Source organism: Aethalodelphis obliquidens, unplaced genomic scaffold, assembly GCF_003676395.1.
Source record: "Aethalodelphis obliquidens isolate GAN/ISIS:26980383/991018 unplaced genomic scaffold, ASM367639v1 scaffold36, whole genome shotgun sequence".
NCBI lineage: Eukaryota > Metazoa > Chordata > Mammalia > Artiodactyla > Delphinidae > Aethalodelphis > Aethalodelphis obliquidens.
The window spans coordinates 16,619,887-16,691,005 of record NW_020837980.1 but is presented as its reverse complement, the minus strand read 5'-3'; the positions used below and the strand labels follow the sequence as shown (position 1 = coordinate 16,691,005).

Below are 71,119 nucleotides of genomic sequence, written 5' to 3'. Positions count from 1 at the left end.
GCTGTCAAGGCTGGGAAATTACCCCAAAGCCAATCCAGGCAACCACCTCTAGGAAGCTAAGTGATTTCACGATGTCTAGACAAGCCGGAGCTGGGGGAGATCAGTTAAGGTGCATGGGATCACACCGCATTTGGGGGCCTTAAGCCCCTTCCCCATTTCCCTCATATAAACAGGTTAGTTAGGAGTGACAGAGCCAGGAGTCGAGCGAGGCCCTTTAATGACTTCGGTTCCCGCCTCTCCCCGCTGGCGGCCCCTGCCTGCGGCACGCAGGTGGGGCCCCGTCTCCAGCTCCGCCGGCGACCCAGGAAAGCGCCCGCAAACGGACCGTTCCTTGCTCTCCCGGGAGGGATTACTGCGTAGGACTCCACGACTAAACAGCTCTCTCGCCACACCCTTTTCACTGAACCCCTTAGAACCCAACTCGCCTCCTCTCTCCTCTCCTCAGCCCCGCCCGCGATTCGGAAAACGACTTTTACTAGGAAGTGAGGGTTTATCTCCCGGCTGCTACCGGGCCACACGACCCTCTCTCCCGAGCAACAGCAGCGCATGGATGCTGGGCAGGACGCTGCCCTGCGCCCCGGCCACGCTGCCGGCTAACTCCTGGATTCCCACCGCTAGGAGTTCAAGCACCGCCGCCGGGTACTCCGGAGTCGCGACGCTCACCTGCTCGGCGCGTCTATCTTTGTGCAGCTGACCCACGGCTAGCGCAGGGGCCGAGGGCTCAGGCCCAGGCCTGGACTTCGCCCACACGCAGCCACCCTGCATTCAGCGCCTGAGCTGGGTTACCCCTTACTCACAAAGTCAGTGAAAAAATAAAATATTCACACCCGGCAGACTCCGGCGCGCCACACTACGCCTGCACCTCGAGCTTTCCTATTGGACGCCGCGACATCCGCGGTCTCAGAGACGGAGCGGGTCGACCAGCGAGAACCCGGGTAGCACCAGCGAGAACCGCCCCCTCTGACGCCTCCTATCCAATCGGAGGAGGATAGCCGGCTCACCCTATTTGCATACAAGCCATTCTATATATGCTCAGGGCCCGAAGCCTCCCCCGCTAAGAAGCGTGTACCACTTCCAAGACGTGGGTTTGGAAAGGTAGCGATGCCTACTTTTCCCAAAAGGAATCCAACGTCGGCAGTCCGGCTCTGAAACAGAGAGCAAAATCACTACTGCCCTGCGCCGTTATTTCCCAGGCTACGTTCTAAGCGCGGACGCTAGGTTCCCGGCTCGAGCTCTGCGGCTCACACCTCCCCAAGCCTCAAGCCTAACCCCAATTAACGCTTCATTTGAAGCATCTATCTGCAAATTCACACGGCAGTTTAAGCACTACCAACTCTTTTCTTGACGTTTTGAGGGCCCTAAAAAGGGCCTTTTGGGATCTAGAGATAAGCCGCAGGCACACCTCAGCCGCCGAAGCCGTAAAGGGTGCGGCCCTGGCGTTTCAGCGCATACACCACATCCATGGCCGTGACCGTCTTGCGCTTGGCGTGCTCCGTGTAAGTCACCGCATCACGAATCACGTTCTCCAGGAACACTTTGAGCACTCCCCGGGTCTCCTCATAGATGAGGCCAGAGATGCGCTTCACACCACCACGGCGAGCCAGACGGCGAATGGCGGGCTTCGTAATACCCTGGATGTTGTCCCGTAAGACCTTCCGGTGGCGCTTAGCGCCTCCCTTACCCAGCCCTTTGCCACCTTTACCTCGGCCGGACATCTTTCACAACAACACGTCTAAAACCAAACAGCAATTTGCTAGTAGTTCTGTGAGCTGTGAACCTGGGCTTATAGTTCCTTCTAGCGGACCTGTTTGAAAACCTCAAGAAAGTGGGCGGAGCTATAGGCTCCAGGAGATTTCTTTCTTTCTTTCTTTTTTTTTTTTTTTTTTAAAATTCCCTCCCTATAGGGCTTCCCTAGTGGCGCAGTGGTTGAGAGTCCGCCTGCCGATTCAGCGAACACCGGTTCGTGCCCCGGTCCGGGAAGATCCCACATGCCGCGGAGCGGCTGGGCCCGTGAGTCATAGGCCGCTGAGCCTGCGCGTCCGGAGCCTGTGCTACGCAACGGGAGCGGCCACAACAGTGAGAGGCCCGCGTACCGAAAAAAAAAAAATTCCCTCCCTATAAAATTTCTTGTTTGCTTATTTGGGAAAGATTTTCTTATTTTTGCCATGAAATTGAGGAAAGACTCGATAAAATTTATTTTGCCTTTTCTCTCTCTCTCTGTAGGGCGCGGGAATTCTAATTTTATAGTTTTCAAACGGAATGCTTACTCTTATAATACCATTCTCAGACTAATGTGAAAACCAATAGGAACCAGGAATGCTTTACTACATGTTAAATTTAAAAGCGATTGCTTTACACCTGTGGATCTTTTTAAGTCACTAGTTGGGGTAGAGAAAATCTTTTAATGGTTCTTTTTTCTCTTTTGGGGGCCCCGTGGAGAAAGAACTAAAATCCTTTCAAAAAGTCTAACCTTACCCATTTCCCCCAATCCCCCCAGACTTTTCCCTTGAAGATTCTTCTGAACAGTTGGCAGACTTTACTGCCTCCACCGCCTCCAGCCGAAGCGCGTTTTTTGCGTTTCAATCAAATAACTATTTCTGTGATTATTTAGTTAAAATACTGTAATCTTATTTCATTAAAACCCGAGGTTCTCACTTAAAAATTCAAAGTTCCTGTAAAATAGTGGATGCCATGATCGTGGCTTTAAATAGTGATTTATACTGCAGATCCCCAATTAGGAGGCTCTCCATTCTTTTCTTAAGAGAATCCCTGAGCAGAAACAAAACTTGAGTAGTGTCGCCCCTCTAGGAGATAGGACTGTCTGTCTTCCCAAAAGGGTTTACTGCGATAAAAGGCAGCAGTATTTAGAGGATGATTCATAACTCTTTCCCAGGTACTTAACACCTTGAGGAACAAATATTTTAGTAAACTGTGCTCCCTGTCCCTAGTCCTGACGAATAAGCCTTTCCAGCAGGAAAGCTTTATGGTAAATATTTATATATACCTAAATGCTTATTATTTACCTATCCTTACCCATCTCCATAGCACAAAAAAGTTACTGTTATTGTTGTTAAAGAAGAATTAAAAGAGCTCTCAGAACACTCTCTGGATGGCTAAAAAAAAAAAATCCTAAATAGTCAAATTGTACCACATGATTTTAATCCTTGACTCAAAGAAGAAAAGTCTTGAAGAATCAGGATTCTTGTAATGGTAAAATAGGTTGGCTTTTAAATATTTACTAAGAAATCAAGGTTAGAACATTTTCAAGTTAGAGGTCTCTCTTGTTTACAAGAATAAAAAGTGTCCATAATAATAATAATAATAAGTCAAAAATTGGGGTCATACCCTGCGACCTCAAGTGCTAGAGGGATTTCTTGCTTCAGGCCTTGTACTTTAGAGTAGCTCTCCTTCCGGATTTTTCTTTTTCTTACCATGGTTTCTTAATTTTTTTAAACTTTTAAAAAAATTAATTAATTTATTTTTGGCTGCATTGGGTCTTTGTTACTGCGTGCAGGCTTTTTTATCTAGTTGCGGTGAGCAGGAGAGCTACTCTTTGTTGCCGTGAGCGGGCTTCTCATTGCAGTGGGTTCTTTTATTGTGGAGCATGGGCTCTAAGAGCATGGGCTTCAGTAGTTGTGGCATGCGGGCTCAGTAGTTACGGCTTGCAGGCTCCATAGTTGTGGCACACGGCCTTAGTTGCCTTAGTGGCATGTGGGATCTTCCCCGACCAGAGCTAGAACCTGTGTTTCCTGCATTGGCAGGCGGATTCTCAACCACTACACCACTAGCGCCACTAGGGAAACTCGGTTAGTTAATTCTTAAGACGTTATTTTCCTGCGAGTGAGCGAGGACGTTGAAACCTCAGGATCCTGTAAATTCAACTGAACCCCTAAGGGCGAAGCAGTCGGGCCCAGGGTATTCATATGGAAGGTTATGTAAATGAGGGTTAGCAGTTTTTCTTTTGATTGGAGCAAGCTGGAGAAGGCGGTCCTTCTGCCAGCGCTCTAATTGGGAGAAGAGCCTGCCTGTCATTGGTCACCGGAGCCGAGGTTGTTGCCGCGCCCAATGGGAAGGCGCTGCCTAGTGTCAGCAAAGTGTTGGTGGAGGCAGTTCAGATGTGGTACGTTGCCCTCCCATTCTAGGAACTGGACCGCTGGGTTTTATTTACCCTAGCTGGAGTTTTAGGCGAGAGACAAACATGTCTGGTCGCGGAAAGCAGGGCGGCAAAGTGCGGGCAAAGGCCAAGTCCCGGTCCTCTCGCGCGGGCCTGCAGTTCCCGGTGGGCCGAGTGCACCGACTGCTGCGCAAAGGTAACTACGCAGAGCGAGTGGGAGCCGGGGCGCCGGTGTACCTGGCAGCGGTGTTGGAGTACCTGACGGCGGAGATCCTGGAGTTGGCTGGCAACGCCGCGCGGGACAACAAGAAGACCAGGATAATCCCTCGCCACCTGCAACTCGCCATCCGCAATGACGAGGAGCTAAACAAGCTGCTGGGGAAAGTGACCATCGCCCAGGGCGGCGTCCTACCCAACATCCAGGCCGTGCTGCTGCCCAAGAAGACGGAGAGTCAGAAGGCGAAGAGCAAGTGACCCTGACGCCGCCACAGGAGAGCTGGCTTCCTCAGCAAAGGCTCTTTCCATAGCCACCCCGCAGTGTTTTTGAATACGGTTGATGTTATGGAGAGCCGGCGCGATCTAGTGGGGAGGTGGGCGGCGAGGGGCCCATTAGGGTCGGGGGCCAATAAAGTCGGTGAAAGTTGTCTGGTCGAGAGAACTGTGTAATCGCGGGGGCCTGCCGGGTGACCCAGGGGGCAACCGGGAGGCCTTTGGAGGAGGTACTGGTGGGTCGGCCTGAGCCACTTTCTGGGCTGCTTTGGTCCGCAGGTCACCCTCAAGGCGGGCAAGGGAGACCAGAAGGGACCCACTGGCCTGGAGGTGGGCAGAGTTGGGAACTCTTCCTCCTCGCCTGAAGGCGGAGGAGAGACAGAGTAGGTGCGAATGCGGCTGGGGGAATTATTTTTACTTTCCCTTCCCAGGGCCTTTGCTCCCCTGCCCTGTTTGGGCAGTTCAGGAACCTGTTCTAGGAAGGAGACGGTGGCTTCGAGCTGATCTTGGGCAGGAAGTTGTCTCTCCGCCCATACTTTTCAAAAGGTAAAATAACTTGCCGTCTTGGAAGTGTGGCTCTGAGGACACGGTGTCAACAGATTTTCTTGGCCTGACAGCTGTTGTGTTTTCGGTATCAGATATTTTTATGAACATGCTTATGTTCACATTTCTTTAAAATGAAGAATACGGAAGCATGAGTGTGTAATGTGTAATACGGAAGCATGAGTCACGAGGTTGGAAGTTTGTTCCCCTGACACTCATGTTGCAGAACAGTGCAGCACCTTTAGTCATGAGTTACATATGCTTATGAGCTTTAAAAATGATTTTCTTAAGTTTCTAGCTTCATAATGGTCTTATCTCCACCATGTTAGATTCCTGTGGAAATGTAATTGGTTTGATTTTGCTTTATAACAACAAATCACCCTCTTGATGTCCCTTATGTTCTACCACTGGCCTGAAGTAATGACCTCATTCCAACAATGCCTATTGGGGTTGTGTTGCTTAATGGTACAGTAATGCTTTAATAAATATGTGAGATGTGAGAAGAGGCAAGGACAAATGATTTCAGATCAAGAATTTGAAAGTTACACACTAGCAATCCAATCTGTCCTTAACTGACCCTTCCATTTCACCCTTTTCTACAAGCTTTGTCCTGGCCCTCATGCTCCACAAAATAAGATCCCCGTTTAGATTTCACGTCTTTGGATTCATCTTTCCTGTGAGTCAGAGTTGAAGTCTTCTTGAAAAGAAAAAAAAAAAAAAGAGTATGTCTTCATCCTTGGTAGTATTGTAGTTGGCCCGTTTTCTCACATGGACTGTCTTTATTTCTTCCCCAATATTTATTGAGCATGTCTATATGCCATGCACAGTACTAGGTGATGGGTGATGGGGGTATAGCTGTAGATGAGACCAACTGGATTTTGACTCTTAAAGCTCACTTATTTGTTCAGTGTCCTGAAGATAGGACACTGAACAAATAAGTTACTATCAGAGAAAGAATTCCCCATCAGCTTCCACTAGTACTTGTGTCTCTCTGTTGCTTGTGGAATGAATGTCGGGATTACTTCTCCCATGTGATCAAGATTGAAGCATACCAAGGTCAGGCCACACATACCCCTGTTCGGAGGCCTAAAGTAATGACCTCATTCCAACAATGCCTATTGGGGTTGTGTTGATTAATGGCACAGTAATGCTTTAATAAATATGTGAAATGTGAGAAAATACCAAGGGTATGTACCCAGGGCAGTTTCCAAGGTGTCCAGCTGTTTACTCCATTACCACCTTCTACTCAGAAGGCTTCCTCATATGTAAAATAATAGTCATAATACCTATTTTGATGACTGAGATTGTTCCTTTATTGCATGCCAGATATTAGATGCTCAGTAAATTGAAAGAAGTACCATTTTCTACAGGGATATAGGCTTACCTTTATAGGTTAGGGAATAGGTAACTGTAGTTAATATGATTTTGTTGTTTTTAATGCCCAATTATTAGGAATAGTTCTCATTGTTACCACTTTGTGGAGTGATGGGCAGTGGAGGGAAAAAAAGTGTATATCAGGTGCTGGTTTTGACACTTATGTCTTAATTTCCTAAAAAATTTGAGGCACGTGAAAGATTATTACCAAATGGTAAAGAAATTAGGATAGGACATTTATAAGATAAACTTTTCTTTTCCCTCTAAAGATTCACAGGAGTCTAATCCTGTTACCTGAAGATAAAAACAGGCCAGATACAAGGTACAGTGATGACCCCCATCCTCATTCTACCTTGACCACCACTGTCCCAGAGATTCTTAGGCTCCCCTTAAATACTTCCCCTGCTGCAAGCTTCAATCAGTCCCTCACCATTTCTGTTTTTGAGGGGTTTTTAAACCTGAATAGTTTATTGGCAGTTCAAAATGCATACCCCTAAAAAAAATAAATGCACACCCCTTGCCAAATCAGTTCAGCCTGTGGACCTTTGATGCACAAACAGTTCTTGCCAATGTATGATTGTTAACTTAAAAGGCCAATATTTTTTCAAGCACGAGACCTGATGGAAGAAGATTTAGGACAAAAACTGGTGGGACCTGAATCCTTGTCCTTAGTAGATTTCTAATCCATAGTTGTGTGGGTATACACACATGCGCTTTCTCGTGGAGATAAGCCATTCAGCGTGGCAGGCTGTGACTTGGCCAGGATTTGTTCATTCTTTGTTTTTTCCTGCAGGGCCAGTCTTGCCTTTGTGTCCCTGAGAACTGGTCTGTTTAGTTTTGTCTGCCTGGAATCAAAAGGTTTAGTCTGGCCCCATAATTGGTGATAACTATATGCAAACTCTTCACAAATCTCCTTCCGATGGTTGAAAGGTCATATACTATGGTGTTTAAGAACTTTTACTCTCTGGAATGAGACCTGGGCTCAAATCCACTCACCTCCTTAGTAGGTGGGTGATTTTGGAAATGTTACTCAGTCTCTTTAAATCTCAGTTTCATCTATTAATTGGGCATAATAATAGTGTTACATCAGTGGATCTGGGGGAAGAGTTAATGAGATAATGTAAATTAAGGCACTGAGCTTCCCATATAGAAATGTGCTCAATGAATAGTAACCATTAGTATGTGAAACTGGATTTAGAGCAAGTAGCAGTAGTCACGGGACCTATTGAAGTTAGTAAACATCTGGCATTCTAGCAATTCTGTGACTTCTCGTCTAACGCACCATAAAAACAAGCTTAATGGCTGTTTTACTAGCTATAAGACATCTACAATCCAGTCTATAACAGAAAAGAGAGTCGTAAATAGCAAAATGAACCTTGTGAACCTGAATTTGCATTTTTTCCCCCTTGAAGGACAACCTAGTTTGGAATTAGTAGCTTGTTAAATGCACCCACTCAGATTAAAAATGGAACCTGTTCGTTCAACAATTTATTGAGCATATGTTACATGTTACATCTATGATTGATAACTGGCTGTCAAGAAAAATGATTATCGTATAATTAGAAAGATGATTATAATCTAGCAGGCTACACCTTAAGAAAGGGAGATGCTCAGGGTATTATAGTAACAGAGAAGAGGCACCTGTGTTTCTCGGCCTGGTGGGGAGAGTGGCACCTGAGATGGGTCTAGTGCAAAAGTGAGCCTGACACGACAGAGCGTTCTAGGCAGAGGGACAGCACGTGCAAAAGCATGGGGGTCAAAAGGCAATATACCTGCGTCCGGGGAATCCAGGGGAGAAAGTCTGGCCTGGAGATAAGAATTTGGGAGTCATGATTAACAATGGTCCTCATGGGTAAAATCATCCAGAGGGAATATAAATCTAGAGAATGTAGGGAAAGGTGTATAAGTGAATCTCTGACAGGGCGTGTGGGATCTGTGAGGTCTAATCTCCTGTCGAGGAAGAGCAGCCTTTCAGAAGATGACGGGACACAGACTGAAGGAGAGAGCGTCAAGGGATGGAGATTTTTCACAATTTGGGTCGCTGTGCTCCCAGACACTTCCTAATTTGTCTTTATTTTGACATGTAAGTAGAATATGTTCTTTAAAAGTTATTACGTTGTCCTACCCAGGGAACACTGGCAAGCTGGCTTACTTTACCCGTGGCACTGGAATGGAGATGCATTTTCTCCTTCGCATTTTCACATTGCATATACAGAAATTAGAGGGAGATATGTCGTGACAGCAAAAACATTTTTTAAAATTTTATTTTTTATTTTTTTTAATAATTGTTCTGGCTGCGCCGAGCGGCATGTGGGATCTTAGTTCTCCAACCAGGGGTTGAACCTGTTGGCCCCTGCATTGGAAGTGTGGAGTCCTAACTCCTGGACTGCCAGGGGAGTCCAAAAACATTTTTTTACAAAAGCCGAGAAGAATATTGGCAAAGAACCATTTGAGAATGCATCTTGTGTTATCATCCCATATATTTGAATACAGGTTTTTACATATTTTAATTTTAATCAATGTTTTAAGTTTCAATTTTAAAGAAGTTATAGAAATGGTGGCAACTTTTTTTTCTTTTTGACTTATAGTGGATTTACAGTGTTGTGTTAGAGCAACTTATTAATTCATAAAGCCAATGTAGGTATTTTAGAATGACTAAAGCAGGAGAAGTTTGACCCTGACAAACTTAGTTAATGTTTAAGTGTTTAGTTTCCCAAGAGAGGGAAATGGAGAGTAAGAGGAACAAAACAAAACAAAATGAAAAAAGAAAGGAAGCTGGCTGGCTTCAGGCAGATACGAAATTATCACTGTAAAGCTTTATTTTGTTTTCTCTACAGGGAGAGGAAAGAAAGTTTAGGTGTTGAAAAACACATTTTAACATATATATATATATACACAAAAAAAGGTTAACAGTGGGTTTGGATAGTAACTGGGGTCTTTGATAATTTTATCAAGCCATGCAATTAAAAAGCCAGCACTGCCTAACTCCAAATGATGCAAACAAAGGAGGGATAAGCCCTACACTAAACAAAATTATCTTTCTTTTAGGCAAACCAGACAAGCAAAGTGCTCGTAAGGGTTTACTTGCTTTCTGTTTTAAAGTACTTGTCAAATGAACTCTCTTGTTCCTGTCAAAAGCCCAGGGGTCCCAGATGTTCACACTATTACTGAGTTGAGAGTCCTGGTCCAAGTAATGAGCACTTGAGTTGAATCCATAGTTTTGTCTTTGCCCTTCAGCCAAAGACCACCAGGAACATACCTGTAGTTTAACAAGTTGGGTTTGTTGTTCTTTGTAGCAGGGAGCACACATACTGGGGAGATGTGAGGTGTCTAATATATTAGAAAGGATTTGTTATAGGGCTTGGGTCTGTGTATAGGATGTAGGTCTGGGGCTTTGCCCAGGATTCCATACTGTGGAGGGAACAGAGGTACGTCTTTGATTTGGTAGCTTAATACAGCTAATCAGGTACAAGGAAGGAAGTGAGGCTACAGCTGTAATAGGTGAAGATGCTAATGCACATGGGCCGACACAGGGGGCTGTTTGGTCATTTTTGTGGTTTGGACAACGCTTATGTTTTTGTGTTCATATATGATACAGAGATCTCGGTTTTGTTTTGATTTTTCACAGTAGAATGGCCTTGTGTGTTGTTGGTGTCATGTGAAATGGTTTATGTTCCACGTAATACCATGGTACAGCTACGTCAGGCCAACTCCTAGTAACGCCAGGGTCTAGCCAATAGTCCAGGCCAGTTTCAAGCTGTCATGGGCTGTTTTCCCCTCCCTCAATAACTAAAGAAAAAAGCATGACCCTGAGAAGAGGACTTGCTGAGCAGCGGAGGTAGACAGAGACATCCAAGGCGAATGTCGGCAGTGTCCAAGCACCACGCAAAAGAGGGAACCACTGTCTGTGGGTATTTCAGTCCCACATTCATGTACTTTAAACATCCAAATCCTCCGACACCATCCCCTTGCTTTCACGTTCATCAAGGAACGTTCTCTCTTGAATTTATCTTTTTGCGTGTCTTCACATAGGGTAAAAATGTCCTGGTATTTTTCACATGATAGTTCATGTATCAATATTTCTAATAATAAATTGTTTTAAATTTTATTTATATATACTTTATATATATATAATTATACATAATTTTAATACATTTAAATGTATATATTAAGTAAATACCATGACCTCACTTTTCTCCCCTCTTCCAATATCCTGCTTCCCATTGTCGGGCCCAAACAGAATCCAGTCAGTTATTCTGATTTGAACTTATGCCAGGAAGAAAAGCATTCAGACCAATAAAAATCTAGGCATTTATTTATAAGCTTGCTAAGTCTTGGTTTTCTCATGCATAAAGATGGGATAATAGTATCTTTTCCTTATCATAAAGCATTTAGTGTCTAGTGTATGGTAAGAGCTCAATAAATTACTGCTGTTGTTGTGATTATTACCTTATATTTTCTACTTCGATTTTCTCTTTCCCTTTTGTGTTCCCCTGTCTCTCAGTGTTTATGGTATATATCCCCTACCTGCCTTCTAAACTTCACACTTCACCTGCCTACTTAAGATCGCCATAGGTTATCTCACTGGGGTCTCAACCTCAGCTGTTCCAAACTGGACCAATTCCCATCATTCCACACCCGCCTCTCCCAGTCCACTACCTAGGTTTGAATTTCTGCTCCCCTAGTTGTGTAACTCTGGGAAAGTTATCTAATCATTCTTCACCTCAACAGACACATCTGTAAAATGTGTACTAGCTACCCCACGGGGTTGTAGTAAGGATTAAATAAATTAATACATGTAAAGCACTTCTGAAAATGCCTGGCACACAGTAACGTTCCATAAACGTTAGCTGCTGGAGTCATCTTCTTCCTGCTGTTCTTCATCATCACCCTCAATAAGGCAGCTTCACAGCCTTTATTCGCTGGACACTGCCAGGCAACCAAAGCCCTAAGCTGGAGACCCCACGTTCTTGTTTCTCTTTCTGCCTCATCCCCTACATCAGATTGGTTATCCAGTCTTGTGCTTTCTTCCTCTGGAACAGACCTCTCGACTCCTCCCCTCGACCCACCCGTGGTGGTCTGGCACTCTTCATCTCTCCCCTACAGTGGGGAAAGATGCATCTTCCCACCTGGGGTCTGTCACCTTGCAGCCAATCTGTCCTCTCCATCACAGCCATAGGTCTCATTCTGAAAAGCAAATGTCATTCTAACAAACATGTATGTACCATGCGCCAAACACTATTCTGGGAGTTTTATAATATTAACACATTTGTTTTCTGTATTCGGTGACTTCTCTGTCTTTTATATATTATTTATTCAACACATCCTCTGTTGAATATTTATTCAGGTGCTAAGTCAGCCAGGATCCTGTCTGGAAACAGATGGCATGCCCAAATGTGATTTTAGGACAGTTTAATGAAGGGACTGCTTACAATGATGCAGGGAAAGCACATGGAAGGGCTGGTGACCGCTGAGCTCCACCACCCTCGGCTGATGGAGTGAAGGGGTGTGGTCACCAGACCTGGTAGGAGAAGGTAGTGTGGAGGAGCCCGCATGACAGGGAGAGTCAGGAAATGCTAACCCAAGGCAACCATGCGGGGAGGGGCCAGGGGAGTAATTACCATGACCTCACTTTCCTCCCTTCCTCCTACACAGCGCTTATTACCCAGCCTAAATGGATGCCAGAAGGTAAGAAACCCCATTAAGGCAGTTTCTACAGTTCATCCTCCTTAGGGGCGTAGAAGAGGGTGGAATCATGTAAACGGGGGATCCGGACCCTTAGTTATACAAATATAACATGAGGAGGCACCCACTGCTATGGGGAGGAATGTCACCGGACCTTTGCTAGCACGACTAAGTTTATCCCCCTGACAAAAACCCTTGATACACAGTGTTCTAGCAAGCGCAAACAGGACAGACGGAATCCCTGTGTTCCTGAAGCTTCCATAAAAGTAGACCTTAAAGGAAGTCTATAAAATTCATAGATTCCAGCCTATTCTTCTGCCGTGTTTTCATATATATGCCACTTGCCAGCCATACCAAAGTACTTCCTGTCTCTTCCGGCGGCAGGGGGTTAGGAGTGCAGGGAACTCACACCCACTTTTTGCTTCGGGAAAGAACTAGTTCATGCTTAAATCTCACTGCAAAGAAGGCTGGAAAACGTAAAAGAGCACACGGAATCCTTTAGTGAGTACCACTGTCTCTGTCAGAGTTTCTGAGTATTTTTTGCTTACTTCCTAGTTCTTAGCTTTGTTCTACTTAACAAACCCCTAACATAGATGGCCAGTCAATTGCAGTCCTCTTGAGATATTTTTAAGAACAAAATGACACACAGAAATTTTATCATCAGCTAATACGCATAAGCTAATGGCCTAACCACCCGCCTGAAGGAGCTTGAGAAACATTCCATAGATTTTTGTTAAAGGAATTTGTGCCAATAATTTTACAACTAGGTTGTGAAAGTGGAAGTAAAAAGACTGAATTTTCCTTATGCTCTCGTGTGCCAGTTATAAATTTATTGCCTCAGGGCTCCAAATTCCAACTTTATACGGGCTCTGTGGTAGTGGTTGGAGTTCCTCTGGGCCTGCCTTCCTTACAGAAGCGTGATGCTAGGCTCTGTGGGGAGAGGGCACTGAGGGCCTTGGCAGGAGGGAAGTATGGCTCCTGCTGGCTCAGGCTGCTGCCCGGTTGTGGTGGGTAAGCAGTGAGGGGGTGAGGATACCGGGTGGCTTCTACTCCAGCCTCGTGCCCAGAATGCACATTCCCTGCATGACCTCCAGCCCTGACTCGCCCTGGGGACCACCTTCCCATGGTCCTCCCTAGGGGGAAACCACACACGCTGGGCCTCCAGCCTTCACTGGTGCCCTGACTCCCTCACAGGCCCACCTGTCCAGAGTTTCTCTCTCCTGGGTCCCTCCCCACGTGGCTGTGGAGTGTGACCGGCCACCTGCCTGTTCGGCAGGTTTCACACTTCAGAGGCAGGGTTGAGTAGTTGTGGCAGAGACTCTGTAGTTCCCAAAGCCCCAAATATTTATGGAAAGCTTGCTGATCCCTGTTCTGGTCTATCAGTGGAAACAAACACACAAAAATAAAAAGTAATAAACACAAAGCATCTTTTAAAACAACTTCTGTTGCTCTATTTGGTTTTTCTCCATAAAAGTGGTACTTTCATGTTATTCTTTACTTCTTTACGTTAACCCTCAAGTTTTTAAAATGAACATGTATTTTTATGGATAAACTCAGTACAAATATGGATTTAGAAATACCTCCTCCTGTGATTTGGGTTACTCTGTAATAAGAATCGTCTTAGGAGCAAATGTTGGATTTGTACTCTGCCTGTATTTTAGTTCCCTCCTCACACAAGAAAGCCAAGAGCCGTTATTAGAAGGTATGGGTTCGTCTTACAATAAGTCCCTAAATATGGCAACCTTTATCAACTCATTGAAAAAAGCCAGGCCTTCATGAAAATAATATGGCCTTTTCATTTGTGGGTGGTACATTTCATGAAACCAGGCAAGATTTCAGAGCTATACTAATGTTCTTTTTTCCCCTCTCCCTACCTGAACTTTGGCTGTCACCTTCCTTCGTTCTTTACCTCACTCCCCAGTTTATTGGGGTCAAGGTTGCTGGGTGCAATGATAATGAATAACGTAGTTAATTGTGTTCTTCTTTGGACTCTAATTTTTCTTGAGATTCAGTGGATATAAACATTACTGCGTTCTAATTTTCCTCACAAAATATTGTTACAAAAAGTCCTGAAAACATTTTTTGCATTTCATAGCATTTTTAAAGTGTTAATTTTCCTACATATCAGTTATTTATCTCCTGCACGTGTGGTATAATTCTTACTAAATATGGATTCATTATGGTAAATGACAATAGAAAACATCTTATTTTTAGGCTTCAGATGGCTAAAAAGGGGAAATACTCTGAATAGGATAACAGATCAAGGAAAAACATGTATTTGGGGAGCCATGGTTTTTTCTTTGAAAACTTTTTTTCTCTAAGGAAAATGTTTTCTCTGTTTGGTTGCAGCATCATTAAGGTAAGCCGTTGATACTTAGTATTTTTAAATGTTCAGAGAAAACATTTTCATTTTTTAAAAATAACTACAGAAAGGTAACATATAAATATTATAAAGGTCTGATGAGTATGTCTGCACCAGCACGTAGCACATGCAGACCTCAGATTATTTTTTTCCGAATTGTTTATTAGTGCAGGTTAAAAAAAAGAAATTCTTTAAAAAAATTAGCATTGGTAAATACTGTATTCAAAGTATGAGACAGAAGTAGCATAGACATTGATGTTTATCTCCTGGAATTTCCATTAGAGCCATGATAGTAGAGACCTCATCTGATTTTCTTACTACTGCTTTCCTAGCACCCAGCTTGCAGCAGGCGCTCAATAACAATCTGTGGAATGAATAGTTTGTACTCCCTCACGCCTCCCCAAACCCTCAGGTATCTCATACCATCAATTATCCTCTCATTCTCCAACCTCTCTCTCTACTGGCTATTGACCCTCAGCAAAACGAACAGGCCGATTAAGGAAAACCCCTCTGCTCACCCAGTCCTGGCCACTTGCCCTGTCCTCCTTACTTTTCCTTCACAGCCAACTACAAGGCCTTCTTAGAGACAAAAGAACTGGAGTAGGTAGTTATTTTGGTCTCACAGAAGTCCCAGCTCCCAACTTTACCAAAAGTCCTTATTTCCAGGAATGTAAAGAAAAGCTTCCCCAAAGCTCATTTATACCTTCCCGAACCCAGGACCTGGATGTGTAAATTTATCTACAGCTTTGCTCAGGAAGAGCTTTGAGCTCCATAAGTCCTGTGATAAGGCTGTCCTCCAAACTGATTCTGGCTGAGGAACATTCCCAGGTATTAGACCTGCTCCAGTTTGCATTCAGGACAAAACAGAAACGTGCAGTTCTACGTGGGGTGGTGACTGTGGCATCTTCTGTGATCTGAAGAATGACTTGAATGCAGTAAAAAGTAGTTTAACACTAAAAAATGTCTCCCAGCTAAATATAAATAGGGAGATATTTTAATAAAGAGCACAAACTAGAATATGCAAAATGAGAATTGCAACTAGACCTTAGATGTCACCTCGGGCTTTATGCTGATTCCATGCCATGTGAAGATCCTTAATTCACACTTTATAGTACCTTAAAGGAATTTCACAATGATGTTAAGGAGTGATTAATGTGTAATAAAGTGATACTTGGATAAAGAAATGGTAATATTTATCCATATACCTGACTGAAGATTTATATCAGGCTTACATTTCACAGCAGTGATCTAACCAGAACAAACACTTTTATAAAACCATGATGTAAATGACAAATGCCTACCCAGGATCTCCCTGGAATCAGAACCGCTGATTCTCCTTTCTTGCAGATGCAGCTAACACATGAAATGTGCCAGATGTTACCAGCTAAAAGAATTTTCAGAAGATAAAACTAGCAATATTAGGGAATGACTTTTATGATAAACTATTATATACACAGCTTCCTTAAAGCGAAATAGAAATCTCACCAAGAAAAAACACAAATTTCAAGCAAGAACACTGTTGCACACCAAATACCAAGGAGTAATTGTTTATGCTTAGATTAAAGTATTGATTTGATGATGTAATTGTGTTCCACCTTTGCATCTAAACAAAGATTCGATTCACCTGCTGACCCACATTGATTATACTAAAAAAAATAATAATAATTCCAAAGTCGTCTATAGACTGCTTTGGCAGGACTTGCTTTAATCTGAAAGAATAAATAACTTCCCAAAGTCACATAGACAAAAGATCTCAGAATAAAAATTTAAAATCCATCAAAGAAATCAGTTGTAAAAAAATAAAAGGCTTATTGTATTATTGTGCTACCTTTTTAGGATATCACCAATTTTCAATGGTATGGGATTCACACGAAAGGCGTTTAAGATACAATGGAGAGGGCGGAGTCAAGATGGTGCACTAAGAGGACGCGGAATTCTCGTCTCCGTGCAACTAGGGCACCTACCTGGCACCGGTGGGGGACCACGGACACCTAAGGGGACGGGAGGAACCCCCAGCGACTGGGTAGGACATGGGGCATGCGGGGAGTGAAGGGGGAAGAGAAGTGGAGGTAGGACGGGACTGGACCCTTGAGGGGCGGCTGGGGGAGGGGAAGGGATCCTACACCCAAAGGGGGAAATTGGGGGACCACTGGGAGGGCAGAGGATCAAAAGGGAGCGTGGTCAGATTTCCCCTGCCCACTTGGGCCCCCATGAGCCTGCTGAGATCCTGGGCCTGATCCTCTGCCCATCGAGGCCCCCTCCAGCCACGCGGGTCCTGAGGGAGTGGGAGGGCAGGAAGGGGGAGCAAAAGTAAAGGCTGGACCTCTGGGACCAGCACCCCTGAGGGGTGGCAGGGGGAGGGGAGGAGTTCCTACACCCAGTGGGACCCACTCACAGTTAGGGGTCCAGCGGGGACAGGAGAGACCCTGGGGGAGGTGGAGGGGTAGGGGCACAGAGGAACAGAAGGGAACTTGGTCAGTGCTTTCCCTGTCCACTTAGGCACCAGGAAGCCTGTTGGGCTCCCAGCCTAATCCTCTGCCCTTGGAGCCTCCCTCCTGGGGTGCAGAACCCAAGCCCCGACCCTACACACCCACCCAGGGCCCCACCCCTACACTCGAAGACCCCCTGTGAGACCCCTGCCAATGCGCTGGGCCTAAACCCCACCCACACACCCTCACTCAGGGCCTTAGATCCAAACTCGGGAACTCCACAATCCAGAGGCCCTCCTTCCGAAGTGCTGCCTCTCCCCTTCTGCGTAGGTCCTAAGCAGAGGCCCCGCCCCACACCGGAACATTGCCCCGCCTAGGCCCCGCCACATGCTCAAACGTCACTCCCCCACCCACCTAGGTCCCACCCCACCCTAAACGCCGCCCCTGCATAAGTTCCACCCGTGCCTAAACTCCGGCCCCACAGCCAAGGCTTTTTTTTTTTCTTTTCTTTTTTCCACTTTTAGATTGGGGGTCTGTTTTACCATGTTTTTTCATTGTTGTTGGTTCTTTTATATTTTTACTTTTCCTAATAAATCTTTTATTTTTCTAATTTTATTTTGTTCTTTATACTTTGTTATTGTTCTCTCCTTTGGGCTTGTTCCCCCCACCCCCCCTTTTTTTTTTTCTGTTGTGGTTTTATTTTACCTTGTTGCCATTGTTTCAATTATGTTTTTATATTTCCTAATATATTTTTTATCATTCTAATTTTATTTTGTTTTTTATTCTTTGACATTGTACTGCCCCTTTTTTTCTTTTTTCTTTTTGCCACGCCATGCAGCTTGCGGGATCTTGGTTCCCAGGCTGGAGGTTGGTCCTGAGCTCCTGTGGTCAGAACTCTGAGTCCAAACCACTGGACTAACAGAGAACCTCAGACCCCAGGGAATATTAATTGGAGTGAGGCCTCCCGAAGGTCCTAATCTCAGCACCAAGACCTGCCTCTATCCAACAGCCTGCAAACTCCAGTGCTGGATGCCTCAGGCCAAACAACCAGTAAGATAGGAATACAGCCCCACCCATCAAAAAAAGAAAAAAAAAAGAAAGACAAAAGACTATGTTACAGACTAAGGAGCAAGGTAAAAACCTACAAGACCAAATAAATGAAGATGAAATAGGCAATCTTCCTGAAAAAGAATTCAGAGTAGTGATAGTAAAGATGATCCAAAAATCTCAGAAACAGAATGCAGAAAATACAAGAAACATTTAACAAGGTTCTAGAAGAAATAAAGAGCAAACAAACAGTGATGAACAACACAATAACTGAAATTAAAAATACTCTAGAAGGAATCAATAGCAGAATAACTGAGGCAGAAGAACGGATAAGTGAACTGGAAGATAAAATGGTGGAAATAACTGCCAGGGAGCAGAATAAAGAAAAAAGAATGAAAAGAATTGAGGACAGTCTCAGAGACCTCTGGGACAACCTTAAATGCAACAACATTCAAATTATAGGGGTCCCAGAAGAAGAAGAGAAAAAGAAAGGGTCTGAGAAAATATTTGAAGAGATTATAGTTGAAAACTTCCCTCACATGGGAAAGGGAATAGTCAATCAAGTCCAGGAAGCGCAGAGAGTCCCATACAGGATAAACCCAAAGAGAAACATGCTGAGACACATATTAATCAAAATATCAAAAATTAAATACAAAGAAAAATATTAAAAGCGGCAAGGGAAAAGCAACAACTAACATAAAAGGGAATCCCCATAAGGTTAACAGCTGATCTTTCAGCAGAAACTGCAAGCCAGAAGGGAGTGGCAGGACATACTTAAAGTGATGAAAGGGAAAAACCTACAACCAAGGATACTCTACCCAGCAAGGATCTCATTCAGATTTGACAGAGAAATTAAAACCTTTACAGACAAGCAAAAGCTAAGAGAATTCAGCATCACCAAACCAGGTTTATAACAAATGCTAAACAAACTGCTCTAGGCAGGAAAACAAGACAAGGAAAAGACCTACAATAACAAACCCAAAACAATTGAGAAAACGGTAGTAGGAACATACATATCGATAATTACCTTAAATGTAAATGGATTAAATGTTCTAACCAAAAGACACAGATTGGCTGAATGGATACGAAACCAAGACCCATATATATGCTGTCTACAAGAGACCCACTTCAGACCTAGGGACACATACAGACTGAAAGTGAGGGGTTATAAAAAGATATTCCATGCAAATTGGAAATCAAAAGAAAGCTGGAGTAGCAATTCTCATATCAGATGAAATAGACTTTAAAATAAAGACTATTACAAGAGACAAAGAAGGACACTACATAATGATCAAGGGATCAATCCAAGAAGAAGATATAACAATTGTAAATATTTAAGCACCCAACATAGCAGCACCTCAATACATAAGGCAAATGCTAACAGCCGTAAAAGGTGAAATCGACAGTACACAATAATGGTAGGAGATTTTAACACCCCACTTTCACCAATGGACAGATCAACCAAAATGAAGATAAATAAGGAAACAAAAGCTTTAAATGACACATTAAACAAGATGGACTTAATTGATATTTATAGGACATTCCATCCAAAAACAACAGAATATACTTTCTTCTCAAGTGCTAATGGAACATTCTCCAGGATAGACTGTATCTTGGGTCCCAAATCAAGCCTTGGTAAATTTAAGAAAATTGAAATTGTATCAAGTATCTTTTCTGACCACAACGCTATGAGACTAGATATCAATTACAGGAAAAAAAACTGTAAAAAATACAAATACATGGAGGCTAAACAACACGCTACTAAATAACCAAGAGATCACTGAAGAAATCAAAGAGGCAATCAAAAAATCCCTAGAGGGGCTTCCCTGGTGGCGCAGTGGTTGAGAGTCCACCTGCCGACGCAGGGGACACGGGTTCATGCCCTGGTCCGGGAGGATCCCACATGCCGCGGAGCGGCTGGGCCCGTGAGCCATGGCCGCTGAGCCTGCACGTCCGGAGACTGTGCTCTGCAACGGGAGAGGCCATGACAGTGAGAAGCCCGCATACCACAAAAAAAAAAAAAAAAAAAAAATCCCTAGAAACAAATGGCAATGAAAACACGATGATGCAAAACCTATGGGATGCAGCAAAAGTGGTTCTAAGAGGGAACTTTATAGCAATACAATCCTATCTCAAGAAAGAAGAAAAATCTCAAATAAACAACGTAAACTTACACCTAAAGCAATTAGAGAAAGAAGAACAAAAAAACCCCAAAATTAGCAGAAGGAAAGAAATCATAAAGATCAGATGAGAAATAAATGAAAAAGAAATGAAGGAAACAACAGCAAAGATCTATAAAACTAAAAGTCCATTCTTTGAGAAGTAAACAAAATTGATAAACCATTAGCCAGACTCATCAAGAAAAAAAGGGAGAAGACTCAAATCAATAGAATTAGAAATGAAAAAGGAGAAGTAACAACTGACACTGCAGAAATACAAAGGATCATGAGAGATTACTACAAGCAACTATATGCCAATAAAATAGACAACCTGGAAGAAATGGACAAATCCTTAGAAAAATACAACCTTGCGAGACCAAACCAGTAAGAAATCGAAAATATAAACAGACCAATCACAAGCACTGAAATTGAAACTGTGGTTACAAATCTTCCAACAAACAAAAGCCCAGGACCAGATGGCTTCATATGCAAATTCTATGAAACATTTAGAGAAGAGCTAACACCTATCCTTCTCAAACTCTTCAAAAATATAGCAGAGGGAGAACACTCCCAACTCATTCTACGAAGCCACCATCACCCTGATACCAAAACCAGACAAAGATGTCACACAAAAAAACTACAGGCTGATATCACAGGTGAACGTAGATGCAAAAAATCCTCAACAAAATACTAGCAAACAGAATCCAGTAGCACATTAAACGGATCATACACCATGATCAAGTGGGGTTTATCCCAGGAATGCAAGGATTCTTCAGTATATGCAAATCAATCAATGTGATACACCATATTAACAAATTGAAAGATAAAAACCATATGATCATCTCAACAGATGCAGAAAAAGCTTCCAACAAAATTCAACACCCATTTATGATGAAAACTCTCCAGAAAGTAGGCATGGAGGAACCTACCTCAACATCATAAAGGCCATATATGACAAACCCACAGCCAACATCATTCTCAATGGTGATAAACTGAAACCATTTCCTCTAAGATCAGGAACAAGACAAGGTTGCCCACTCTCACCACTGTTATTCAACATAGTTTTGGAAGTTTTAGCCACAGCAATCAGAGAAGAAAAAGAAATAAAAGGAATCCAAATTGGAAAAGAAGTGAAACTGTCACTGTTTGCAGATGACATGATACTATACATAGAGAATCCTAAAGATGCTACCAGAAAACTACTAGAGCTAATCAATGAATTTGGTAGAGTAGCAGGATACAAAATTAATGTACAGAAATCTCTTGCATTCCTATACAATAATGATGAAAAATCTGAAAGAGAAATGAAGGAAACACTCTCATTTACCATTGCAACTAAAAGAACAAAATACCTAGAAATAAACCTACGGAGACAAAAAACCTGTATGCAGAAAACTATAAGACATTGATGAAAGAAATTAAAGATGATACCAAAAGATGGAGAGATATACTATGTTCTTGGATTGGAAGAATCAACATTGTGAAAATGACTATACTACCCAAGCAATCTACAGATTCAGTGCAATCTCTATCAAACTACCAATGGCATTTTTCACAGAACTAGAACAAAAATTTTCACCATTTGTATGGAAACAGAAAAGACCCTGAATAGCCAAAGCAATCTGGAGAAAGAAAAATGGAGCTGGAGGAATCAGGCTCCCTCACTTCAGACTATACTACAAAGCTACCGTAATCAAAACAGTATGGTACTGGTAGAAAAACAGAAAAATAGATCAATGGAACAGGAGAGAAAGCCCAGAGATAAACCCATGAACATAGGTCACCTTATCTTTGATCAAAGAGGCAAGAGTATACAATGGAGAAAAGACAGCCTCTTCAATAAGTGGTGCTGGAAAAACTGGACAGCTACATGTAAAAGCATGAAATTAGAACACTTCCTAACACCACACACAAAAATAAACTCAAAATCGATTAAAGACCTAAATGTAAGGCCAGACACTATAAAATTCTTAGTGGAAAACATAGGCAGAACACTCTTTGACATAAATTGCAGCAAGATCTTTTTTGACCCACCTCCTAGAGAAATGGAAATAAAAACAAAAATAAGCAAATGGGACCTAAAGAAACTTAAAAGCTTTTACACAACAAAGGAAACCATAAACACAACGAAAAGACAACCCTAAGAATGGGAGAAAATATTTGCAGACAAAGCAACTGACAAAGGATTAATCTCCAAAATATACAAGCAGCTCATGCAGCCCAATATCAAGAAAACAAACAACCCAATCCAAAAATGGGCGGAAGACCTAAATAGACATTCTCCAAAGAAGATATACAGATTGCCAACAAACACATGAAAGGATGCTCAACATCACTAATCATTAGAGAAATGCAAATGAAAACCACAATGAGGTATCACCTCACACCGGTCAGAATGGCCATCACCAAAAAATCTACAATTAATGCTGGAGAGGGTGTGGAGAAAATGGAAACCTCTTGCACTGTTGGCGGGAATGTAAACTGATACAGCCACTATGGAGAACATATGGAGAGTCCTTAAAAAACTAAAAATGGAACTACCATATAACCCAGCAAGCCCACTACTGAGCATATTCCATGAGAAAACCATAATTCAAAGAGTCATGTACCACAATGTTCATTGCAGCACTATTTACAATAGCCAGGACATGGAAACAACCTAAGTGTCCATTAACAGATGAACGGATAAAGATGTGGCACATATATACAGTGGAATATTATTCAGCCATAAAAAGAAACAAAATTGAGTCACTTGTAGGGAGGTGAATGGACCTAGAGTCTGTCATACAGAGTGAAGTAAGTCAGAAAGAGAAAAACAAATACCACATGCTAACACATATATATGGAAGCTAAAAAAAAAAAAAGGTTCTCATGAACCTAGAGGCAGAACAGGAAAAAAGATGCAGACGTAGAGAATGGAGTCGAGGACACGGAGAGTGGGAAGGGTAAGCTGGGACAAAGTGAGAGCGTAGTGTTGATATATACACACTACCAAATGTAAAACAGCTAGTGGGAAGCAGCCACATAGCACAGGGAGATCAGCTCGGTGCTTTGTGACCACCTAGAGGGGTGGGATAGGGAGGGTGGGAGACGCAAGGGGGAGGGGATATGGGGATATATGTATGCGTATGGCTGATTCACATTGTTATACAGCGGAAACTAGCACAACATTGTGAAGCAATTATACTCCAATAATGATGTTTAAAAAAAAATAAAAGAATTGACACTATATATTAGAAGCTAAAATCAATAAAAGCAAAAAACTGGGGTGATTACTAAGTGGACAGAAAAAAAAAAAAGAAAAAAAGATACAATGGGAAAGTAAGACCAGGTATGTCTAGCCTGAACGCAATGCATAGATTTTCTCACTGTGTGTATACATATGGTGTGTGTCTTTGTGTATGAAATACACACTATGGGTGCCTGGATAAATCACACGAGCCCTTTAGTTCCGATACCTGCCTCTGTAAAATGGGGAAAATACCTCCCCAGGATTACTGGATAGGTATTAGTTATCAAAACACTTTGTAAAGAAAGCATCAATGCAAATTAAAAGTGTTAAACATTCTCATTCATTTTCTGTGCTTCTAATAATAAAGGCTCATATAAATGACAAATTCAAAAAAGAAAAAGTAGCAGCCTTTTCTGGCTGATAGTTTAGAAATGATTTAAAAGAACCTTTTGCCATTCACTAGTATCAGTTCACAAAGCTCTGGAGAAGAAAGTAATCTTTGAGAAGAAGACTCATCTTTTTAGCAATATATAAACCCTCTCAATTTCTCCAAAGCTAATATATAATAAACCTAAAGGAAAATAATTATCTCTTCTTCATCCTTTAAAATTTAAAACTTAACATGTTAACCACGTTTTCAATAAAATTCTCATTCCATACCAGAAATGGTAGTTCCTTAAACCCAAGTTTTAAATACTTGCTTCTTTTCTGCCCATAAAACACATATTATGTTTATACGTTATCAGTAACACAGAGGATGTCTTGGTGTAGAACATTTATTTATTTATTCCATGAAACACTTAAAGTTTAGGTCAGTGGGAAATAATTTTAATCAAAGAATTGTACATTTTCTTCCCACATATCTTGCTTTGTATTAGGAAATGACATTGTGACCCATTTCACTACAATATTACAAAATATTTACAAGAAAACATTAAAAATAACTCAAACATGAAAGGCAAGATGGGGTGAAATAAACTGTTTTTTTAGAAATCTCTACTCCAGTGCCCACAGCACACGAGAATCAAAACAAATAAGTAACAAAGATCCCCTTGATGACAAGTTTCCAAGGAACTGGAGTAGGGGAAGAAGTGGGATGAAAATGGTGGTATGAAAGGGGATGGATGTTAGCAGCACTGCTTCAATAACCAATCTATTTTGAATGAAATACCCTTTTATATGCAGTAAATTCTGAACAAGGCTAAACTTTAGGATATTCCTTGAACTGAAATTAAAAATACCCTGACAGTGAAAGTGGCTCTTTCACCTAAGCTGAATAAGGGCCTCTCTCTCCATGAACCACTGATGTGAACAGAAGCCTGTTCTAGCATCAAAAGCTGTCACAGCAGCCCTTCCATCTCTTTCATGAATGCTTCATAAACATCATCCTTAGTTTGTACTGAGACGGGAACAGATGGACCGGATTTGGGGGCTGCTTTGGCAAGAGGCACAGCAGAATCATCCTCTGACTTTCTCTGGGGAGTAGCAGTAGCCCCTTTATTCTCCCGACGTACCCTCAGTGCGGTGGGCACAAATCGAGTAATCTCTGCCTTGGGATTAGTGATCTGTGGCTTGGCACTGATGGTTGCTGTGGCTTTCTTCTCAATGGTGGCTGCGCTTGTATCATCCGCCTTGGGTCGCTGGATCAAGTTGGGTGGAGCACTTAAAACCCCCGGGTTCGGCAAAGGAGCTGGTGGGAAAAGCCCAGGTGGGGCAGGTCCAAGTGGAGGCACCAAAGGTGGGCGCATCATGCCAGGACGAGGTGGAGGGATACCTAAATGAAGGAGAAAACGGGCAGATGAATACCACAAGGATAAAATTTAACTACTATTAAGGATGTTAAAAACATAGGTTGACAATTTTTTTAAATGGAAAATTTATAGAAAATAAATCATGTTGTTTGCTATTTGAAACTCAGGAATATATTCTGATAGTAAAGAATATCTTTTATAAAACAGTATTCACCTTCTGTTTGTATCCCTGTACTTACGTTTTTTCCTCTCTCAATAATGTGCTCCTTTAAACTTATAAAGTAAAATTAACAACATCAACTGGTTTCAAATATGATCTCAAATTGTCAAATCTGAAATTTGACAGTCCAAGATTCTATTCTACCTGTAGATCACAGATGCTATCAGAACGAAGGTTGGGGATTTGATTCCCATCCGTTATTTACTGATTTGCACAACACTTCTCTCCCTCAAAAGGTAACTCAATGGATAGGAAATATAATTTTAACCCTGGAATGAGAAAATCTAATCACAAAATGTCACCATTACTGGAAAAGAATTCACGTCTTATTGTTGGCTCAGACATACCATCATCATTTACCAGGAAGTGCAGATTTAATTTCTCCAAATGCCTCTTTTAAGATTGTGATTATAAAATACCAAATTTCATCAAACCTAAGATGCTATTGCTTATACAGACTCATAATTATTCCAAATACCACTGAGAGAGAAAAAAAAAGTTCAAGTCCAAGCTGAGGAGCTTAAAAGGAGATCTTCACATTAAACTGAGACAGTCAGTGTAGTAAACCATACATACCTGTCACATCTAAGAAGACCACAAGGAAATTTGCATATCTAACCTTGATACTGGGTAAAGAGAATGGAAAAAAACATCTCCCTTGTGATTGTAAACTCAGTTGATACTCATGCAGATGTATGGCATGACTTCACAATTCTAAGTGTAGTCCTAAAAAAAAAGTCTTAAATGAAGAATTTAATCCAAAGTGTTCTGTGGCTGGAAAAAGTCCCTCATGTGATAGGTAGAATCAAAGGCAAATACCCTCTGGAAGAATTCAACTTCAATCTATGCCAAAAGCAAATAAAAACCACCATTTTAAGATACCCCTTGATTTCAGGATATTGAATGTGAAAATGTCTTAGAGCAAATGAGATATATAGTAGACAAGTTTTTGTCATAGAAATCAATGCCTCACCTGGAGGTGCAGGGGGAGGTAGCCTGGGTGGGGGTCCCCGAGGAGGAGGGCCAGGAGGCAGACCTGGAGGTGGACCAGGGGGAGGGCCAGGGGGTCGACCTGGTGGTGGTCCTGGAGGTAAAAGTCGGGGTAAAGGCCCTCGGAGCCCTGGCATTCCGGGTGGTCTCAGGAATGGAGGAGCTCCTAAAAAGAGAAAAGTGATTAGTTAATGTCAAACAAATATATTCGAAGTAGTAACTGTGGTATAAGGTGACTAAGATTTAGTTTAACTTATCACGTTAACCTGAAATCAGGTAACTTCAACATTTATTATGGACCATTTCTCTTTATTTCCCAGCACTGACAAAATCACAGCTCTGCTGGGCTGGAAATATATGAAGATGAGACTTCTTAAATGGTTCCAATATAAGCTGAAAATGGAATATAGAGCAGGGTGCTTTAAGGATCCCCTGAAACTCATTAAGATATACAGACAAAGACCACTGAGAATGTCATAAGAAAGGTAATTTTGCTTTGCACCAATCAGAAGAGGATGAACTCAACTGAAGATGTAATTGGCTGACTACAGGATGAAGGACTAAAATCATAATTAGCCAACAAGTTTTACATGTTGTTTCAAATTGTAAATAAACTTTTTTAAACTTTTAAGCCAAAGACTTGATTAACACTGATGACTCTGTCTCTAACTATAATGATTACACTGATATCCAAAAACTCCCAACCAAAGAAGGATACACAACAGTATTTACTGTGCTCTAGTCCTGCTTGCTACCAACTCAGAACTGGGTCAACTTGTCATATTAAAAAGTAATACTGGGCTTCCCTGGTGGTGCAGTGGTTGAGAGTCCGCCTGCCGATGCAGGGTACATGGGTTCGTGCCCCGGTCTGGGAAGATCCCACATGCCGCGGAGCGGCTGGGCCCGTGAGCCATGGCTGCTGAGCCTGCACGTCCGGAGCCTGTGCTCCGCAACGGGAGAGGCCACAACAGTGAGAGGCCCGTGTACCGCAAAACAAACCAAAAAAAAAAACTAATACTAAAGAAACTCCCAGTTACATACTCCAGGTTTCTGCCGACTAAAATCAGAACTAACCCTGAAAAAGGAAGAGCTTTGGAGAAAAAGATGGCTGTCAGAAGTACTATGACTTGCAAACAATGTTGTAGGAATGAGCAAGTTGTGCTTATCCTTTGAGAATCTTGATTTCTTAGGGAATTACACTAGGAGGAAACAAGAAATCATCAACACTAATGATGTATATTTTTTGAAATAACTTCATTTTAACCACATTTAGACTTATTTATTTACAACGTGTAAGTACTTACCTGGAGGTGGTCCAGGAGGAAGGCCTGTAGGAGGTCCAGGTGGCCGTAAAGGTGGAGCAGGTGGTGGTCCAAGAGGAGGTGGTCCTGGCATGGGAGGTGCTTGTATCTGAGAAGGAGGAACAGACTGTGGAGGAGCCTGCTGCTGTGAAGCAGCAGAAGATGTGCCATCAGACAGAGATTCCTCCTTATGCTGTTTCTGTGACTGCTTTTCTGCTTCAGAATCATCAGAATCTTCATCATCGTCTTCTGAAAATTCCTCTACTTCTCGTCCCTCCTCAGGGATTTCCTGACCTGAAAGAAATTTTAAACTAGGCACATGGAGTTGACTCATTTCTTACAGCCTGTAAAACAGCGATGCCTGAAACACATGCTCAATAAATGCTTTCTTAAAATTAACAATCAAGTCTTCTTCAATAAAATACTTAGATAACGCAAGAATAAAATAGTATTCTACTTATCCATGCTAGTGTAGCAGAGTGGAATGAGCCCAAGTTTTAGAACAAGACAGACCTGAACTTAAATGCCAGACCAACTACTTACTAGTCATGTAACTTTGGGCAGCTGAACCTTGACTTTTGAAAAACAAGGATTATGTCTCCAAACCTTGACTTTTGAAAAACAAGGATTTATTACTTGATTGCTGACATATTAAATAGGAAAATATATGTAAAGCAACCGGCAGGAGGAAATACCAAAAGGTGATTCGCTGTTCTTTCCCTGCCTTACCTGCCATTCGAAGCATCATGGCTTGAAGAGGAGTCAGCTCCTTCATGTTCTTCTTCTTCTTCCTCCTTGATTTCCCAGGCATATCTGCAAATCGCACACTCAGACCTAAAGGGTCAGAGAAGGGAGAATGGAGTGGATTGGGATCAACAAAATTCAGTATATGCTTACTATAAGACAAACGCTATAAAGTACTAGATATAATTGCTTCCCACTACTTGGCAGAGAGACATAGCCATATTAAAGATAGTAAATCAAATGCCAACTGATGGTAAATATATGCTACAGTGATTTCAAAGTTACAAATTTAAAAAATTTAAAGAATACTATTAACATCTTTATGCCAATAAAATCAAACACCCAGATTAAAATAATAGATGATTTTCTAGAAAAATATAACTTACTTATAATTGGTCAAAGAAGTGATAAGATCAGAACATAAAAAATTAAAATGGTAGTCAAAGAGCAAGCCCCTCAAAGGCACCTGGCCCAAATAATTTTATGAGAAAATTCAGCCAAACGTTAAGTTACAGAAATTTACTGTAAAAGGGCACAGGAAAAGACGGAATGCTACCCACAAGTTGAAGCTAGCATAACCCTAATACCAAAACTAACCTGCTGGCCAACATAAAATACAAGCAAATTGAATTCAATAGTGTTTTAAAAGAAAAATACATCATAAACATGCAGCATTGGTCCCAGAAATGCAAAATGGTTTAACATTAGAAAAGCCATGAATATAATTCATTACAATAAACAACTGAAAGAAAAATAATAACATCCCAACAGATACTTACGAAGTATTTATAATAAAAACTCTTAGCAAACTTAGACTAGAAGGAAACTTCTTAACCTGACAAGGGCTCTCCACTAGACACCTAAACATGCTAAATGGTGCAGTATTAGGAGCATTCTTATTCTTAGACGGTAAACATTTACAGGAGGATAGAAGTTCCATGTGGGCAGGGCTTCAGTATTATTTACTCTGCATCCTTAGTGTCTAGAAAAATGCCTTGCATATAGTAGAAACTCAATTATTAACTGAATGTCAAATTATAGTTAGGATAACTATTTCCAGCACATGTGCACTGATGAATATATATAAGAAAAACTAACTAGTAAAAACAAACAAAAAAAACTAGTTGGCTGAAAAAAAGGAAAATGAGGCAAATGATCACAATCTAGAGAAAAAAAGAACTGCTGTGGCTCTAGCAACTTTCTATTGATATTTTAAAGTACTAGGTCCTACCTTAAGTGTCCTCTATCATTTTTCATTACCAGCTCTATCCACCCCTTTAAACTAGCTTTCTGGTTTGCAATAATGATTCTTAAGAAATATCAGGAGAAAAATTTATCATTATTAATACTAATATCAGTAGTATTACTAATATATACTGTGTTGCAGCCTGCAAAAACAATTACCAAAGAAGCCCCAAGACTACTGAAATGTGACAAACTATACATTTTGTAAATTTTCTTGATGAATGCCATAGCTTCTTTCTAAAAGTATATGTAACTCAGTCTGAATTTATCATAATCAAACAAACACATAACACACATTATAAGTATGACATGTTTCCATTAAATCATGACTCCACTCACAGGTGTACCTTTATGTTAACTATGGTTCTCGTTCATGTAAGATACCACGAGCACAGAAAATTTAAAGGGCTTTGAATGTAGATATTTAAACAGACTCATTAAAAACACCCATGTGGTTTTCTTGATACAATTATGTGGTTATTCTCTCTTTCCTATACATATCCATGACAAAACATCTTTATGCTGTTGAATAGCTAAGAATAGCTATCTTTTTCCCCAAAAGTGGACTTTACCACATAGGCTTTTTTTTTAATTACATATACTGCTTAGATTTTTTTTCCCCCTCATAATTATCCATCTAGTACTTACTATGTGTCAACAACTTTGAGATTTTAGAAATATAAAGATGAATAAAGCATTGATCCCTCCTTTCAAGGACCTCACAATTGCCTTCACAGATCCATTAATAAATCAGGACCTTAGGCTTGTGTGCTTCTTATTGATCAATATCATGGAATTTTCATCTGCACATACCTGACTTCTTTTCTTCATTGTTTTCTCTCTCATTATCATCACGGTGCACAAATTCATCCCCTTCACTTTCTCCATCTGATCTGTCAGTGTCGCTGTCATCAGTACTGTCGTCATGCTTATCCTGATCCATGTCTTCAGGATAGCCGTCATCTTCACTGGTGCTGGAAACATCATCATCATGACCCCGTTGAGCTGAAAAGGGAGGAGGAAGCCGGAACAAGTTATACATGTGGATCCTCCACTACATGGTACCCCCAAATACAGAAAATCAGGCTATTTAACTCAAAATAATTTGTTTTAAAAATTTCTATGTATGATCTCAGCTACTCATATAGTCTGACAATATTTTCACTTGACAATCGTTTTAAATTCTTTTTGATAATGTAAGATTTTTTTCTAAAATGTTCAAATTTGAAAACAAATTCTACTTAGAAGGTTACATACAGACATGCACATACACAATCATTGTGACTGTATACAAGGATGCTCTAGTCTGATAATGATAAAGCTAAAAGGGAAACGGGTATCCAAGTTATCCAAGTCTTAAGGAATTGATGGTAAGAGAGTGACATCTTCAAGAAGTCTAATTTAAAACACAACAAACATTTCCATACTTCCTTATGCATGCTGCTTTTACTTGGGTAGATTCTATGATTTATCCATCTGTTGGTATATACATGCTATCCTCATTTATTTCCCAAGCTCTGAGGGTGGTGAACAAGATGGTTCAACAGCCAACATAAAAAATGATAGTGGAAAGGTCCTAAGAGCAAAAGGAACTCCTTACCAAGTTCGGGACTATATAACATGTCTTCATCTCGCCTACGAGGGGGAAGATCTAGGGCAAAACCCACTTTACGGCCATACATTTGCAAGACTTGAGGAGGAGGTGGACCAGGGGGAGGACCAGGAGGCTTCCTGCCAGGGGGCAAACGTGGAACACCATGTCCAAGAAGAGGAAGTATAGAAACTGCCCGAGTTGGAGGTCTGTAAAGAAAAGGTACAGTAATCACATTAATGAGGTATCTACTTCCTCTTCTGAACAATTTTCAAAGGATTTCTCATTTCATATCTAATCAAATGAGGAACTGCTTATATCCCCACTGTCCTTTATTTCCCACTGCATTAATTTTGGCACAGGACAGTCAAGAGACGCTTCTACTACACGCTGTTTGACTCTGTTACCACTTCATTACCCATAGGCTGAAGTCTTCTTAAGGATGGAGGGCGGCTGGGCGCCAGGAAGTGGAATGTCCTGGATCAGGATGTTGGAAGGAGCATGCGGCATATCTGGCAAAGGAATGCTCTCCACCTCCACATGCTGCGCATTCTGAAACAGGGAGAATCTTTCAATAAATAAGAGTAATCCCCAAACTCAACACTAAAAATTCAACATCAGCTGTTTCAGAACCTGGATTTGCTTTCCACCTAACACAAATATCATGAAAAACAAGAATACAAAGCTGCAAGTCAACATTGCTAAAGACTGCCAATCAACTGAAACTTCGGAATAACATATATTCAGTGGTAGAGCGTGGGCTCTAAAATTAGTCTGCCTTTGCTGAATTTCTGTCACATATGAGCTGTATGACTTAAGCAAGTTACCTTAGCTTCCTTATCTATAAAATGGGACCCATACTACCTACTTTACCAAAACTTTACCATTTGTTTTTTTTTTTACATTTTTATTTTGAGGCAAAATTTACAATGAAATCCAATGAGTTTTGACAAATGCATATACCTCATACTCCCTCCCAATCAATCCCTAACACTGTCCCAAGGCAACCACTGATACAAAATCTTTCCTCCGTAAATTAGTTTTGCTGGTGTTCAGTGGAATCATAACCATGAAGAAAGGATCGCATGTTTTTGAGATTTATCCATTAAAAAAATTTGTTTAAATCTCATGTTGTTTTGAGTATCAGTTGACCATTCCTTTTTATCATTGAGTAGTATTCAATTTTATGAATATATAACAGCTGATCCATGATCTTCTTAATGGACAGCTGGGCTGTTTCCACTCTTCAGCTATTACTGTATTGGCAGGTGGATCAATTTCTCTTGTATAAATACACAGATTTATATTTGCTGGCTCATGGGGGAGGTGTATGTTTAGTTGACAAGAAACTGCCAAGAGGAGGTGGTTCAACACGATCAGGTCTCCCATGAACAACTTTAAGAGCAGATCTAAACATAAAGTTTTAGTTTAGCTCTGAAAAGAAACTTGATTACCTTGACAGCATCAAAATATTGGCTAAGTTGAGCCCTCTTCTGTTCATATTCTACTTCTAGCTTTCTCAATTCTTTGTAAATATCTGGATTCTCTTTCTCATAGAGTCGTAAAATACGTTCAAAGGTTTCACGTAGCTTTTTACGCTTGTCTTTCAGCACTTTCTCATTTAACTGTGGCTGTTGCACTGGGTTAAACTCTGAGAGAAAAGAGCAGATTATGAAATTAAATACAAAAAAGTCACTTTGTCTAGGTATCAATAGGCTATATCATTTAATAAAAATCTCCTTATATGTTAAAACTTTTCAAAAGGATCCAGACATCAGATATATTCTTGTCAAAAGAAATGCACTATTTATTAAAATTCCACCCCTTTAAGAAGGCCATTAATTTTACTTCCTTTTCTAAGAAATGTCACCTAATTGACTTTATCATCATTGTAATAAAAATCAATTTTCACTCCTCTATGCTAACAACCTGATATAGTGAAGCTTCAGTCAGACAAACCTGGGTTTACATGCTACACTGGCTCTGTCATTTAATTCTGAGATCTCTGGCATTTTACTTGAATTCTCTGATCTTCAGCTTCTTCATCTGGAAAATGGAGACATCAACTACTTCACAATCAAGCTCTGATGATCAAATGAGAACACAAATAAAATATCCAGTGGTGTCTGGCTTACCACTCAACTATTACTTTTATATGGGTTAGTATTCCTTGTTTAGCTACCATATAAGTCTTTCTCTCCCATGTGTTCAACATGGGGCTTAATTTCAGGTCCCTAAAGGGACCAAGAGAGATTAGCACAGGACTCCCAGGCCTGCCTAGTCAACCATACCTGCCTCCCTCCATCCCCCTTGCCACTAACTGACTCAGAGATTAATCGGCATACGATCCAAATTGGGACCAGATCCTCGTCTGAGATTTTAAATATGGGAGAGAGAAGCTCTCACAAGCAGGAATGAAATAAAACTAGAGCAGTCTATGGCCTCATCTCTCAACCACCACTAATTCCACACACATATTCCACCTTCTATACCAAGAAATTCACTAGCAGTATGCTGACAGAGAGTGGTCAGACAGATGGACAGTCTTGCTAATGATATCTGGGTTTTTGAGACAAGCTTCCCTCCAGAATCTCCCAATTATGGGAGTCAAGGTACACTTTTTTCTGCTTAGTTTGTATTGAGTTTTATAAATTGTAATTAGAGCTGTGATGAATAGTGTTCCTTCCTTTTTCTTAAAAGAATCACAAGCTTAATTGTCATCTTTCTTAAATCCTATTAACTATTAACTTGATGACTTACTCAAAACTAGAAGTATGGCCTCAAACCACACTATTCCTAGTGTGATTAATGAAAGTGCTAAACGCTTGACTTTAAATCCCAGCTCTGCCACTTCCTAACAGTATAACCTTGAGAAAGGTACATAACGTCTCTGTGCCTGAGTTTCCTCATCTGTAAAATAGGGGCAATACACCTACCCAAAACAGTTGTCATGAAGATTAAATGAAAACGTGGGGAAAAAACCTGGTATGTAGCAAGGTAAGAGCTCAATAAACCTCAGTTATTACTATACAATTTGGGGTCATTCAGTAGGTAATATCCTGACATCCTAGGGCTAGGAATTGTCCCTACCAATATTTAGAACAGGCAACAAGTGGAATCAGTTATAGCTGAACTGGGAAAGACGCGAGATGATACAGCCTGACCCAGAACTCTTGCCCAGGCTGGCTGCAGAGGCTCTGCCACATTATTTCAGAAAGCTTGTAATACCATAACCCCACATAACTGGATTTTTTTGAACCCCATTTAATGCATCATTGAGAAGTTCCACTGTATCTCTTTTACTCACTATCTCTGTTTTTTAGGCAAACCACCAAACTTGTTTGGAAACCTTTGTAAACAAAACTTGTAAAGATCACTTTAACATGCAATTAAAAAGAAAAACAGCAGGGGGCAGAAGACAGAATTGGCAAAAATTTGACAGCTGAAAAGCATGGAGTTAGTTAGACTATTTTATTTTTGGATGTTTGAAAGCTACTAAAAAAAAAAGGAAAATGAAAAACTCCATGTTCTAAAGTTAAGAGAATGGGCTGAATATGGAATCCATTTTGTGACTCGTCGTCTGTATTAATTATAACTACCTAACGCCACTTTGCACCATTCTGACTCCTACTTTTACTTAATTGTATAATGTTCTGTTAAAAATACTTTCTAGGATTTTTTCCCTCACATACCTGCAAGTATAAAGTATATAAATAAGGGAAGTAAAGGTTAATTAAATATGTTATAGGATCTTTGGAACTTGGTAAAACTGCATTCTATTTTGAAGAGGTTTTGGTTAAACTAAAGAAACTTTTTTGTGAGTTAGGATAAAACTTCCAATGGCAGCATCACAGATGATTCTCAAGCAACTCAGATACAAGAAAAGACAACATGCAATTATTTCATGTGATTCCAGTTATGACAAAGCAGTGATATTGAAGATGCACATGATGAGACTGGATAAAATTATTCTGTTAAGTGTGAAAAAGGAAGAAATCCTAATACGATAGTTTTAAAATTTGATTTTAAGTATTTGATTTCTTCTATATCCTTACTAAGTGGTCAATTATCTTTGCATCTTCTCATTGGAAAAGATGGGAAATTGACTTATATTCACGGTGGTCCAATATTTAGATTTAAATGGTAGTTGCCAATATTAAAATACAAAACAAAAAAACCCCAAGGTGATTTCAAAATCCAGACTTAGTATTCTCTTAAAAAAATGAGCAAGCCAAACTGGGCTTTTGTTAACTTATAAAAAACAATTAGCTAAAGCTAAAGAATGGCTTCCCTCTTATTCTAGATGAGCTTTCCAGTTTGTAATAGCCCCTCACCCCACTGTTCTTCTAACTCTAAAACTAAATCTAAGCATCACATGCCATAAGCTTTTCTATATTTCTTGTGTCTGTGCTGTTTCACTCATTACCTGCCTGCCTCTATGTATCAGACTATTATCCCTGTTGTAAAATCCAGCACTTTATAAATTCTTACCCATTTCATCCAATTTTTCCATGTCCCGGATAATTTGTTTGGGATCCTTCATCTTTAAAACTGCAGCTCGTACCATCATGCGCTGTTTTTTATTCTTAGAAAAATGAAAAAAGAGCAGAATTTAAAGAAGCTGAACACTCCTGAGTTTTCGTTTCAATTTGTTTCAACAATCCATGTAAACTGAAGTTGAACTTCTCCTTGGTTTCTGATCACTTGTTTCAACCACCAGAAACAGAGTTATGTAATTAATTTCTTACTCCCCAAAATGTTTCAACTTCAGACAAAAAGATAAATGTTATTTATTAGAAGTGTTTTCTTAAGCAAGTATTTCTTTTTAACCTTGTGAGACTTAGCAGTTACTTAAGTATTTTAAGGGTTTTTTTTCTTAAAACAAAGTTTGCAGCTAAATTCTAAAATTATACATTAGAGAAAAATTTTGCAGAAATTTAATGTCAGCAATGAAACAAGAATAAACAGTTGAAAACTATTAAAAATCTAGGTTCTCTCAATGTGTTAAGGTATGATACTAAAAAGTAAACCCTTTCTTATTCTGGGGAAGCTTTTTGCCACAAACTCAACAACTACATAGTCAAGAAAATGGATGTACAAAGCTATTTATCATCACATTTACTTCCATTCACTAACTCAGTGGCTTCTAACAAAGCAGTATGTTATAATAAATAGCAAAAGAGAATTATTTTTTTAAGTATTTATTTAAGTCACTGGGAAGGGTAATCAAATAAACCATGTTACAGTAACCCATCATGAGCTCATCTACAAAATTATTTCAGTTCAGTTTCTAAGTACAGTATTTTGGCTTAGTAAATCTTACGGTTTGTTATGAGAAGCATAAAATATCTTTTCTGGAAAATAACTGGAAATGTTTTCTAAATCCACTCATCTCAAATAACAAGATGTGCCAAACTACATTTATATCTAACAGGATGCTTCTGAAATCGTACCTTCTTTAATTCTCTCTTCCGAGCTTCTTTTCCTTAAGAGAGGGAGAGAGGAAGAATATAAAACTTTAAAATCCTGAACATTAGCATTTTCTCCAATTTAATACAGATTACTGTCCGAGGTTGCCCCGTGCACTGTAGGATATTTAGCAGCATTCTTGCCTCTACCCACTAGATGCCAATAGCACCCTTCCAATTATGTCAACCAAAAATGTCTCAAGACATTTTTAAGTTCCTTAAAAAATAACTATGAATCTGAAAAGATGTCATAAAATACTAAATAAGAACTTGCAAAACAATTTGTTCAAAATTCCAAATACAAAGAGAATTGCCAATTCTACTTTGCAAGTCAATCAAATTAGAAACACGGGTACTAATTTTTTTCATGCTTAAAAGTTTTAATCATGTGCCCACTAGAACACTAGATAACTTTATACAACTGACACCTCCTAACACTGCTGATCTTATAATTAAGAAATAATAAAGTACACTCCCTAAAGCTTACAGTTTTTACCACCCCTCTTCTTCATCATTCCACATTAATGGACACTTACTGGCTTGGTCTGTGGGGTTCATAAATTTTCCACTCTTGGTGGATGATGTAGATCTCCGTCCCATGTTGACAATTTGTGTGGTTTACTTGCTTGTTTAAAAAACAAAACAAAAACAAAACCTAAAAACCTGCAAAGATAAAAAAAATAGCTTATTTTTCCTAGATTTACAAAATTTCTTCCTTTTTATATTTATAAAATTTTCTTCCTACCAATCTCTGAAAAGAAACTTTTATTATTAAGACCTTGTTCTTTCCCTAGTTTTGACTTTAGTGTGCAGGAAAGACAGCCTCAACTTCTCTAACCACAAAAAATTAGATTCCTATTATTATTTATAACATAATGGTAATGGGTCTGAAGACCACTATGAATATCATTAAGTCGTCAATTAACTTTCTTTTCTGGATCACAGCACTGACTCGTCAATTGAAAAAAATCAATCAAAAAATGCCTCAACAATATGACATAAACCATGTAGATGAGAAGCCATTAGTTCTTTTCCTATATCCTCCCTTTATTTACATGTAGGGTGAAAAAGGAATAAAAAGGGAACAGGGTAATGATCTGGGCTCAACGACAAACAGCTCAGCCTTGCCTCTCTCCACGGTTTCTTGGCATGTATTCCCATCATCTCTAAGACAGTAAGAACTCATTAATTTAAGCCTATTTAATTCAGATTTAGTTCTAATTCAGATGTAATTCCTGACGCTCAAGCAGAATCTTAAATCATAACTAAAAACACAAATATTCAAAATAAAGTATTGATATTATATGAGAGATCTTCTAAAAACATCAACATTAAGATATTTTATTAATAATGCCTACTTGACTCCTGATTTGTATTTTTTAAGGTAACCGAAAGGGATAACTGTGTTTGAGGGAACCTATTTTATAAATCAACATTTTAATTAACCGAAACACTATTATATCCCTTCTTCCTGTCATTCCAAATGAATGAGGTTTAGCTTTTTGATACTTGCTCTTTCCAATAATAAAGGGTGATAAAATTTCTTCCTTTTGAAAGCAGACACTTTTCAAGCGTGGGAAAGGTAAGATCATGAGGTAGATTTTTTAGCAGACCACAGAATTACACCTTCCCTTCATGAAGATTCTGTCAGGCAAGTTTATTGGTGAATGCGTCTTTCAGCAACTGTTCAACTGCCTTGCTTTCTGCTAAAAGCTTCCAAGCTGTTCCAGTGGCAACCGATTTGCCCTGTCAAGGGTTTCCTTCTCAGAAAAACCGGGAGCGAGGGAGAAGGAAGCGGAAACAAGCAAAATTAGCAGAAATAGAAGCTCTTACATCTTTGATGGCCTGGATCTTTTCTGCCTCCCTCTTTCAATTACCCTCAGGCCCGTGTTTTTAACCCTCCTCTCCCACACCTGAAACCTAGAATAGATACGAAGTACAGAAAATTTTTACAGAAGACACTGGAGTCTTAGTTTGCATGCACAGACTACTTTTCTATCTCAAAGCAGAGGTGATAGGGAAATCGAGTCACGGGGCTGTTCAGGGGAACTCTCAACAGTCAAAGAGGCTACAAAGAGACGGAGCCCAGGTCCACCATAGGAGCCAACAGCATTAGCAACTGCCAAAACCACAGCGACAGTTGACCCTGCCTCGAGGTGCAGGACATCAAGCCTAAGGCAACCAACCGGGCAACGTCAGGAGGCGGCGCTGACCGACCCGGGCGAAGTCAGCCGCTTGACCGCTGGACGCCGCGCCGCCCCAGGGGATCCCCTAGTCCGCGATCGCGGAGACCCCAACTGCTGAGAGGAAGAGCAGGGCGGAAGGGCCTGGTGTCCCCGGGGCAACCGCGCGGGCCCCGGGAAGAAACGGGAAAGATGAAAAAACGGAGCGGAACGATCCCGCACACTCACACTTCTGCTGGGCTCCTGGGGCTATGAGAAGCGGGGAGGGGACGATTCTCGGCCTCTTTGACTTCGTAGGGCCCTTCACCTCTGCCTCTCAATCAGCCCACCAGCCCCCGCCATCTTGAAACCTCGCGCCCCTCCGCCATCCTTACGTCACTTCCTGTCCCTACGGACCGAAGAGCTCAGCGTTTCTTCGCCCTGGAACCATAGAGAGTAACCAAGAACTCCAGGACCAGAGTGTGTTCCGCTACAATACAGTACCGAATTGGTTGGTTATAGACTAAAAGCCCGCCTTCACTACGCAGTACAAGAGCTTCATGTTGATTGACACTTACCTAGCCCAATAAGAATATGAAAATGAAGCCGGGGGGGGGATATATGATTGGCTGATGGGACCACTGTCCTACCTCGCCGCAGGCATTCTGACCTAATTTCCGGGAGCTCCATTTATTGAGATGCCAGAGGCCTGCGGATAACCGATAGGGAAATGTTTAGCGCTGTGCCCGTCACCTTGAATTGTGTATTGTAGGTTTTTTGTTTCCTTCATGACGTAAGCGCGTGCGATCTTTCGGGAGTTTCCGTTAGAAAACGAATCCCCGGAAGATGCGCTTCGCTAGCGTGCCGTGCGCCTGGAAGTTCAGTAGTTGTTTTTACACAAAGAATATTTGTAGACCTAAGCAATTCAGTGCCCGTGTTAGAATCCCAGAGTGCTAATCTACAGGATTAGTGTCTTTGAAGAGGAAATATGGGGATATTTGTACAATCAGTTTTAAATTTACGAGTGTGGAGGTTGGTTTATATTGGCTCTTTTAGTTTCTGGTCTTTTCACCCACCAAAAATCCTTTATGAAGTCACCATACAAAGGGGATTATTCCCTTAGCTCTAATCTTCGTCCTTTCCTTATCTTTTATCTGCTCTTTAAGACTCTTTTCCCCCTAAAGGTGAGTTTAAACATTAAAAAAATATCAGTACTATCACTTATAGGAAAATGTTAGATATAGGCCAATTCTTACTATCAGTTATAAATATTCCAAAATCTTGACGGAGGTATGTATTAATGTTTAGAAAATATTTAAATGTGGGCTTAACTGATAAGATTGATCCCTTACCTGAATTAACCTTTGTTTGAGAAAATTCTTGATTTGGTTTTAGACTGAATTCTGAGTCCGCAAGAGCAGTAACAAGATACAAGTTTATGAATCAGGTAATAAAAACAAAATAAAATTTAATTTTGAAGATGAACTAAATTGTGACATTTTGCAACTAATTTATAAAAGCAATGACAAGGTAAAGAAAAGACTACATTTGAAAAACTACAGTATTTAATGTAGCTTTTTAAGTTTTAAGATATGTTGAGCTTTTAAAATTTAAAGACATTTCTTGTACTTGGATGCAAGAATCAACTGTAACGAACATTTTTGCATGAATGACTTTTTTTTTTACATCTTTATTGGAGTATAACTGCTTTACAATGGTGTGTTAGTTTCTGCTTTACAACAAAGTGAATCAGTTATACATATGCATATGTTCCCATATCTCCTCCCTCTTGCGTCTCCCTCCCTCCCACCCTCCCCATCCCACCCCCACCACCCCAGGTGGTCACAAAGCACTGAGCTGATCTCCCTGTGCCATGCGGCTGCTTCCCACTAGCTATTTTACGTTTGGTAGTGTATATATGTCCATGCCACTCTCTCACTTTGTCAACATGAATGACTTTTAAAATAAATTTGTAAGTAGAACCTAGGAGTCTCAATGGGGAGTAATTGGTTGGTGAAGTATTTAGAAAACAAACACTTGGCATCTTCAGAAATTCAACTGAACCATTAGACCTCTGTAGCCTTGGGATTTTCCTGAAATTAGATAATTAATGAAATGGATCACCTAAAGTTTTATATAGCAAGGGAAGCTTTCTGCTAGTATTGAAAATAAGATTTCGCTTTTTTAAAAACTCATAAAGTAATAAATTACAACTTTCCTTTAAATGACAATTCTTAAAACAGTAAGTAGCGGTTTCTTCTCCTGCATACTAAATTCATTTATATACCTGGGCTTTGCTTGTTTGCTTGTTTTGAAAATGTTCCAAAGTGTTCAGACATTCACTTGAGGGATATTTAATCATCACATCACAGTTGGTCAGGGTTGATTGCAACTATAGAAACAACTTTTATCTTTTATAGTTTTAACTTTTCCCTCTTAAAGTTCCATCCAGATTACAGTGTGTAATTAGTAGAAGTTTACAGAACGATTGCCTCCTTTCATCGTTGACATAAATTGCTACAAACCATATTTCAGTCTCTTCCAACTTACAGAAAATTGGATTTAAACTGATGGTCAAAATTACAGTAGTATTTCTATTCCATTGGAAGGCTCAGTGTTTGTATGTGGGCAGAAGTTACTAAGTATGTCCCTTAGAACTAAATGATGTCTGAGCTGGTGGTAGAAGTGAAAGTCTGTGCATTCAATGCAAATTTGAAGGATTTTGACTGGGAATTAGAAAAGGAAAAGGTAACCCCTACACCTGCTGCTCTACAATAGCATTCACCCTAATGTTGATCTGTGGAGCACAGTGAGAAGACATACCAGGATGTAATCTTTTACTCACAGGGTCTAGCACCAACTGATCCAGACATTCATCGTTGATAGAAGACTCTCTAGAGTCATCTAGTTTTAGCATCTTTGAGTCCTCTTTCTGAGTTGTTTATGGTATTTATGTCTATTTGGAAGCTTATGGAAAATGAGCCTCATCAAAGAAGCAAAACACTATTATTGAGAAAGAAGCAGAAAAATATTCCAGTGGCAAATAAAGTAACTGTTTATTTCATTTGTTGTTTCACTGTGTTGGTGACCTCAATAATGGCATGATGATATTTTTCTGAGGCTGACTTGAATTCCACCAGATGCTTCTCATAACTTTTGATGGCTTCTTGAAGCTGTGTTTTCTCCACTGCTCCCAGGATGGCACGGAAGATCATATCTATGCCAAGGCCAAGAACAGCAACTCCTATGCTACCAAGGAGAGAAGCACCAATTTGAGCTAACACAGTGACCAACTTGTTAATTATGCCAGTTGTGATGTTTGAGCCCACGAGTTTAACAGCCACTGCACTGGCAGCAGAAGTAGCTTCTCCCAGGATGACTGAAATAACCTTTTGTACTATTGCAATTTTCTCGGTTTCTTTTTCCTTAATATCCTGAAGTTTTCTATAAAGGGTTGGCTCTAGTTTATCTTTTAGTGCTTCATCAACCTTTTGCAATTCTTTTTGGATTTTCATCATGGCTTGGATGATGATATCACAGTTTTCTTTGATGGTCGCATCTCTTTTCATTTCAATGGAGGCCAGCCTGCACCCTAAGTGCGTATTTAAAACCCCAATCAGCTTATTGGTGGCATGGAAGCTGTCAGATAAGCAGTCAAGGAGCTCCTGGTGAAGACGATTTACTTCTTGTCGCCTTTTTGGGTTCTCTGGGTAGAGGAAGTCACTTTGAGCCATATTTCAAATATGATCTCTGAAAAATACAATAGTAAATCTTTACTAGAAATCTTGAAAAATATCTGCTGGATGTATAGATTTGACCAGGAAATCTTTTACTTTATGAATAGCAAAGTAGTATGCTATCTAAGGAATTTCTCAGAAAACAAGTTGTTCAAAACAAGTTTTTGAAACTTGGAGTCAGTGTATGAATATATGGGTGACATAATGCAACTTGTTGCTGCATTAATTATGGCATTAGATCTTGTGGAGGGGGGAGATCCTAGATAGGAAAGATTTGTGTTTATCTAGCATCTGATTATTAATAAATGTGATTACTTCCAAGTAATATTTAATAACATATTTGAAATGGTTAGCTCTTGATTACCAGTGACCCTTAATTTCCTCAAACTCTAGTCACCACATTGAATACCCCAACCAGACTGATTTTTCTAATATTTGGAATTAAATTAGTAGGATCAGAAGAATATTAAGATCTCTGAGTTTACAGGGCAATAATTGCTAATTTGGTTTGTATACTCTGTTATCTTAATTTACAATATTCAAAACACTCTTTATGTCTTTACAGGTCAATTATTTGCTCTCCAAACCTAAGAGGCATCCAAAGGCAACACATATAACTTTAGAATGTTTACCAAAAAATCCTCGTGATAACGGTTTATTTTCAAGGTTCCTTAGATTAAAATCTCACTTGGAGAGACAGTGGGCATCATGGAAGGGACAGGGCAGTCCTGACTATCTCTCTGGTTCTCCATTGGCAAAGCTTATAAATTAAATTATTTAGAATTGTCTATATTACACTTGACCATTATTCAGATACGCTAGAGTTAGTCTCAGAAAGAAGATAATGTCATTTCACAAAGGTATTAGGGAATAAGTAGCAAGAGTACATCACAGAATGAATATAATAAGCCTGGTGTTTGTAGCCTGCTTGTGTCTGTACTTTGGGCTCAGAGAAAGAAGGAATAAGCAACACCCTTCTGAGTGAATTTGGGTGAGAGTTTGAAGCTAGTGAGAACAATGTTCCTCAGTATGCACACCTGGAATAGGCTTACTATGTGCCTGACACTTGAATATTTCATTTGAATTCTTGGGAGAAAAGAAGGAGAAAATGGAGTCCTTTATACCTGTGTGGGATCTGGCTCCTCCTCTCTTTGTGTAAACAACATGCTAATTAATCTGGGCCCTATCTTTCTAGGACCACTGTTCTTAGCCTAGATATTGGGAATCTCAGAAGCATGGGGGGAAGGAATGAAGATGTTTTCTCTCAAGAAAGTAAACATGAACATAACCTATCCTCCAAGTTATAAAGATACAGTTTGGAAATGGAAAGGGGAAAAATTTTGGAAATGGATTAGGAACATAATAATTTTTGCTCTTAATTTTAGGAAAATGCACTAGTACCCCTGGTGGAATAAATTGTATCAATGGTCAGAAATTCATTTTTATCTTTGATTTAGATACAGTACACACACACACACACACACACACACACGTGACAGATACAAATGTCCACAAATTAGAATATATCTCAATTCCATTTAAAGAAATTGTTTGTTAAAGGATTATTAAATATTCCACAAACTCACCATTGGGTTGCAAACTGCAATTTGATAACCACAAATTGGGACTTTGATTTTCGCTTTTTTCTCCTAGAAATTTTACGTTAAACTGTTTTCTTTTTTGGTTCCTAGTTTTCAGATCTTATCATGAAGTGAAAACTCCAGTTTCTGACTTTGAATTTAGAAGATCACCAACTACATCCCCATCCAGATATTTAGGTGAGAGGAGTCTTTCTTACCCTGAAAAAGTGGGAAATTTCTCTAAAAGCTGTCATATGCTGTTATCTGAAGGCATGGCTTTTAGAAAAGATGTGTGGTTCTATTTACCTCAGGATAAACACATGGAGAGATGAACCTTCCTCCTTGATGGGAGGTTGAATGTTTCCAAGTGGTCACTTCCTTCCTAATTAATTCATTGTTTTAACACAACTTGACAAATTAATCATAAAATACATCTGAAAGACTAAATAGGTGAGACTACTTACTTTTTTCAGGATAAGTAATGTTGGGACTTTTTCCTCCTCAAACATTAAAACAGTATAAAAACACAATATTAACAAGTATTGTATAGGTGCAAGAGTAGGTGGAGTCATGGAACAAAATAGTCCCCAGAGAAGACCCTTCTATACGTTTGACTTAACATATAATAAATGTAGAATCTGAAATCAATAGAAATTAGTATTCCATAAATGATCCTGGCATAATGGGCTAGCTTGTGGGGGATTAAACATTAATTTAAAAATATCAGTGTAACGTATGTAAAAAAGATCAAATGATAAAATAGCTAGAAGAAAACAGATAATTTTCAAATGTATATGGAGGGCTTTATAAGCTTAAAACCAATGGGAAAAAGTCACACAAAAATTTGACTAACAAAGATGACCATGTAAGAAGGACTGAAAGCAAACTGGTTAAAATACAGGAAATATTAAAAAGTATTGGTTTCTAACTAGTCTTGTTATTAATACAGAAAACAGTCAAGTAAACATGCAAACAACTCTGAACAGACAGTAAAAGAAGAAATAGTAGTAATTAATTGATGAAAAGTTTCAGTCTTACCAGAAATCAGATACAGTACTTTTTCAGCTACAAAAGTAGTATTTTCTTTCCTTTACATACTCAAGCCCTTGCACATGCTCTTTTATACCCTTCTTCCTAGGTTGCAGATATCCATAATTTTGTGCCAATAACAAGTCTGAGTAAGAGATATCATGATGTGCTCAGAATTATTTTTCACATCTAACGAAAAAAGACTTATTTTTCTGAGTCAGGCTTACCTCCTTTTTTTTCTTCCTTGGGGAAGGGGACTGAGGGTTACTTATGCAAAGAGATCTTCAGCAGCCCTGCCACCATACCTGCCCCAGTACTGAATACAGTTTAAAATTACTTCCATCTCAACAGTGAGATAAATGCTAGAGAATTAGGTGGAAGAGAGGTGGGGTTTGAAGGTGAAACCAATTAATTATGTTTGGGACAAGTGAAATTTGAAGAGCCCGATGAAGGAAGTAATTTAATAATTCAATAGCAATTTGCCTAATGGCGAGTAGTACTTTACTATTTATTATAAGGTAGTATGCTAGGCTCTGTAGAGCATACAGAAATGAAAGAGACATGGTCCCTGCTTTCATGAAATTTCTAATCTAGTTAGGAAGTTAAGACAGATTTAAAACTACAACATCAAGTTGAAAGCACTACGTCATACAAAATTATAGATAGAGGTGGTGCTTGCCTTGTGCAAATTCAAATTTTAAAGAACTCACTTTGAAGTAAGACAGAGAAAGACAAATATCGTGTGATATCACTTATATGTGGAATCTAAAAAAAATGGTACAAATGAACTTAGTTACAAAACAGAAGTAGAGCCACAGATGTAGAAAACAATCTTATGGTTACCAGAGGAAAGTGGGGGATGAGGGGAGGGATAAACTGGGAGATTGGGATGGACATATATACACTACTATATATAAAATAGATAACTAATAAGCATCTACTGTATAGTACAGGGAACTCTGCTCAATACTCTGTAATAACCTGTATGGATAAAGAATCTAAAAAAGACTGGATATATGTATACATATAACCAATTCACTTTGCTGTACAGCAGAAACTAACACAACATTGTAAATCAACCGGACTCCAATAAAAATTAAGAAAACTAAAAACAAAACAAAAGAACTCATACTTTAATAATATTTACACTGGGGCCATGTGGAGACAGTCTGTCATCTAAGGAGGGTTAACAATTTGTACCTTTCCAATTGACACTCTTAAATATGTGCTTGATACTTAGAGGAGAGGTTATACACTGCATGAAAAATCTTAGTTGGCAATGTGCAGCATTTCAGCTATTGCCCATGACAATTTAGTTCTGATGCTCGAATTGCTTACTTGTCTCAGCAAAACAAAAAAGATCTGCAATTAGTTGGAGTCACCCTTCTTAAAGATCACAGTTGTTACTCAGGCATGGCTCAAGTGATGTCTTACCAGTGATATACAGTACTGTAGCTGAGAGGAGTTCTGGGCTATACACTGTCCTCTATCTTACTGCATTTTCAGGGCAGATCTTTTAAATATTAACTTGAAAGTTCAATCTTTTAAAATCATTTTAAAGTCATTTTAAAAAATTACTTTTAAGATGGGCATCAGCAGGTAGCTAAGTGGTGTACTTAATCCAGCTCTGATCACCTGCATCTTTTGTATGGCAGTTGTGAACTTTTACACTATTTGTTATAACACGATAGTGCTCCCTGTTAGTGATGGGCAGTTACCATCCACTTCTGTACCGCCGAATTTGTGTGGCTATTTGAGCATTTTATTGTAGTGGTTCATGAAATAAGTTTTAAAGAGCCCTGGGGCAGCCTGATGGGGAATTGCTAGCCAGCAGGTGGAGTGCTTGGTCTCTGGCACGCCAGTTTCACCCCAGCCTTTGCTAAAGCAGCTATGCTTTCTTTGCCGCTCTATCTGGGCTGTGGGTGGAAAAAGTTTGTGTGATAAGCGAGTTCTTTTGCTAAAATAAAGTTAGGATATCACATGTATTTTGGCTTGTTATTTTATTTAAAAAAAGGAAGTAAACAAATCTGGAAGCACTGATACTTGATCTGCTCATCTTAGGAACTTGGAATGAAAACAAAGACTAGCTTCAGATGGATTCTTATTGGACCTAACTCATCAATATTGTTGAAATAAGAAGTAAACACTCATGATTAAAGAGCATATAAGAAATGGGAGAAATATACTGACGATTGTATCTGAAAGTTAAAGTTTATTTAATGATACTATACAGTTCTTTTAGTTTTTCAGGAAAGGAACCACCTTGCAAAATAAAAATGTATTGATCATCACATATGTAAATAAAAATTTCTCAGGATACTTTTGTGAATAACAGTACTGCATCGACTCTCAAGTGCTATAGGAATTTAAAGAGAAAATTTAATATGGAGGTCATTAGAGGAAGATTCATGGAGGAAGTGACAGGTGATTGTGCATTGATAGACGGTAGAATTATAACATGATGAAATTAAAAGATTTGATAAAACAAAGTACTTTAAAATAAAAAGTTTATAGCAATGATATATAAACACTTTAATATGTAGGAGGAAAAACACCTATAAACCTACCATCTTGTTTTTCTTTTATTATTCCTTTCCAAAGTTTATTTAAATGTATAAGTATTTTTACCAAGTTGTAATAATGAGAAATAAAATTTCATCTTATATTAACTTACTTAAACACTTCCCCTATTTCTAGTTTTATAATTATTTTATTGGTTATATAAAATATATTTATATTTTATAAAGTATTTCATATATCTTTACCATAATTTAACAAATTCTTAATTGTTTCACTGTCTTAATATAAGTATTTTAATACACATAGTTCTTTTTTCCCTCTTCAATTATCTGGATTATTTCCTCAGGATAAATTTCCAGAGGAAATTCAGATTATATAAATATACAATTTATGTAATCAATAGGAATAAAAATTTATATTACTTTTGATATGTATTGCAAATGCATTCCAAAAACTTACACTGACATCAAAAATAAATTTTTACAGCAGGACACTGGGTATGTTTCAAAGTCAAAGACAATTCTGTTAAATATTATTGGTTTGAGGAGCATAAGGTCAAACTGAAGAGCTCTTGCCATTGTGGAAATCCATCCTGAAAAAGTTAATGATGAAATGATACTGAGGTTTGCTTCCAAATAATCTAGAAGGCAGATTGGAGTAGCTTCATAGAGGTAATAAGATCAAACTTGTTTTGATAATTTTTGAAGCTGGGTTATGGGGGTGTGGGAGTTTATTATATTATTGTCTTTACTTCTGTGTATGTTTGAACTTTTCCCATAATAACAATTAAAAACAGAAAGAAAGAAAGAAAAAAAGAATAACCATGACCCTGTCCAAGCTTCTGGTGTTTGATCATTAGTGCTCTCTAATGTTTTACCTTTTTCCAATGTGTCTCTTGTCCTCACTACCCATATTGGGTCCAGCTATCCTGCAAGGTTCACTTATCTGGGAGTGTGGGTGTAGGGTATGGGTAAAGTCAGAAGCTTTTCAGGAGAAAATAACAGCTACTAACTAGTCCTGAGCTTCCTTCTTTAATTTAAATCAAAACCATGGCCTTTCATTAAAAAAAACAAGGTTGATCATGGTGTGATGACACTCTGATATAAAGTCTTTAAAAGAATATTTCTGACCAGAAAGCAGAATATCTAGATCATTCACCAGCATTTATCAACTGTTCACTTGAGAAACCTCTGCCATATGCCTTGAGTAGACAATGTTCCTTGCCCTCAAGAAGATAACAGTCTATTTGGAGACACACAGCAAAGGCCCAGTGATATTTAAATGTAATATAACTTATGAAGGAGCATAAGTGCTATACATTAACTAGAATTAGATCACACATTCATATTTTCGCAGATACTGAATGCTTAAATTAATGTTAAAGACATAAAAGGAAATGTTACATTCCATGTAAACAACACACATTCACACAGGGGTCATTTCATCCTTATTCTTTTCTAAAATTGATGTCTTTACTACTATATCATCCCCTCTGAGTTAATTATATAAGCTGTTATTTTTCTTCTTTCTTGGTGTCTTCAGAGACATAAATGATCACCAGGAACATGTCATGGGATCTGCTTAAAAAAAGTTGATTTGTTGATTTATTATAGTTATGACTAGGATTCAAGCCTGACCTGTTACTGCAAACACCCTTTAATATGGAGAAACAGAGTATTATATCAATACTGATAGAAATACCCATATTGCTTACCTTGCTGTGTTTCTGAGTTCAGTGGTCCCAGCAGTTGTTGGGGAGTATTGCTGCAGTGCTTTTTCATCTGGTTTCAACTGGATGTTTCTAATGGAATGTGATGACTTACAGGCTTTGCTAGTCTCTGCTGGGTCCCTCTGCCTGTCTGGTTCATCGACTGTTTCTGCATGGTTTAGTTCTCAGAATTCTTTTATTTTCTATATTAATATAAAATTGATATATATTAAGTAATATTAATTATAAGTGATAATTATTATAATAATTATAAGAATTAGTAGTGCAATGGTAAAACATTAAAATTTTTGTTCTTTAATGGACTTTTTTGTTGCTGAAAAGTGCTATCCAACTGAGCTAATTCAATTCAGTAGACAAGATGCCTCTTTGATTGAAGCTCTCAGATTTTGGGTTCCCATCATGTCAACTTTTCCAGATATTAAACTTCCTTTAGCTTCTGTTGCATTTTGTACCTGTTGCTGATTGATCTAAGTTCTCAAGAGATATAGATACAGATATTTTCAGCCAAATGTGTTTTTTTTGTGTGTGTGCTCTTCTTTCCTGGCTGGAAGTTCTGCTCTTTATCACTCTCTCTCTTGTCATCTTGGTTAATTGTCTTGACAATATAAAAACCTTAAAGATCAATTGGACTCCTTTCCCTTAAAGCTTAGATCAGAGTCTCCCATGCTTCTTTCTCTAGATTCTGTCCTAATCCCCACTGATTCCTCTACAGCAAAGACACATCAGAAGCAAGAAAATCACTCAGCCTCTAGTGATTTGTAATTTACTAGTTTGTAATTTATGGATTGGCATAAAAGGACTATGAGATAATAAATGTAAAATACTTGGCACAGTGCCTGTTTTATGGCAAAAACTTACTAAATGATAGCTATTCTTATGTTAACAAGAAAAATTCCTGTTGTTATTGAGTGGGTAGAGGATTGGGAACCAAGATGCCAGCCAGGAGACTTGGATTGTAAAATCTAAAGGTGCTGCGCTATAGTTCTAAAGAAGGACCAAGTGGGGTGCAGTAGATTACTTTCGTCCCTCCGGGTCATTTTGCATTTGACATAGCCTAGGGACCCACCATGTAGGAACATGGGAAAAAAGGGAAAAAAGTATTGTGGCCAGTGTAGCCAAAGTATGTATGTATGGATAAGTAGGATTTCAATAGATGTATAAGGAGGTGGGGTATGAAGGAGATGATGCAGGTGAAGGGAAAACTGTGAACAAAAAACTGTGGAGCATTTTCAGGGAACAAAATTAACCCACTATGCTGGTGGCACAGAGTATATGTGGGAGCAGTGAAGGGAAGGCAAGTAGTGGAAGATTGAGAGCAGTTTGTTGATGGCCTTAGATGCCATGCTAGGAAATTTTATTTTATTCTCTAGGCAATACTGAACCATCGAAGGTTTTTGGTTATGGGATAATATTAGGAGGTTTGGATTTCAGGAAAGTCAGTTTATACAAACTGGATTAGTGGGTATGGACAATAAAACATGGGTTACCAACTCCAATGCCTATAGTAACTGGACAAGATATGTAAGTAATTGAAACACTTAGTGTAAGACAATAGGGTATAGAGGTGAATGTCTAGTCTAAAGGGGACAACCTCAGCTCTAGAAATTTCTCCAGCTCAGAAAAAGGACTTAATGCTGCCAGTTAATTTCATTTTTTCAATAATCAGTAGAAATTCAGATTTCTATGTTTCAATTTTTAAATTTGCAACTGAAAAAATTTTGAGAATACACTGTGGTAGGTCAAACAAAGCATATCTGCTGGTTAGATTTCGCCTGTGGATTGCCAGTTTGTGACCCCTTGACAAAAATATTGAGATAAAATGTGAGACCATTAAAGTTGTCTAGATGAGAGTTAACTGGAGTAGTAGTTATGGGAATGGAAGGGAGGGGATGGATTAAAATAAGTTCAAAGGGAGTTAACAAATTTTAGGGACTGATTTAATATGGGAAAGAGAAAAGGAAAAGGGATTTGAGCCTCAATAATGAGGCAAAGATTAAGAGGAGAAAGTGTTTTCTGAGGAGGTGAGAGCAGTTTTGGATGATTGTATGGCATATACTGGTGCAGTCACTATGTGGAGATGACCAGTAGGTAGTTGGAAATGTAGATCTGGAGATCGGGAGAATTGCTGAACCTACGCCATGAAGTTTAGGAGTCATCTGCATACAGATGGCATTTGTAGTTATGGGATCTTGAAGGGAGAAAGTGTACAATATAATGAGGGCCAAAAACACAGCCTTGCGGCACTTAGGAGACTGGAAAGGCATTGGTGGTATAAGGAAGAGAAACCTATAAAATAAATATATGCTTAGAGAGGATATAGAAGGACCAGAGTTATACAGCATCATGGAGCCCTCAAGAGGAAAAAATCTTGAAGTAGGAAGAGGTAGTCAGCAATTTTAATAATGCAGAGAACTCAAGATGGTTAAGGCCTGGAAATAGGCCAAGAGATTTGATAATTAGGACTTATTGATGCCCTACAGGAAAATAGTGAGGGATAGAATAAATTACAATGACGTAAAGAATCTCTCTCTTGAGAAATTTGAGAATTAAAGGAAGGAGTGAGATGGAATCATTACTTGAAGAGAAATCAGAGTCAAACTCTTTTTAAAACTGAATAGGGCAGTTGTTTTTGTTTTTGTTTTTTTGCTGCGCCATGTGGCTTGCAGGATCTCAATTCCCTGACCAGGGATTGAACACAGGCCACAGCAGTGAAAGCCTGGAATCCTAACCAACTGAATAGGGAACTGAGTATGTACATAATTAAAGGAGAAGGAAAAATAAAGAGGGAGTGATGGAGGATGCAAGATGTATTAGTCAGCTTGGGCTGCCATAACAAAATACCATAGACTGGGGGCTTGGACAACAGAAGTTTTATTTTCTCACAGCTCTGGAGTCTGGGAAATATAAGATCAAAGTACCAGCCCATTCAGTTTTTGGTGAGGGCTCTCTTCCTGATTTGCAGGCAGTCACCTTCTTGCTGCATCCTCACAAGGTGGAGAGAGTGAGGGAGGGAGCTCTCTGGTGTCTCCTCTTACAAGGACACTAATCCTATCGTACCAGAGCCCTGCCCTTATTACTTCATTAACCTTAATTACCTCCTAAAGGACCTGTCTCCAATTACAGTCATACTGGAAATCAGGGTGTCAACACATGAATTTTGGGAGGAATTCAGTTCACGGCACAAGAGAAAAGGGGAGATGATTGATAGAGCAGAATTCTAGAGGAAATACCAAAAGAGGATTGTGAACATGGTTAGAGACATTAACATTTTTCTCTATTGCAGAAGAAGACGAGTTGTAATGAAAGTACAGAAAGGACAGGACAGACATTGGGAGTTTGTATTAGATGGCCTTGATCTTCTTTGGAATATTGCATTCTCTACCTCCTCAGTCTGCTGTTATCCACCTTTCAGAGATACTTGATAGTTTATATATTCTGTCCAGAATTTTTTGTTGTCATCAGTAGGAAAGATTGGATGGAGTGTGCTTGCTCTATCTTAACTGAAACCAGAGCCCCTCTATGTAATTTTTAATGTTTTATCCAATCTTTTTCACTAGATTGGATGGGTATTGAGGGTAATACCTGTGAATACTGTCATTCCATACGTCAGCATATCCAATTCAGGATCTAGCATGCAATATTTGATATGTGGTTTAAATTTAATGAAACCCCCTGATTCTACTCTGTTTAAATTATTTTTTATTAAAGCACAAGATCATTTCTGTTTTGAAGCTTGTATAGCTTTCCAACCTTTGATACGAGTTATTCTCATGTTCAGATTATACTTTCAGTCTCTTTATGGTTGACAAATATACTTTTAGTTTTCATTTGGATTACTACTTGTTTTACAGTGCTGAAACATTTCTTCTGAAGAAATGTCTTCAAGGTCAGAAAAGGATAAAGAGAGGCTCGTTCAAGCTGCCAAAACCTTCTTCTTTCACATGCACGATCTTGCTTCCTTCACAAATGCACTCACCGAATTGTTTAACAGCAGTATGAACACTCAGATCTTCTTGATGGCTGTGAAAGAAGATGGTAATGTTAAGGATGTCTTTGAACAGATGCTCAAAACTTTTAAGGAGATGCAATCTGCAGTGGTGGCAAAGCAGGACAGAATGCAAAGTGAACCTTTATGTTCCAAGATTGCAACAGCTCTGTGCTCTATGCTTGAGAAGAGTAGCAGTGCAAAGGAGTTGCAACAGTCAGCCAAAGGAATGTTCAAAAATGTCCATACACCGGTCATTGCCTCTGTGCTGAATAATGGTAACATCCCTGAGAGTTTGGAACCTTCTCTTTCACTCTTGATGAAATATCCAATCATGAATCCTCAGTTAAGTGACGTCTATAGAAAAGACACCAAAGAGCAATCAGATGATACCACATCTGAGAAAAGCCCAAGTCCTGGTCCATCCAAAGCCACTACAATAGACACCTTGAAAAAGTTGCAGGATGCACTAAACACTGAGAATGCCAAGGATACCATCGAGTCAGCTGCAGATCAGATGGAGCAAATCGTCAAAACCATGAGACCAACAAACACATGAAAAGATGCTCAACATCACCAATTATTAGAGAAATGCAAATTAAAACTACAATGAGGTATCACCTCACAGCGGTCAGAATGGCCATCATCAAAAAAATCTACAAACAATAAATGCTGGAGAGGGTGTGGAGAAAAGGGAACCCTCTTGTTGGTGGGAATGTAAATTGATACAGCCACTATGGAGAACTTCGGAGCTTCCTTAAAAAACTAAAAATAGAACTACCATACGACCCAGCAATCCCACTACTGGGCATATACCCCGAGAAAACCGTAATTCAAAAAGAGTCATCTACCACAGTGTTCATTGCAGCTCTATTTACAATAGCCAGGACATGGAAGCAACCTAAGTGTCCATTGACAGATGAATGGATAAAGAAGATGTGGTACATATATACAATGGAATATTACTCAGCCATCAAAAGGAACGAAATTGGGTCATTTTGAAGAGATGTGATGGACCTAGAGTCTGTCATAGAGTGAAGTAAGAGAAAAACAAGTATCGTATCATTAACGCTTGTATGTGGAATCTAGAAAATGGTACAAATGAACCTATTTGCAGGGCAGGAATAGAGACACAGACGTAGAGAACAGATGGGTGGACACAGGAGGGAAGGGAAGAGTGGGATGAATTGGGAGATTAGGATTGACGTATATACACTACCATGTGTAAAATAGCTAGCTAGTGGGAACCTGCTGTATAGCACAGGGAGCTCAGCTCGGTGCTCTGTGATGATCTAGATGGGTGGGATGGGGTGGGGAGGGAGGTCCAAGAGGGAGGGGATATATGTATACATATAGCTGATTCACTTCAGTGTACAGCAGAAACTAACACAACATTGTAAAGTGATTTTACTCCAGTTAAAAAAAAAGATTGCCATATTTCACATGATACCTAATAGAAACTTTCTTAAGAATAAGAAAGACAATAACTCTAGTTTTATTTCTTTCTTTTTAAGAAGTATGGAATTTACTACTTACTTTAAAAGCAGTTAAAAGTTAGTTAACTCTAGTTCTCTATTGGAATCTTCCTTTCTGAGAATACCTAAGATTTTTCATCATTTAACCTTTTTTTTTTTTTTTTTTTTGCGGTACGCGGGCCTCTCACTGTTGTGGCCTCTCCCGCTGCGGAGCACAGGCTCCGGACGCGCAGGCTCAGCGGCCATGGCTCACGGGCCCAGCCGCCCCGCGGCACGTAGGATCTTCCCGGACCGGGGCACGAACCCGTGTCCACTGCACCGGCAGGCGGACTCTCAACCACTGCGCCACCAGGGAAGCCCTAAACATTTTTTCGTTTAAAAATTTAAATCCTATTTTCTCTTTAAAAAAATGCTTGCTTCTTATCTAAATCTCAGAGGAGCTAAGTAGCCTGGACTTTCAGAATTCAAAGGTATGGAGCTAGCTCTCATCTTCACCCCATTTAGCCCAATTAGTAGGGTCTTTAGAGACCTAGCAATCCCCCATCATCCCACTTACCTTGTCTACTACCTGAAAGAAGAGTCGGAAAATATCCCCAGCTGTGAAGTTAGATGATTTATACTTCTTTTTAACTGTTTGCACATAATGGGGACTCAATATATCTTTGATATTTCCTTGGTAATTAGATTTTTTTTCTCCTTTATCTCCACATACATACACTTGTTTTCCTAACAAATGTGCTTAAATTTGTGATGAAGGCTTAAAATCTAATTTGCCATAAAGTCCTCTGTGAATTAACATATGAGTTTAAACTTTTGTAATATTTTAGAAGAAACCTGTGTGCAACACCCCATTACTGGCAGTGAATGAGACTCCACTAACATCTTTCATTAACTTTCCCTTTTGTTTCTTGGGTTTCTACATTGGTTTGGTCTTGAATGCTGATAAAAATCTCTAAAAAAATTTTTAAAATAATAAAATTGCTTGACCTCAGGGAAAAAAAAATCTCTAAAGAAATTTCACACCTTTAGTATGCCTCTGGGTCTCAACACTTTCTCATTTGATGAATTTGTCCTTTGCTTTCTAACTCAAGAGTCTCTGATTTGTTCCTAATATTTAGGATCATTAAATTAAAAAATAAGGGAAAATCATTGTATTCATCATAACACTCCTTCAATTGTTTGAGACAGAAAATTTAATTCAAATTATTGAAGCAAAAATATAATTTATTGATTTATGTAATGAAAAAGCCCATGGTATCCAGTTTCAGGCACAGTTGGATTTAGGGGCACATAGACTCTCGCCAAGATTCACTTTCTTTTCATTTCTCAGCTCTTCTTTCATTGTGTTAGCTCCGTTCTCAGGAAGACAGGGGCTCTCTTCTCAGTGGCAAGATAGCTGCTAGCGATTCTAGACTCATATTCTGCTTTCACTATTCTCCACTCAAAAAGTGGCCCCCACCCCACACCCAGCCCCAATCCCAATAAAGTACCCTGATTATGTCTCACAGGCTCAGACTGAGTCATTTCTATCCAACATGCATCTCTGTATCCATGAAGAAGAAATATACCTACAGGTCTACCCATAGGCAGTGGACTGAGCCAGCTCTGAATCAGTTGATAGCTGGGCGGAATGATTCTCTACGGGGATTCAGGGTGCCCTGACTGGAATAAAGCAAAAGGGTACAGGGAAGGCAAAAACCACAACCTTTTTTTATGCTCTACTTTTGGAAGAGATGCTGACACAGGTCAAAAATGAGAGAGAAGCAATAACTACAGGAATAGGGATGCACTTTTTGCTGGAATCTGTGAAAACAAAAAAACATAAAAAGAGTTAGAGATGTTTTAGGTAGCAGAGATTGTTTTAAAAAACCACCTCATTTCTCCTTTGGTTCACTTTTTAAACTTAGAAAATTCCTAACAAAAATAGTTGAAGGTAGCACTTTTAAAAAAATTAATTAATGTATTTTTTATACAGCAGGCTCTTATTAGTTATCTATTTTATACATATTAGTGTATACATGTCAATCCCAGTCTCCCAGTTCATCCCACCCGTCCCGCCACTTTCCCCTCTTGGTGTCCATATGTTTGTTCTCTGCATCTGTGTCTGTATTTCTGCCTTGCAAACCAGTTCATCTGCACCACTTTTCTAGATTCCACATATATGCTTTAATATATGATATTTGTTTTTCTCTTTCTGACTTACTTCACTCTGTTTGACAGTCTCTAGGTCCATCCACGTCTCTACAAATGACCCAATTTCGTTCCTTTTTATGGCTGAGTAATATTCCATTGTATATATGTGCCACATCCTCTTTACCCATTCCTCTGTCGATGGGCATTTAGGTTGCTTCCATGTCCTGGCTATTGTAAATAGTGTGAAGCTAGCCACTTAAAAAAAAAATTCTCTCTTAGAGTTCTCTAACTGACAGCTTGCTTATTTTGCAGACGATAAAACAGGTACCAAGAGGTTAAGAGGTGTACCTCAGGGTACCCAGCAAGTTGGGGGTAGAGATCTCCGGATTTCCCATCTTTATCGTCATCCGCAGCAGAATTATTTCCGTTACCATCATCCCCATCTTAATTATCACCATCTTTATCACCATTATGAAAATGAACATTGATTAAAGGCTTATTCTGTGCTGGGGTCATTTTAAGCACTTGCTATAAATTAACTCATTTAATCCACACAAAAACTATGAGGCATTTATCCTCATTTTTTAGTTGATAAAACTGTGACACAGAGATGTGAAGAAACTTGTCAAACATCACGCATCTAGGAAGTAGTGTAGGCAACCATTAGACTTAGGCAGTCTGGCTCAATGCTCTATTTTTAACCACTGTATTATCTCTCCATATATTGCATGTACATTCATCAAATTTTTTATTACAAGGTGAGCAAAAACAATTCACACAGTCCTGTTTGGTGTGTGTGTGTGTGTGTGTGTGTGTGTGTGTGCGTGTGTGTGTGTGTGTATACTGCCTACACGTACACACTCTTCATGGGAAAGGTTAGCAGCCACTAAGATGTGGCTGGTGGAAGAAACACTGAAATATAAAAAATTATTGTCAGGTGTAACTACTAACTGGGAGTACAATGGGATAAGGATATAGAATGAGATGGAAGATGTAAACCTTTAAAAAAATGGTCTAGGGCTTCCCTGGTGGTGCAGTGGTTAGGAGCCTGCCTGCCAATGCAGGGGACATGGGTTCAAGCCCTGGTCCAGGAGGATCCCACGTGCCGCGGAGCAGCAAAGCCTGTGTGCCACGGCTGCTGAGCCTGCGCTCTAGAGCCTGTGAGCCACAACTACTGAGCCCGCGTGCCTAGAGCCTGTGCTCCGCCACAAAAGAAGCCACTGCAATGAGAAGCCCGTGCACCGCGGTGAGGAGTAGCCCCCGCTCGCCACAACTAGAGAAGGCCCATGTGCAGCAACGAAGACCCAATGCAGCCAAAAATTAAATAAATAAAATAAATAAGTAAAATTTAAAAAATGCTCTAAAGAGTGGAATCTCCTTTTCAACCAGCCTTTGTTGATTATTTAGCATATAAAAGACATTTGAGGTAGAAAATCATTCAACTCTATGATTGCCTGAATTGTTTGATGACCATATTGTTTGATAGGATGATCAGATGTTGGGGAAATACTTTTCCATTGCTTCCCCATAATATATAAGATCCCTTGAGTTTCCTGGAATTTCTATTTGGAAAATTACCAACAGTAATTTGCAAAACCCCACTTTTCTTATATAAGAAAAATTAATAATGCATACTTATTTCTAAGCTTTTGTCAAAGTTTGTGTTAAAATTGTATTATCTGAATTCTCACAGGGACCTAGGAACAATCAATACCACTTTAGCAGGTCACTCCTTAGAATGATTCTTAAGCATTTTCTGTTTTATTTTCTCTTCATTGAGGCTAGAGATCACAAGGACCTCTAACCCCACCCTTTCTCACTTTTTCGTGGGATAAGATTCTACTGAAGAGTTGTCAGCAACTGATTGACAAGGAAACAATATAACAGAGAAAGATTATGATTTGAGGGTGTGATTGGCTTTGGTATTGAAGCTCTACCCCTAGATGCTTGACTGTGATCATTTTTGTTACTTTCACTAGGCCTCAGTTTTCTCATCTGTAAAATGAGAGCACCTCCAGGTTTTTGGAAATACTATGATCACCACTACTACTCTTCACTTTGCTTCATTGTGATTATGCTAATGTTCAAGTAAGAGAAAAACAGAGATATTACTATGTGGTAATCATACTCATCCTTCAAAATCACCTCTTAAGCACCCTTCATAATAACTAGGATATTAAAAATAGCTTATTTTAATTTTATTTTCTCAGGTTAAAGTAACTTTTCTTTCCTAACTCTCTTGATACTTTTTCTCTACCTCTCATATGGTCATTATCATTTCTACCTCACATTATTATTATTATTATTATTTTCACAGAGGCAGACAATATATTTGGGAGAATAAATGAAAAAATCTGTGAATTAAATTAATTACAGTCTATAAAATTTCTCATTTCAGAACAACTCACATTAACTTTACTTCTGTATTTGTCTTTACTTTTCTTCTAGACTATTCAATGTTTTTTATTCCCTCTGTCCCTAGGACAGTACTTTTCAAATTGGAGGTTGTGATTCCATTAATGGTTTGTGACATCAGTTCAGTAGGTCATGGCCATCAATCTTTAATAATGTAATAAAATAGGTTAAGATGAAAAACACTAGTTAAATGCATGTGAAAAGATTAACTATTATCTTGTTATATATACATTTATGTGAACATATTTGTATATTTATATGAATGTGAAGTGTGTTTATAATGTCAATAGTCAGAGCACAGAAGATTGAAGCCAATTTTAGGTTCTCAATAACATTTTTGAATGACAAAATAAATCTCCTGAAAGTGACCTACAGAGAAAATTGTCCTGGACTTTTTGTCAGAAAAAATGGAAAACGGTCTCACTTTTGTTATTTATAACCTGCTTGAATAATCTTACAAAAACCATTTAACCTTTCTAATCCTCAGTGTTCACATCATTATAGGGGGGTCAATAGCCCAAAGTACAGGTGGTTGTAAGAATTAAACAGATAATGTGTGTGAAAGCCTTTTGTAAACTAAATTTCTATACAAATACCATTTTATTGGTGTATTATAACCTGAATTTGGTCACCTCTGCCTTAGGTATACAGTCTGGGGAGAAATGCATAATATTATGCCTTTTATCTCATGAAGTCTGAATCTGTGAGTTAGATTGTTCAGAAATACGTATTCAATCTCTTGAAAAAAAGCAAAGAAAAAAAAGGTAAAAGTGACATGCAGTATATCTAGTTAATCTTATTTGGTGGTAAATGTTATCTATAATCTCTTTCTGTCAAAATTTAGAGTGATGAGTGTTATTCTTTTAGAATATTGTCTATGGGACTTCCCTGGCGGTCCAGTGGTTAAGACTCCGTGCTTCCACTGAAGGGGTCCCGGGTCCAATTCCTGGTGGGGGAACTAAGATCCCGCAAGCCGCATGGCATGGCCAAAAAAACATGTGTTTCTTCTGTCTCTTCCTTTCTTTCTATTCTAACTGTCACTATTACTGAAGTAGACATTTGTGCCATTAAACTGTTATCCCAGCTCCATGTGCAAAGTACTTTCCCAGAATTTTTCAATTGTGTTTGAGAGGGTGGGTAACAAGTGCTATCACAACATTCCCTCCAGGCACGTATTGCCCCCGTATTATAAATGAAGAAACAGGCTCAGAGTCGTCATTTGCACAAGGCCACAGAGCTACTAACATATGCCCAGCTCTCACTGGTTCCACCATCTCTGCTCTACCCATCATGCCCTGTGGTCTCCAGATTCATCCAATTACTCATTCTTTCATCCATTCGTCTGAGACAGACACGCTACCTCAAGGTAAGTGTGATGCCACAAATTGGGAAAATTACTTTGGGATAACTGAAACCCAGAGTAAAAGAAAATAGGAAACAGTAAGTTAATAAAATAAAGACTTATAATAGTAATAGTAATAGTAGCCAAAGAGTTTTGGTTACTTACCTGTGTCACATACGGTTCTAAGAGCTTTTGCATGCGTTCCTTCATTTTCTCTTCACCGGCATCTTACAAGGTAAGTTTTATTTTTAAAAATTATTCCCATTTACATATAAAGAAACTGAGGCACAGAGAGACTAAGCCATTTGCCTGTATTCCCACTGCTAGTAACTGGCAAGATTAACATGTAAAACCACACTGACTACAAACAATTGGCTACATTTTTTTCTAGAAGCATGCTTAAGAATTTTAATTATGTGAAACATTTTCGCAAATAAACCCCTCTTCTTTGTGAACCCAATGATACAGAACAGAGCATGTATTTGTGTGTCTACAGATTTTTGGCACAGATTATTTTGCTGAAAGAGGCAACAGTTAAGGTTAAATAACTAACATAACATATTTTAAGTCTTCCACGGGGCCTGAAAACATGTTTCTATGGTAACAAGTATAGGTCATGTGAGGGGTGAGAGAAGAATTAGAAGAAAAAGCTATCAGTTTAGAATGTCTTAAACAATTTTTCTTTTGCGAACTCACTCCTGTCGATGAGTTATGCTACCAATTTGACCTTTTGACTCTTCGAAGGCCACAGATTCCTAGGAACTCTTTGAACTTGAGAACTTCAGTTACAACTTAATGGAAGCAATTTTGAAATACATTGAAGGACTGGGGAAGCTCTGCTCTTTAATCTACTGTCTCTTCATCGGGAGAACTGCAGTGTCCCTGGCTGACCCATTTTAAACGGCTTCATGTTGTTTTTCACATATTGCGTCTGTCAGATTAAAAGGGAACCGGAGAGGAAACGTAAGTCACTGGCTCATAGGGACTTTTGGGAACATAGAATAGTTTGTGGCTTCTGCTGGTGAAAAAATCGAAAGGAGAAGAAACAGTTTCCTGAGAGTAGTCCAGTTTCATGAGAAATTAGATTCTGTGAATTCCCCAGGCTGAGGTTAATGGTTAGTCCAGGTGATTGGTCAGAAGTCAAGTGGGCAGCAGCAGCCATCTGGAAAAACAGGGCTGGGGAGACCACTGACCTCACTCCCTCCCAGTGAAGGATTCTCAGATAAGAAAAACATGCCACCTCCCTTCTCCCATTGTTCATGTTTGCATCAATCTAGTACCGCTCCAGGATGTTGGAATAAGCAGAGTGTTACTTATCAGTTAATGGAAATGACTGTCTCTGGCCTTACAGATAGGCCAGAGTGAGCAGGACCTTGACCTCAGTGTGGATGCCAGTTTGAGGACGTTTGCAGCACTGCAGCCCTGATGTGTTGAGAAACGCAAACAGGCTGAATTATTAACAGCAGCAGTGATGATGGAGTAGAGGAAGATTCGGGAATATTTCAAAGGTAGACCCTGTAGCTGGGTTGCAGTTGACTTTGAGTGTAAAGGAATGCGCATGTGGATAAGGACAGTCTTCCTCCTTCTGAATCAAACAGGGTACGGCATCTGCTATCGAATTTGCACAGCATTTGCTCCATCAAACGACTGTGGCTGGCAACATACAAAGATAAAATGGAATCAGCCACATGTTTTTCTAAAAAGAGACTAACATGTATTTTTATTGTGATAACTCTAATTTCTCCTGCTTTGGTTCATTTTTCACAATATCATCAAGGCTCTTGCTACAATACTGAGCTGATTGATACTCCACTCCTTACAGACTTCTAATGGTTTCTCACTACTTACAGCATGAAGTTTGAAAGTCCTTGGCATGGAATACAAGAGTTTTTTTTAAAGCAATCTGGCCCCATCAGAACTCTCCAGCCCCTATCAGTGTCCTACTTCCTTTCTACTCTTGGCCTCTTCCTCTGTCCTACACACCCTACATTCCGGCCATCCAGAATTTCAAAATTTCCCTGAAGATACCAGGCTGTTTGAAATCTCTGTGATTCAGTATATGCTTTTTCTGCTTGAAATGACTTTTTCTCTCTTTTTTCACTGAAAATCCCCATTCCTACTTCAAGTCCCACGTGGTCTCCTATTGTGAAGGCTTCTCACTTTCCCCAGAGAGAACGAGCGTCTTCCTTCACCGAGCAACAATAACCATTGCTTAAACATCTGGTGTATACTTAGTGCTTTTGTGTGTAGACATTTGTTCATATTTCCACTTCTCATTAGACTAAAAATCCTCCTTAGGATAGTAATTTTGCTTTATTCATTTTGTATCGCCTGGGTCCTCCTATCCCAGTTCCTAGAACAGAGAAGACGATTGAAAGATAGGAGTGGATGAATAAATCACACCTCCTCCTTTATTTTGAACAATTCTTGTTCATGAAATGACCATGAAAAGCTTGAGGGAGAAGGTAAAATGCTATGTTTTATGCACTACCTTTTCCAGTAGAGATACTTACTCTCTCTGTCTAGAATGCCCTGTGTATCTGGGCCACTGCAAAGCACATTTTCCTACAGGTAGCTGAGGAGGAAGAAGAGAGCAGAAACCAAGAAACAAGGTGAGTTTTCTCTAATCTGCCAATTCCACCATTACTGAAGGCCAATATCCATGTTTTTGGCCTTTTTCCCCAAGCTCACTCAGAAAAACAACTTTTATAAAAGAATAGGGATGTAGAAAACAAATTTATGGTTACCAGGAGGGAAAATGGGGGGAGGGATAAATTGGGAGATTGGGATTGATGTATACACCCTACTATATATAAAATAGATAACTAATAAGGACCTACTGTATAGCACAGGGAACTCTACTCAATACTCTCTAATAAGGACCTACTGTATAGCACAGGGAACTCTACTCAATACTCTGTAATGACCTATATGGGAAAAGAATCTGAAAAAGAGTGGATATATGTATATGTATAACTGATTCACTTTGCTGTACACCTGAAACTAACACAACATTGTAAATCAACTATACTCCAATAAAAATTAAAAAAAGAAAAAAAATTAAAATAAATAAATAAATATTTCTTTGAAAAGATTAAAAAATGAATGGTGGCCTGCAATCCTGGTAAGAGTGGATTCCATTTGGATCAATAACAATACCTTTTAGCAGCTGACAGTTATACGCACTCCGGGTCCCAGTTGACTGCAATTGCAACCAATTTCCTCTTGGGTGGTAGCTCGTATTTACAACTTCAAACAGCTCATACGGAGGGACCAGGACCTCCTTTTTGAGAGAGAAGTCTTGTACAGGTGCCCCCAGGCAGGTCAATATGGTAAATAGAGTTTGGTCCCCAAACTTCTGTGCCTCTTCTCTCAGGAAAGAGGTGGAGAGGAATTGGCCAAAGCGAATGGTGGCACCCATGGGGGCTTCCAAGTAAACGCCCTTCACCTCATGGTGCACCTCATAACACAGAGAGTCATTCCTTGTGACAATCTCTTTCCTCAGCAGCTGGATTGCCGTGGTCAGGTAGTAGTGTAGATATTTGAAATGGAATGAATGTTTATATTGCTGGGGAGACCCAGCAGCACTGGCCATGGCTCTGGAGAAGTCTGAACGAACACTGTCATTCGACGAATAAACCAAGATGGCCACAGCATGTGTAACAGTCATGTTCTCAGGGAGAGCTTTTCCTTGTCTCAACCAGTCTAAGTGTGCACGTTGCCAGACCCTGTGGTAATTCCTACGAGATTCTACTTCTTTCGTAAAATAATCCCCTTGAATCAGGTCCTCCATGACTTGTTGGCTGCAGCCTTGGTACTGATCATCAAAGGAACCCGGTGCCAAGTCAAAGTCAATTTTAACTGCGACCTATAAGGAAAGAAAAATCTTGATTTTAATTTTTCAAATTCGATGGTGAATCTCGTTGACCTGAAGTAAATAGCGTGCCAGGTATTTCTCCAGCAAAGATAGGTCTATTCAGGATCAGCAGAGATTTGCAATTCAGGTTCTGCAACTGCGGTGCGCCGTGTACAAGTCCCTACAGGGCAAGGGAAGAAGAATGCTTTCATAGAGAAGAAAAGGAAGATGGGAGGGTATAGTAAACAGAGAGTTCATGGCTTTACATTCGCCCAGTCCTTGCCAGGAAAGAAGAGGTGTTTTTCTTCTTCCTGTTAGACTCTGCTATGCCGCAGGGCATGAGAGCTCCCCTTTCTGGTCTCCCGACTCTATTTAATGGAGGTTTCTGTTTTTTTAATTTTTTTTTTTGTTTTTTTGGTTTTTTTTTTGGTTTGTTTTTGTTTTTTAAATTTTTACAGTGTGGTAGCAGATTTGCTACCCTGTATAAGACCGAGTTGTCTGCTCAAAATCAGTATTTGCTGAAGTAAGTTTCACTCATAACCATTACACTGATCCAGTCCTTCCTGTATCTGTGACCCATGCTAGATGTTGAATTTGGTTTGACAAATATTACTGAAAGCACAAAAAAACCTCATCTCCCCACGGAGGAAGTGACCCTTTTTGTATCAGTGAAAAGTCTTTTTGCATATTGAGTATTTTGAAGAAAAAAATTATAATCAAAGTTTAATTATACTATCTGTTTCCTCTCCTAACCCCTTCACATTCTCACACAGGTGTTATAAGTAATACCTCTTTTATGAATACCTAAAACCTATATTAAGCCTTTGGCTTTGATTTAAGAAAAGACTTAAGTGATGAGTAATGTCGGGTTCTCCAAGGGGGCCCCCAGTAAATGACAACCCTCTCCTCTGCTCAGGACTTGAAATATGAAGGCTAAAATATAATTTTTACTACTGAATGAGAACATGTTGGAGCACCCATCTTTAGGTCTGATGGCTGGTGGGCTTGTTAAGGGTAAACCCCAGAATGAGCTGACTTGCCCACTTAGCTGCAGGCAGTATTGGATTGCAACCTGTCCAGGTGAGATTCTTGCCATGGGAGGAACACAGAACTCATGCCTTTTGCCATTGGGTTAATTACCAGGAGGAAGAAGAGCAAACACAGCATATCCAGTTATTCTTCCTGACGTTACCAGTCAAGTAACGTCTGTCCACCTCCAGGGGAGCGATGTGAGGAGAGGGTTGGACAGAGGTTAGTGGGGTTCCTGGCAAAGTCCTTCCTCTTAGAAATCAGGAGTAGGAAAAAGACATTTTCTCATGGGTAGCCAATGGAATATTACTGATTGATACCCAGTGCATATTAAATTAAAGTTAGAGATTTGAAGACAAGTTCTTTAAGTATCATCCATCCATAATTGAGAGCCATATTTTTCAATTATCTAAATTTCAAGGTGTTTCCTTCTGGGCAAAGAAATGATACTTTCCTAATAAACAGTACTTACTAAGGAACATATTAAGAGATAAAATTCCATCTAGTGAATGTCAACAGTGTTGTAGCTGGAACTCAAAATCATACCATTTGGTATTTTTACTATGTTATTTATGGTGAGAAGTCATCTAGTTGTGTGTAAACTGGAACAAAATTTTAAGACTGCTTAAATGATTTTAACCGATAATTCTTTAGAGCAGATTTGCAAATAATTCTACAGAATCTATTTAAGCCAAAACAAAATAAAAAATATCTTCTATCAAACCTTGTGAACTCCAAAACTTTAATCTATTACTAGATATCAAATGGGTATTCTGTCTTTTTTCTTTTTCTTTTTTTTTTTTAAAGTTGAGAGCTATGTTTTATTCAGTGGGAATTTTTAGGACTTCAAGCCCGGGAGATGGCATCTCACGTAACCCCAAGAGAACTGCTCTGAGGAAGTGAGGGGGGAGCTAGGATATAACAAAGGGCAAGTACTCGGAACATCAAAAGATTACTGTTAATTAAAGAAAACCAGACATTAAAATTAAGGAATTTAGTGCTTTTCTATGTATGGGAAGATGCAAGAGTCTGGGCTCACTGAAACTGTTTTCTCTTAACATTAGGTTATTTTTCATTATAGAGAACTTTATAATACCTCTTTTGAGTTGATCCATATGATACAGGATAAAGCCAAATAGACTTGGTTGATTTTGCATTATTTGTCCTACAGAAGCAATGTTTTACTTCAATTTTATGGAGAATCAAGAAAAAAATGCTATGCCTCTAGCTTCTGTGATGCCAAATCTGTAAACTGTAAAGAACTCCATAATTTTAAATAATCGTTTTCAACCCTCTTTGCCAGCATTATGTGTTAGTTAAAACGTCTAAGTGAAATTACATCCCAAGGGACTAGAGGTCATCTAAAGGTTGCACCATTGGCGCCCTGATCATAAAGAGATCACCTCCTCCGTGTAACTCACCGTGGGTCTCTGCAGGCTTGAGCACAGCAGCAGGAGAGGAAGTTGCCCTCTTAGGAGCCAGATTCTCACCTCAGGGGCTGCAGTATTTGGAAGAAGACTCCTCCTGCATCTGTTGGTCAAAGGGCAGCATTTGTTGGTGTTAAAAGCACTTCTTCGCCCCTGCATCTTCATCCTGAAATCAGTTCTCAGGGTGCTCCTTTGGGGTTTTCTTGGGGTTGAGTCTCAGCAAGAACCGTCCTCACCTATGTCTATGTTGAGACGTCTGCTGACAACCACCAACTAGCAGTTTCCAAGGGAAGAAATCAACTCGAACTCACTTGCAAAGCTGAAATCTCTGTTGAATAGCCAGACTTGTGCACCAAATAAGGAATTCTGAAGTGAACTCAAATTAGTTTCCGACTTAAAAAAATCCTGATCTAGTCTCTATGCAGGGAAATTCCAAAGTCTTGTTACAGGTCTGGCTCACCAGCTTAGCCTTAACTTTCTTAAGAAGGCAGGAAGGGGCTTCCTAGGTGGCACAGTGGCTAAGAATCCGCCTGCCAATGCAGGGGACACGGGTTCGAGACCTGGTCAGGGAAGATCCCACGTGCCGCGGAGCACCAAATCTCCTGCGCCACTACTGAAGCCCCACGCCTAGAGCCCGAGCGCACCGCAACAATGAGTAGCCCCCGCTCTCCGCAACTGGAGAAAACCCACATGCAGCAACGAAGACCCCAGGCAGCGAAAAATGAATAAGTAAATAAATAAAAGAAAAAAAAAGGCAGCAGGCAAAGGCATGCACTGTATGGTGTTTGGGGCCAAGTGGTTTTATCTTGAGCTGCAGCCTTTGAGTGATATGACTGGCTCGTGCAGGTTCCTGGGAAGATACCACCTCAAGGTTGGCCTATGCTAGGCTCATCTGGTACTGCTGATAGGCCCTGCCCAGAAGGGACTGCCACAAAGCAAAACAGTAGGGTTACTGCCAAAAAGAAAGCTCTCTTTGCTGCTTTTCCACTGCACGTTTGAAATCGTCCACTCTAGAAATTATACCTGTTCAGATGACAGATCTTCTATGTTTTCTCTTCTAAAAGCATCAGATTCTCAATCCACACTATTTCAGTCTGGGGCGAATCCAAATGACTACCGTCAGAAGACAGCCTCTGAGCAGCTGACAGCACTCAAAAGTAGGTGACATCGATCAAGAACAGGTTCCAGGGTGTTGAGTTCATTTAGCATAAATGTCCTATGAAACCCTCTCTCTTAGACACTTCCCTTTCTAGTCTGAACATCCTTCCTCTGTTCCCAGTCCTTGGGGTAATTGTTTTTCTTGCAAATCTTTCCCACTTAACACTTTCATTATTTAACTGTGAAGGGAAATGAAATCTTGTTCTCGGAAATTCTGGTATTTTTTTCAGCAGCAGTAAATATTTTTAAACTAAATATCCTGATAATCACAGCAGTTATGTCTCATAACAAAAGTTCAGAGTATCTAGAAAAGTATAAAGGAGGAAACCAAATTACCCATAACCCATCATCTGGGGAAAGGTACTATTTAGATTTAGATTTTGGTTTTGCACACACACACACACACACACACACACACACACACGTTCTAGGACTGAAATAATGTGTGCAATTTTGCATGCTGTTTTTTTCCCTGATTTTTTTTCTTCTACATCTTATGTTTCCTTTTTTAAAAAATTGAGGTATAGTTGATTTCTCTTAACGTTTTAATGTAAGCATGTCCGCATGTAACTTAATACTTACTGAAAACATGTTTTTTTATGGCTGTACAATATTCTACCATCAGTGAAATATGGGGTGGATCCATGGACTATACTGTCACAAAAACAGATTGGTGAATAGGACACGGACTCTTGAAAAAGACACGTCAGTTCAATTCCTGGCTCTCCTACTTGATGTTTGACCTCATGCAAGGTACTAAGCTTCTCTGTTCCTCAGTTTCCTCATTTGGTTTTTTGTTTTGTTTTGTTTTTTCGGTCTCACCGTGCAGCATGCAGGACCTTAGTTCCCTGACCAGGGATCGAACCCGGGCCCCCTGCAGTGGAAGCCCGGAGTCTTAACTACTGAACCACCAGGGAAGTCCCTCCTCATTTGTTAAGGGGAGATAATAATAGTATTTACCTCTCTGAATGCTTTGATACATTTATAACCCTTTAACAGCACCTGGCACTGAGAAATTTTTTAATAAATAAAAACATTATTATTTGTACCAAAACATTGTTATTTATACCAAAGTTTATTGAATAAATGTATTACATTTAGCCTGTTTTCAACTTTGTACTATTATAAACAGTGACTTATGAACATGTTTTGGACACAAATCTTTGTGTGCTTTTCTTCTTGCAATTTTAAGACACAATTTAGAGATGTGATCACTTACCAATGAAATGTATATAGTTTTGGACATCATTGAAAACATGAGTAGTGTATGAAAATATCCCTTTAAGATTTTAATAATTCTCAAGATTCCTTGTATCAACTGTTAATTTGGGATACTGAGGTTTCATGAAGAGAAATAAAATTAGAGTCCAAAAACTTGGATTATGGGTCTCATTCTACAGGTTGGTAGCTGAGTTTACTTAAAAAAAACCCTGCAAGCTGTGCTGAGCTTCAGTTTCCTTAACCTTGTAGAGTTGTCAAAAATAAATAATGTGATAATAACTACCTTTTCTGGAGAGTGCACTGTGCTTCAAGACCTTTTGGTATGTTATCTTAACCCACAACACGACTATAAGGAAGAGATATTTTAACCTCCACTTTATGGGTGTATTTGCTGAAACTCTGTGAGGGCAAATAACTTGTCAGTGATCGCAGGCGGTTTCCTCTTACCTCCATGGCCCACTGTCTCCAAAAATTCTAAAGGACCGTAAGTGTCATTTTTTTTTTTTTTGGCCGTCCCGCGTGTCTTGCCGGATCTTAGTTCCCCAACCAGGGATTGAACGCGGGCCCTCGGCAGTGAAAGCGCCCAGTCCTAACCACTGGACGGCCAGGGAACTTCCCTGTTAACTGTCATTTTATTATTATTGTCTGTAAGGGTTTTGTTGATTTTCCTAATGTGACTGCCGCTTCCAAAATATGACCACTAGGGGGCAGCAGGAACCTTTGTAACCTTTTTGTACAGCTGGAATTTAAAGATTGAGAAGGGGAGGGGGGGAGGGAGGAAGAGCGAGACACAGAGACAGAAACAGAGAAAAGAGACTGAGACAGAAGAAGGGAAAGAGGGAGGGAAGCAAGAGAACACCAACAATAATATCTGGGGTAGGGAAAGGCCACAGGTCTGGTGTGTGAGTGTGTGTATATTTTTGATTAAAATAAAGTTTTCTGACAATGTTTAGTCATTGAAAACAATCATCTTTTGTCTTGAGGGCTATTTTATTAAAGTTCCCATGAGAAAATTTAATATTAGTTAATTTAGAGCTTGATGTTCACCCAGTTACCATTTTCTTAATGATGCCCAGTTCTTCAAAATCTGCTGTCTTGATGGGTAAAAGGGATATGCGTCTTGAAGTTCTACAGAATTGTGTTGGTATTTTGCTTCCATGATTTCCCAGCTTTTGTGAATCTAAATAAGTAATGTCAGTTCTCCGTCTCAGCTTCTTTATATATAAAAGCCGAGATGACAACACCACTCTTGCAGGGTCGTGTTGGCAATGAAATTGAGATACTCTGTAAAATATCATGGAATGGATCCATGAGCTATACTGTCTCAGAAGCAGATTGACTGATGAATGATAGAACATGAGTCCTTGAGAAAGATACTTCGGCTCAATCCCGTGTTCTATCACTTCCTTAACGTTTGACCCGGGCAAGTATTTTACCTTTCTGCTCTGCAGTTTCCTCAGTTTCCTGATGCCACTGACACTTAGCAGGTGCTCAAAGCATGTTGGCTACTCAGATATTTGAAGACCAACAACTCATAGGGTGTTTAACAAAGTGAAAGTTAATTTCTATTACATTTT

The 71,119-nt window shown here is 39.5% G+C and overlaps 6 protein-coding genes across 8 annotated transcripts in view; 2 read left to right on the top strand and 4 right to left on the bottom strand.

Annotated features, from left to right (window-relative positions):
- Nucleotides 1–1,894, bottom strand: part of H4C16 (H4 histone 16) — a 34,715-nt gene extending 32,821 nt beyond the window's left edge. Inside the window, exon 1 of the mRNA XM_027129549.1 lies at nucleotides 664–1,894. Coding sequence (XP_026985350.1) covers nucleotides 1,404–1,715 — 312 coding nt within the window. The 5' untranslated portion in view covers nucleotides 1,716–1,894 and the 3' untranslated portion in view covers nucleotides 664–1,403. The remainder of the gene's footprint in view (nucleotides 1–663) is intronic.
- Nucleotides 1,895–4,090: 2,196 nt separating this feature from the next.
- H2AJ (H2A.J histone) lies at nucleotides 4,091–4,758 on the top strand. Its single transcript, XM_027129537.1, has one exon. It carries the CDS (start codon nucleotides 4,199–4,201, stop codon nucleotides 4,586–4,588), a length of 390 nt encoding a protein of 129 aa, XP_026985338.1. The 5' UTR covers nucleotides 4,091–4,198; the 3' UTR covers nucleotides 4,589–4,758.
- Nucleotides 4,759–24,196: 19,438 nt separating this feature from the next.
- Nucleotides 24,197–39,323, bottom strand: WBP11 (WW domain binding protein 11). The gene is made up of 12 exons (XM_027129536.1): nucleotides 39,156–39,323; nucleotides 37,281–37,407; nucleotides 36,730–36,761; nucleotides 35,768–35,861; nucleotides 32,731–32,927; nucleotides 31,695–31,828; nucleotides 31,286–31,485; nucleotides 30,499–30,690; nucleotides 28,426–28,530; nucleotides 27,700–27,990; nucleotides 26,379–26,561; nucleotides 24,197–25,208 (listed from the first exon to the last, which is right to left on the bottom strand). The coding sequence occupies exons 2-12, from the start codon at nucleotides 37,342–37,344 to the stop codon at nucleotides 24,775–24,777; spliced, it is 1,926 nt and encodes a 641-aa protein (XP_026985337.1). The 5' UTR covers nucleotides 37,345–37,407; nucleotides 39,156–39,323; the 3' UTR covers nucleotides 24,197–24,774.
- A 1,509-nt stretch (nucleotides 39,324–40,832) lies between these two features.
- SMCO3 (single-pass membrane protein with coiled-coil domains 3) lies at nucleotides 40,833–42,650 on the bottom strand. Its single transcript, XM_027129250.1, has one exon. The coding sequence runs from the start codon at nucleotides 42,638–42,640 to the stop codon at nucleotides 41,963–41,965; it is 678 nt and encodes a 225-aa protein (XP_026985051.1). The 5' UTR covers nucleotides 42,641–42,650; the 3' UTR covers nucleotides 40,833–41,962.
- A 10,700-nt stretch (nucleotides 42,651–53,350) lies between these two features.
- Nucleotides 53,351–55,037, top strand: CUNH12orf60 (chromosome unknown C12orf60 homolog). The gene is made up of 2 exons (XM_027129236.1): nucleotides 53,351–54,034; nucleotides 54,895–55,037. Exons 1-2 carry the CDS (start codon nucleotides 53,377–53,379, stop codon nucleotides 55,035–55,037), a joined length of 801 nt encoding a protein of 266 aa, XP_026985037.1. The 5' UTR covers nucleotides 53,351–53,376.
- A 1,130-nt stretch (nucleotides 55,038–56,167) lies between these two features.
- ART4 (ADP-ribosyltransferase 4 (inactive) (Dombrock blood group)) lies at nucleotides 56,168–67,740 on the bottom strand. 3 transcript variants are annotated; one of them, XM_027129532.1, is made up of 3 exons: nucleotides 67,158–67,740; nucleotides 64,011–64,719; nucleotides 56,168–56,764 (listed from the first exon to the last, which is right to left on the bottom strand). In XM_027129532.1, the coding sequence occupies exons 1-3, from the start codon at nucleotides 67,326–67,328 to the stop codon at nucleotides 56,673–56,675; spliced, it is 972 nt and encodes a 323-aa protein (XP_026985333.1). In that variant the 5' UTR covers nucleotides 67,329–67,740; the 3' UTR covers nucleotides 56,168–56,672. The 3 variants fall into 3 exon arrangements, with proteins under 3 accessions (XP_026985333.1, XP_026985334.1, XP_026985336.1); XM_027129533.1 differs by having other exon boundaries at nucleotides 67,227–67,740; XM_027129535.1 differs by lacking the exon at nucleotides 56,168–56,764 and adding an exon at nucleotides 62,295–62,504.
- Between the last annotated feature and the right edge of the window lie 3,379 nt (nucleotides 67,741–71,119).

Coding starts and splice junctions, on each gene's coding strand:
- SMCO3 (XM_027129250.1), bottom strand. CDS start 42,640: ATGGCTCAAAGTGACTTCCTCTACCCAGAGAACCCAAAAAGGCGACAA.
- H2AJ (XM_027129537.1), top strand. CDS start 4,199: ATGTCTGGTCGCGGAAAGCAGGGCGGCAAAGTGCGGGCAAAGGCCAAG.
- WBP11 (XM_027129536.1), bottom strand. CDS start 37,344: ATGGGACGGAGATCTACATCATCCACCAAGAGTGGAAAATTTATGAAC. Junction 35,862..36,729: donor GGAAGAGAGAATTAAAGAAG/GTACGATTTCAG, acceptor CATTTTTCTAAG/AATAAAAAACAGCGCATGAT. Junction 31,486..31,694: donor AAGAAGACTTCAGCCTATGG/GTAATGAAGTGG, acceptor TTTTCTTTACAG/ACCTCCAACTCGGGCAGTTT.
- CUNH12orf60 (XM_027129236.1), top strand. CDS start 53,377: ATGTCTTCAAGGTCAGAAAAGGATAAAGAGAGGCTCGTTCAAGCTGCC. Junction 54,035..54,894: donor CGTCAAAACCATGAGACCAA/CAAACACATGAA, acceptor GTAAAGTGATTT/TACTCCAGTTAAAAAAAAAG.
- ART4 (XM_027129532.1), bottom strand. CDS start 67,328: ATGAAGATGCAGGGGCGAAGAAGTGCTTTTAACACCAACAAATGCTGC. Junction 64,720..67,157: donor CAAGCCTGCAGAGACCCACG/GTGAGTTACACG, acceptor CTTTCCTTATAG/GTCGCAGTTAAAATTGACTT. Junction 56,765..64,010: donor TAACTGTCAGCTGCTAAAAG/GTATTGTTATTG, acceptor TTGTTTTCACAG/ATTCCAGCAAAAAGTGCATC.